Below are 72,089 nucleotides of genomic sequence, written 5' to 3'. Positions count from 1 at the left end.
GGAGCAGGGCTCGATCTCATGGCCCTAAGATCATGACCTAAGCTGAAATCAGGAGTCAGACATTCAGGGTGCCTGGATGGCTCAGTTGGTTAAGCAACTGCCTTTGGCTCAGGTCATGATCGTGGGGTCCTGGAATTGAGCCCTGCACTGGGCAGGCTCCCTCTCAATGGAGAGTGTGCTTCTCCCTCTGCCCCTCCCCCTGCTTGTGCTCTCTCTCTCTCTCTCTCTTGCTTGTTTTTCTCTCAAGTAAATAAATAAAATCTTAAAAAAAAAACTTGGTTACTCAGCCAACTGCCTCATCGAGGCACCCCAAACTATTTAGATATATAATATGTGCCTTAAAAAAAAAAAACCTGTTTTAGTCTATAAATATACCTTAATACCATGCGATCTGCCTCAGGTAATCGGTCCAATGGAGCATACAACTTACAATCCGAAAATTTTTACATTGCATGTAAACACTAGTGAGTGGAGAAAGTTTTCTTGAGAAAGCTGTAAGAGGATGGGAAAGACAGTGCTGGATTTAGATGAAATTTCATCTCATCTTTATTTTGTTTTGTGTATTAATAATAGAGGAGCCATTAAAACTTGTAAAAAAGAATGCTAGGACAGAGTTGAATTTTCTTGAGAAATTTAAGGACAACTTGATTTTAAAGCAGTTAATAGGGATCCCTGGGTGGCACAGCGGTTTGGCACCTGCCTTTGGCCCAGGGCGCGATCCTGGAGACCCGGGATCGAATCCCACATTGGGCTCCCAGTGCATGGAGCCTGCTTCTCCCTCTGCCTGTGTCTCTGCCTCTCTCTCTTTCTCTCTCTGTGACTATCATAAATAAATAAAAAACATTAAAAATAAAATAAAATAAAATAAAATAAAATAAAATAAAATAAAAAAGCAGTTAACAGGAGTGGCTGGAGCGCCTGGAAGAGACCTCTTTTGGACGCTGGCCAGGTGGAGGGTCTGGCAGGTCACCCAGCGATCGAGCGATCGGGTTCTTGCTTCTGCTGAGCTCTGGGAGGGGACGGGCCGCAGGCCCCTCACGGAGGGAGCGGCTGGGAACGCTGGGTGTGCCCCAGGCAGGAGGAGGGGCAGCCCGCTGGCGGTGCCCACGGCCTCCGGTCGTCCCTCCACCCCGGCCTCCGCCCCGGCCTCCACCCGGGCCTCCGCTCCGGCCTCCGCCTGGATCGCCCTTTCACGGAGAATGGAGGGCATGTTTTGGGGTTTGACCAGATTCTTACAATGGTTACATAGGAACGGGCGCATTTTAGGGAATTTCGGATTTCTGCTTGTGTAGCAGAGCCATTCAAATCTAAATGTGATTAGATTTAATAGCTTCGGAAGAAAACCGTCCCCAAAATTAAAGATTGAAAAGCTAAAAAAAATAAATAAAATCAGCTAACTCTAACAATCAACTCCAGTGAGTCTAAATATATAAATCAGGGGGCATTTAATGCAGAAAAATGGTTATATAAATGATGTAGAAGTCAAACAGGGTAGTCAAGGAGACCAATGCTTAGTAACTTGTGGAAGTCACTCTCATATTTAGCTTGGAGGTACAAATATAGAAGATACTATTATTGGAGCATAGATGGTTAGAATCAACAGGATCTGCGACCTTGGTGGGCTAACATGATAAAGGTTGAAATCGAGATGTAGCAATTAAAGCAGAAGCTACCTGATGCAAAGGGAAGAGAAAAGTTTGGAGGCATTCCCTTCATCTTGGGCTCTAATCTCCTCTGGGTTCTCCTGTTGGCTCAACTGAATTGGCATCTTAATGTTGGAACGCCTAAAAATTGTGTATAGAACAGAGCAAAAGTGAAGAATGAAGACAAATAGGTCAAAGACTGGCATACCACATCAACAGGTCAATTCAAAAAATCATATTTAAATTCATAGAGAAAAGCGTTGCATAAAAATAATCACTATTAATTCATGATGAAACATGTGTTCTCAAAGTAGATAAAGGGTATCTACAAAAAAAATCCCTAGAGTAAAAATCTTACCTCATGTGGAAAACTTGAAATCTTTCATTTTAATATTGAGAAGACAAAAATGCCTGCTATCACCATTTCTATTCTACATTTTAATAAAGACACTACATAAGAAAGTAATGGGAAACAGAAGTAATTGTTGTGCCCAAGATTGCAAATCCGAGAAACCACCAAGGAGCCGACACCGATGCAAACACACGAGGGTTTATTAGCAAGCTCATACTTGGGTCCAAGTATACCCGACACAGCAGAGCAGGGACTTGGACCCCGAAGTGGGTTACAGCTGGGTTTTTTATGGGCTGGTCTAGGGGATTTTCAGAAAGGGGGGAGGAATTTCTCAAGTTCTGTTTACATTCTGATACGGGGCTTTCAAGGGCATTGAGCTCTGTTCTCATTCTAATATGGGACTTTCTGCCACTGGCTTGGGCTCTGTTGTCTTTCTGATACGGGATTCTCTGCTGAGGACATTCTGCAGTTTTTCCTGTAAAGTTCAGCTCTTATTCACAGGGGCCTAAGATGGCTGTACTTGTGCTAATGCTAAACTTGAGGTGGAATGGCCTTGATTTTTCTCGGCCTCCACAGTAATCATAGAGACAGAAACCAGAAAATAAGAAACAATGCCAGTATAATTAAATATGATAAAGTATATATAAAGAAAATATACTAAAGAAAAACTATTAAATAAATAAAAATGTTTTTAAATAAAATTGCTGGGTATGACATCAATAAACAAAGACACATTTTTTGTAGCAACACAGTATAAAGACAAAATTAAACAAAGTATATCTTGTAAATTACTATAATAAATACCTGATTCCTAAATATACATATATGTGTATATATATTTATATAATAAAAAGTATAAGAACTCTATGGGAAAATTACATAGCTATTATTTATTGAAATTACTAAAGACTTAATGGCGAAATATGCTTTTAGATGGAGATTTAATTATGTAAACGTGTTAATTCTCCTCAAATTTAATCTATTAATGACTGTAATCTCTCATCCTTAATAAGGCCACATGATTTTTACATGGAAATATTTATATACATGTGCATTCTGTGTGAATGTTGACAAGATGATTCTAAAATTTAAATCTACTTGCAAATGGTTATGAATAGCTAATATACTTTTGACAAAGAAAGATGTAATATTAAGGATTACAAAAATACTATAGTAATAAGAGTTTGTGGTATAGATGCAGGTGTAGACAAATAGACTAAGAGAACTGAATAGCATGTTCCAAAACAGACCCACTATATCTTGTCCTGATTTATTAAAAGTTAGCTACTCAGAGAAGTAGGGGAAAAAACACTGTTTTTTAATAAGAAAATACATTGGTACATTTTGATATTCATATTAAAAACAAATGTAACTAAAATCCTCCCTTACATTTAATAGGAATTCTAGTTCCAAGCAGATTAAGAACCTACTTTAAAACTTTTTATTCTGAAAGTTTTCAAACTCACATAAGTGAAGGGAACACCACATTAAAACAGATTAAATGAAAAAAATAATACTTAAATCGCTAGACTGGTTTATAAAAAATCAGTATTCATTCATAATGAAAAGATTTGTTATCGCACTAGATAAAGGATATCTAGAAAAAACCCATAATAAATATATTACATATCAAATCACTGAGAGCTTTTACTTTAAAACTGGGAAGATGAAGATGCCTTCTATCACCATTTCTGTTCAATATTTTAATGAAGATACTACATAGGGAAGTAATGGAAATATAATAAATCAACGAGATTTGGATTGGAAAATAAGAAACAAAGCTAGTATCATGAACAGGTGATTAGAATGTAGATGAAGAAAATCTAATGATAAATTATCAAATCAACAAAAGTACTTATAAAGACTGCTGGCTTATAATATTAGTATGCAAAAATATGCTTGTATCTGTGGCAACAAAAGGTATGAAAATAAAATTAAACAAAATAGGGGCACCTGGCTGGCTCAGCCTGTGGAGCACACCACTCTTGAACTCATGGCTGTGAGTTCCAGTCCCACATTGTGGGTAGAGATTACATAAAAATAACTTTTTAATAAAAAATAAATTAAATACAACTTGTAAATTACCATAACAAAATACCTAGTACTTACAAGTAAATATAACTCCAATCAACTCAGTGAAAAAATACACTGATATTATCTAGAGAAATTAATGAAGGCCTAACTAAAGAGAGAAATATGTTTGTAGATAAAAAAGTCAATACTATGACCATACTATGTCTCCCCCAATTTAATCTACAGATGACTGTCATCCTTCTCTATAAATAAAACCCCAAAAGTTTGTGTGTGAATGTCTGTGTCTATGTGTAGGTGTGTTTGAGACTTGATGAGCTAATTATAAAATTTAAATTGATTCACAAAGGGCCCCAAATACCTAATATTCTCTTGAAAAATAAAAATAAAAGTACGTGGAGAAAGAGCAGCATTTTTATGAAGAAACGACAGTGGAACAGTTGGCTGTAGAAGAATTCAGATCGGGGTATAATCCCACATTTGTCATAGTGTAGCCTTATGAATTTGGACATATAACCAAACTTTATATTCCTCAGGCTCTTCATCTATTAAATAGGTTTGAGAAGCTCTGTCCTCTAGGACTGTCAGAATATATGTAACATACACAAAGAACATATTAGGGCCTGGCATATCTTAGATCATTAATGAATATTTAGTTTATGGATGCATATCTCAGAGAACCTGACATGCTGTAGGACATGGAATAACAGATCCATCAAAATGCTGCTTTGTGAGTCAAAGTCCACCAATCTTCTCCATTCGAAGATATATCATTTGAGCTTTGGGGAGTCTTCTATAAATGGATGCAACTCCAAACTCCTAAAATTTTTTGTTAAGGGCCATGTTCTTCTGTCCCTCCCAGCTGCCTTTCCATCCAAACCACCTCTGTTCTCACTCATTCTGCTGCAAACAGAACTCTATCCCTTGTGTGTAGATTTACACAATTACATTCAAGATAACCTAATTCAAGTGACCTTTTTAATGGAGCAGGCTCTGGCTCTCTCAGTGCAGGACAAAGAGTGCCAGCCCAGGGTCTTCTTCACATCCTCCTCAATGGAGTATCAAACTTATTCCTCAGAAACTCTTGGACACAAAATTCATAAAACACCTAGTTTGTGTATTGAGCTCCACTGCCTGGGACAAGAGCACACGACTGCCTCGTTACTGCTGCAGCGGGAGATTCTTTCTGGTTTACCTAAGATACCAAAGTAACTGCAGTGAGCAGTTTTTCATTTCAGGCCTACCCTCTTAAGTCTAAGATACATCATCTGAGTGTTTGGCCTTGGCTTACCACTCTGACCGCCTAAGATGGCTTGTCACCCAACTTAACTTAAAATTACCTCCCAATGAAGAAATGGCAGTGTCCAAAACCTCAAATTTCCTTGTTTCATATTTACACTTAACTGTTCTCATCTGAAACCCATCTCCCCTAACCTATTTATTCTTTAGGTCTTTTTTTTTTTAATTTTTATTTATTTATGATAGTCACACAGAGAGAGAGAGAGAGAGAGAGAGAGGCAGAGACACAGGCAGAGGGAGAAGCAGGCTCCGTGCACCGGGAGCCCGACGTGGGATTCGATCCCGGGTCTCCAGGATCGCACCCTGGGCCAAAGGCAGGAGCCAAACCGCTGCGCCACCCAGGGATCCCTTATTCTTTAGGTCTTACAGAGTATCTCACTGTCTTCCTTATAGGATTGCTGTTCCTAGACGCTCAAATTCTGTGGGCAAGGGCTGAATCTTCTTTATTTTAGCATACCCAGTCTAAGAAGGAACCTTCTGAAGAGCAGATTCTCAATGTTTGAATAATGAAAGGGCTAGGGTTAATTTACGACAGTTTTATTTTTCTTACATCCTTGTTAAACAAATCTACATGTCTTTAATTTTACTGAAAGAAAGACTAAAATATAAAGGGAACCAATAGTTAAACATTTCTTCTATTTTGTGATCCTATTTTACTGTGTGATTCTTTCCTATTTCCAAGAAAATACCAAAACTATTATTCTTAAACCTGATAAACAGCAATAGATGTGTGATACATGTCATTCATAAACATTGATTCTGATGCTACATAAACCTTCTGTATAATGGACATTTGCAAAATACAAAAAAGATTATTCATATAGAACAGGAACACAAAGACTATATACACTGTATCCCCTCCAGCCCTACTTCGACTTCACTACTTGGAATATTACTGCTCCCTTCATCCACAATGTGAATAATCTGTCTCAGACTTCACTAGGGGCAGGAAAAGCAACTGGACATCACTTTGTAATTTTCCCTGACAATGGAAATAGTGTGAGCACTGGCTGCAACTCTGGTTCAGGTTCTCTCTTCCTCATCTCTCAAAGCCTCTTCATACCAGGACGGGAAGACACTGGGACAGTATTGTTGACTTTGGCCCAAATTTCCTTGATTTTCCTCTTGCAGGTTTCAGCCTGGGTTCTTGGATCCCACAGAAAATCCTAGCATGGAGGATCACTGTTAGGCACCTGCCCCTACTCCAAGTACTTTGCCTACATCAAATCTCTGGTGATGACTTCTATGGGCTCCTTCCAAATGAACGACTTCCTCCCAGCATTTATCCCAACAATGTTCAGGAATTCCAAGATCTCTTCCTCAGTGGTATAATTGCCATTCACGGAGATCACACCCAGGAGAGGGATCATGAGCCCAATCTCATGCAACCCCCTGCCAACACTCAAACTCCCTCTGCTGACAATGCCCACCTTGCTGACAAGGGCACAGGAGTGACTTCTGGAGTCAACTTCTTTCACATTAATGCCAAAGATAGCTCCACGTACTTAGAAGTTTTCATGAAGATCTCAGGGTACTGGTCCTTGTACTTTGTTTTGACAATTTTTAGCATGTCTGCTTTTGTAATGGATCTTTCATTTTATACTTGTACAGCAGGAAGTGCACCATCAACTGCATTATTCTTTCTTGTTAGAAGGCCTTAGTGTGAGTTCTTAATTGAGAGTGGGGCCTTAAATAAAAAAAAGAGTGGGGCCTTACAGTGTTTGGTCTTTCTTCATCTTGGCTCTTGGCACCTTCATCTGATATCATACATGAAACACTTGCAAGAGCAGTGGTAGTAGATGTGGCTTTCTGAAGTTCCAGGGGAATACTAGCAGCAGGGAAGCTCTGGAGAATATTCCCCAAATTAAAAGTCTCAGGATAGGGAGGGGGTGTTTCACTTTGGATCTTATGTTTCTCACAAGCACATTGCTTACTTCTTGACCTCAAGGCATGGTAACACTGGTCAAGGGCTTCAGGCAGAAGTGTGGGCAGGAGAACAGGTAATGCCAGCCCACTGGAGGAATGAGGATGAGAAGATGTGCTCATCTTCAAAAGGGAAATACTTCCCTGGCTATAATAAGTTCCTCCTCTGAAGGTTTCTTTGAAGTTGCTTTCCTAGGAACCCACGAGAATTTTCTGTTCTGATCAACCTATCCCCTGAGAACTCTGATATAGTGGATTGAATTGTGTGTGCCCCCAAAAGGTGTTCAAGCCCTATCCTCCAGTACCTATAAATGTGACTATATCTGGAAATAGGATCTTTGCAAATGTAATGAAATTAAGATGAGGTCATACTGCAATAGGATGGACCTTAAATTTAGTGATCGGTATCTTTATAAGAGAAAAGAGAGAGAAATTTGGATATATGCAAGAGACACAGAAAAGAGACAAAGGTAAGAAGGCCATGTGATAGCAGTGGTAGAGGTTGGAGTGGTGTATCCACAAGCCAGGAATGCCAAAAATGTTGCCAAACCATCAACGGTGAGGAGAGAAGCATGGAACAGGTTTTCTCTCAGAGCCTGCAGAAGGAACCAACACTGCCGATAACTTGATTTCAAATCTCTAGCTAAAGAACTGTGATTAAATAAATTTCTGATTATTTTAGCCAACAAATTGTGGTAGTTTGTTATGGTAGTCCTAGAAGCTAATACACCAGAGAAGGAATTTACAGTGAGCCTTAGGGTGAGGTTTTCCATCTTTGCCTGAGGCGTGCTGGGGTGGCAGCAGGCATTGGCAGTGGAACCCTCCCTATTCTGGAGTGGGTTGTCCTCTCAGTTCACATTCAGGATTATCATATCAACTCTTAGCTGGGTTGGGTCCCCTCTCCTCTACTGCTCCAAATTTGACACTTTAAACAAAGGCACTTACTTCCCTGGTGCCTCAGCTACCACCCTTACCATGGGGTACCTAGTGTTGGTTGTTCTATGAAGTCCTCTACATTCTGGGATACTTATGGTCAGAAATCAAGGAGGGTTCTCACCTTTTCTCCAGATGGGATCTGGAAATACTTGCTCCCTTTGGTAACCAGTGGCTACATCTTTAAACCAAGGATCTTATGCCCTTTAGACCTGATATAAAGAAGTGAATAGGACCCTCAGACTGACAGTCTGGCTCAGGGTCTTCAAGGGCTGATCAAAGAAATTGTAAGATAATAATTGTGTGTTGTTTTAAGCTACTAAATTTGTGGTAACTTGTTATTGCAGCAATAAAAAAAACTATTATTCTAATAAAAAAACTGGGTTAAGCATATAATATCAGGCAAATTTATTTTGATAAATTAAAAAAATCAGGCAAACTAAGTGTTCAGAACAAATAAAATTATTAGTGACAAAGGAGACTATTATATGATAAAAAGGTTGATCCACCAAGAAAACAAAACAACCTTAATATATATGTTCAAATAGAAGAGTTTCAAAAACATAATCTAAAATCTGAGAGAACTTGGGCAGCCCTGGTGGCGCAGTGGTTTAGCGCCGCCTGCAGCCTGGGGTGTGATCCTGGGGACCCTGGATCAAGTCCCACGTCGGGCTCCCTGCATGGAGCCTGCTTCTCCCTCTGCCTGTTCCTCTGCCCCTCTCTCTGTGTGTGTCTCTATAATAAATAAATAAAATTTAAAAAAATAAAATAAAATCTGAGAGAACTGAATGGACTCATAGACAAATCCATATTTATAGTTGGAGATTTAAATGCCTCTCTCTAAGGGATCAACAGTAGTAATATAAAGGAACTCATCAAGGATTTATAGGATATAAATACAAGATAAAGGTATAGAACTGAATAGTGCACAATCCAACGGAATACAATTAATGTTTATAGAACACAACCTAACACAACAGAACACATAGAATATTCAACAAGTTAGACCATATCTTGAGTAGTAAAAAAAAAAAAAACAAAAAAACCAAAAAAACAAAAACAAAAAAACCTTAACAAATGTAAAAGAATGAAATCATACAGTATGTTTGTGAACATAATGGAATAAAACTAGAAATCAAAAACAGAGATATTACAGGGAAATCTATAAACCATTGGAAATTAAACAGCATACCTCTAAAAAATATATGAGGCAAAGAGGATTTCTCAAGGTCAATTTAAAATTGTGTTCAAGGGATGCCCGGGCGGCTCAGTGGTTGAGTGTTTGACTTCCGCTCAGGGTGTGATTCCGGAGTCCCGGGATCTAGTCCCACATGAGGCTCCCTGCATGGAGCCTGCTTCTCCCTCTGCCTGTGTCTCTGCTTCTCTGTGTGTCTCTCGTGAATAAATAAATAAAAATCTTTTTCTTCAAAAAAAAAAAAGAATTTATAGCACGAATTGCTTATACTAGCATATTAGTTTTCTCTTCCTGCCTTAACAAATTACCACATACATAGCAGCTTAAAACAACACAAATGTATTGTTTTACAGTTCCATATGTCCAAAGTCTGACATGAGTCTCATCAGGCAACAATCACTGTGTTGACAGGACTGTACTACTTTCTATAAGTTCTAGGGTCACTCTACCAAGAAAATAATGCAATGTTTACTGTAGATTCATCAAACAACAGAGCTGAAAAATATGTAAAACAAAAACTGATAGAATTGAAAAGAAATACAGATAAATCTATAATTATGTTTAGAGGCGCTAAGAGTTTAGCTAAGCTACTCCATGGTATTGTTGCTTTGACATCCATTTTGTTTGGACAAGCAGCCTGCAGGGACCTTAAACTGACAGTAACCTCTCATGCAAGTACATGCCCTAGGTAGCATCCTGCAGACTCACAAGCAAATATAAGTTCCTGTTATGACTTCGCCAATGGCCCCTTTTTTTTTCTAAGATTTTATTTATTCATGAGAGATACGCAGAGAGAGAGGCAGAGACATAGGCAGAGGGAGAAGCAGACTCCATGCAGGGAGCCCGGTGTGGGACTCGATCCCCTCACTCCAGGATCATGCCCTGAGCCCAAAGCCATTGCTCAAACGTGGAGCCACCCAGGCATCCCCCAATGGCTCTTTGATCAAGTCTCTCCCCTGCCTCCCAGTTTCCTCTCTTTGATGCACCCCTTAAATAATATCCCTGTGTAACTTACCAAAATTCTGCTCCTTTGTTTTGAATTGACCAACCCAGCCTTAGCCTAGGATTCACCCAGGAACCCTAATAAAGACATGTTCTCCATGTCCTGCCTCCTTCTGCATTCTGCTTTGATTTCCCCATTTGGCTCCTCAAGGCATGCTATGTACTTCCTCCAAGATGTGTAAGTAATAAATTCGATTTCAATTTCTCTTGTGGTCTATTGTAGAACTGTGCAGCTCAACATCTACTACCTTTTGCTCCACTTAATAAATGTTCATTTAATAAAGACATAACAGGAGTGTTCAATACTCGTTTCTCAACAAATGATTGAACACCAGATACAAGATACAAATCAACATGGATATAAAAGAACTATCAGCCAGTTGAATCTAATAAACATTTATAGAACATTCTACACAAAAAAAAAGGAGAGTGCACATTCTTTTCAAGACCCTATGCAACATATACCAAGATAGACCATACCCTAATTAATAAAAGAAACCTCAACCAATTGAAAATAACTACAATTATACAGTGTGTGCTCTCTGATCAAAATGTAATCAATATTAAAATCAATTAACAGAAGAACAAGAAGACACCAAATATTTGGAAACTAAAAAACATACTTTTAAATAAGCCATAGGTCAAAGAGGAAGTCTATAAAGAAATTTAAAAATCCATAAACTGAGTAAAAATAAAATATATAATATTTCAGAATTTGTGGGGGCACAGCTAAACCAGCGTTGAGTGAAATTTATAGTACTAAGATAGTACATTTAAAAAGTAAGGGGGAAAAGGTGGAAAATACTCAAATCAGTAAACTCATACCACAAGAACCTGGACAAGGAAGAGCAAAATAAACACAAGAGCATGGGAAAGGAAAAAATGGTAAAGAGCAGAACTTAATGAAATTGTAAGCAAGCAACAAAAAGATGGGGACAACTAATGAAACAAAAAGCTGGTGGGTTTTTGTGTGTGTGTGTGTGTGTGTGTGTGTGTTTAAGGAAGAATCAATAACATTGATAAACCTCTAGGAAGACTGACAGAGAAAGAATTAAAAAAGAAAAAAGTTACCAAAGTCTGGAAGGAACTGAGTGGCCTGCCTCTTTCTTCGGTTGCTCCCTGACCTCTTGCATATGGGAGCTGGTTCCAGATTATATCCAGGGAAGCTCTCAAGAGGGCTGCCACGTGCAAACCAACATATGGTTAAAGCTACAGGCTTTTGGAGACAGACGACCTGGTTTGAATGCAAGCTTCTCAAGTCATTAGACCTATGAGCTTGGCAAGTTATTCAACATTCTGTGCCTCTGTTTCTTCATTGGTAACATGGGATGATATTAGGACCGGTCTTAAATTGTTATAAGAATTAAACAACTTAATGTATCCCAAAACAAAAACAAAACAAAACAAAACAAACAAAAAAAGAACATCATACTGACAGAAAATAATAATAATAATAATAATAATAATAATAATAGTTCTTATCATTGACATAATTCAGCACCTGTTGGTGACAAAAGTCTTAGGAAATAATCAAGGGGGGTTCCCTTAACTTAATAATGAACATCTATAAAAATCCCCATTATGACATTATACTTAATGGTGAAAGACTGAATGACTTTCCCTTAAGATGAGGAATAAGGTCAAGAATATCCAGTCTTATCACTGCGATAGTGTTAAAATGTCTAGACAGCCCATTAAGGCAAGAAAGGAAATAAAAGTCATAAAGATCATGTATGAGTAGATAATCCCATGCCTCTTTGAAGATGTCATGACTTTGAAGATGATATGTCATATAAAAAAAAAAATTCCTAGAAATCTATAGGACATCTCCTAGGTCTAATAAGTGAGTGCAGCATGGCTATAAGATCAACATGCAAACATCTGTTGTATTTCAATACACTACCAACAAACACATAGAAACTACAGATGCAAAGGTATAAATCTAACAAAACATGTACAGGCCTTATTTGCTGAAAAGAGCAAAACCCAAAGATCAAATAATATCTAAATAAATGAGTGATATAGTGTGTTAACAGATTAAAAGAATCAACATAATAATGATACCAATTCTTATCAAATTAATAAACAGGTTTTAACACAATTTCTCAAAATTTCAGCAGTATTTTTCTATATATAGCTAATCTTATCTAAAAATTTCTATGGAAGGACAAAGGAACTAGAATAGCTAAAACAATTTTTTAAAAGAAAAATGAAATGGGAAGAACTGCTTTACCAGATTTCAAGACTTATTCTTTAACTGTAGTAATGATTCTTTGATAGTGATGGCTGGATGGACATATAGATGACTGGATCAGAATATAGAGCATAAGAATAACACCACATTAAGTATGTACAACTGATTTTCAACAAAGTTGCAAAAGCAACTAGATGGAGGATGGATAGATTTTATAAAAACTGATGCTGGAGCGATTGAATATCCATTAGGAAAAAATAAATTTTGACATAAACCTCACATCTTACATGAAAATAAATTCAAATATAACAGATTTATTTTATTTTTTAAGATTTTATTTATTTATTCATGAGAGACACACACACAGAAGCAGAGACATAGGCAGAGGGAGAAGCAGGCTCCCTACAAATAGCCCAATGTGGAACTTGATCCCTAGACCCTGGGATCATGCCCTGAACCAAAGGCAGATGCTCATCCATTGAGCCACCCAGGCATCCTAACATAACATATTTAAATGTAAAATGTAAAGCTATAAAATTTTTTTAAATTTTTTTTTAATTTATGACAGTCACACAGAGAGAAGAGAGAGGCAGAGACACAGGCAGAGGGAGAAGCAGGCTCCATGCACCGGGAGCCCAACGTGGGACTCGATCCCGGGTCTCCAGGATCATGCCCTGGGCCAAAGGCAGGCGCTAAACTGCTGCACCGCCCAGGGTTCCCAAGCTATAAAATTTTTTGAAGAGATGTTGGAGCGGGGTGCCTGAGTGGCTCAGTTGGCTGAGCATCCATCTATGTAAAAAAAATTCATATATGGAATATCTAAAGACCTCTGAAAGCATATTTTAAAAAGGAAATAATTTAATTAGAAAATAGGTGCCTGGGTGGCTCAGTTGGTTAAGCGTCTGACTCTTTATTTTGGGTCAGTTCATGATCTCAGGGTTATGAGATTGAGTCCCACATCAGGCTCTGTGCTCAATGGGGAGTCTGCTTCAGGATTCTCCTTTGTCTTCTTCCTCTGTCCCTACCCCTGCTCATGCTTGCTCTTTCTCTCTCTAAAAGAAAAATAAGTAAACCTTTAAACAACAACAAAAAAAGAAAATGGATAAGACATTGTGAAATTTAAAAAATACATATAGTGGTCTCTTCTCCCATTCCTAGAACAGAGCTCCTAAAATCTTTATAATTTCCTAAATGATAAGAACACTAGGAACGTTTTACATCTCTTGTTGTAATATTTGTCTTTAACCTCATTCCTGACATAAGGATCCTAAAACCCTTGTGATTTCCTAAGTGATGAGGGTACTAGTTGCATAATTTTTCTAATGAGATGACTCTAGGTGGGCTCCTAGATGGCTTCTAGATGGGGGCTGGTCACTAGAAAGACCAAGCAAGCCATGATTAGAAGCATGATTAGGAAATTTCAGTCTCATCCCTCCAGAGAGGGGAGGGGGGCTAGAAAAGGAGTTAATAATTGATCATGCCTACATGAGGGAGCCCCCATAAAATCCCATTAGTGGACTTGGGGAACTTCCAGGTGGGAAAACACCAGACCTCACCCTAAGTACCTCTTCATTGGCTGTTCAACTGTGTCATTCATCATATCCTTTAATAAAGTCTGTGAAATGTTCTAGCAAATTAATCAAAGCCAAGGAGGGGGTCTTTGGCACCTCTGAAGTTGGCCAGAAGCATAGATGACAACCTGGGCCTAAACTGGTGTCTGAACTTTGTGTGTGCTGTCAGGGGGTAAGGGGGGAGACAGTGATAGTCTTGGAGGCTTGAGCCTTTAACCTGTGGGGCCAGACACTATCTTTCAGTAGATAGTGTCAGAATTGAATTAAATTGTAGGATACCCAGCTGGTGTCACAGAGAATTACTTGTTATGGAGAAAAAAAAATCTCCATATATTTGGTGACCAGAACTGTAAGATGTATGAGTATTCTGTGTATCTAGTAAACGAGACACACAGGACAGAAATACACAGTAGAGAAGAACTGGATTTTTCCTTACAGAGGAAGGTGGAAAATGGACTTTTTTCCTATACAGAAATGAAGGGACATTTCCCTGAAGAGGATATACAGATAGGAAATAAGCACATGAAAAGAAATTCAACTTCACTACACTTCAGGAAAATGTAAAATAAGGATCATGTTGAGATACCTCTATATATTTATCAGAACAGCTAAAAAATTTTTAAAAATGGTAACAATATCAAATATTGGTAATGATGCAGAGAAACTGGATCACACATACATTGCTGGTGAGAATGTAAAATGGTACAGCAACTCTGAATATAGGTGAAAAGTAAAAACAAACAAACAAACAAAACAAAACACTAAATATATATTCGCCATATAAACTAGAAATTACACAACTGAGTATTTATCCCAGAAAATGAAATCTTATGTCCACAAAGAAAGCCTATACATAATTGTTCACGGTAGCCTATTGCATTATTTAAAAACTCTGATTATGAAAAAATTATTCCTGGTAACCACACTCTCTGATGTGTCAGCTTAGGATCACCTTTTCCAAAGTAAATATAGATATATTATATATATATATAATATATATATATATATTTTGCACACTGTAAATGTGATAACTGCAAATTTGAAACTGAAAATTTGAAATGTGCAGCTAAGTATAAAGAAAAATACAGAGTGGGGAGGGGCAAGATGGGGGAAGAGTAGGGGTCCTCAACTCACCTGGCCCCACAAACTTATCTAGATAACTTTCAAAACATCCTTAACACCTGTGAATTTGACCTGAGATTTAAAGAGAGAACAGCTGGAATGTACAGAGAGAAAAGTCTTCACTTCTAACAAGGTAGGAAGGTGGAAAAAATAAAATAAAAAAGAACAAGTTGGGAGAGGGGAACCGTGAGAAGCCAGGCTAAAGCAGAGCAGTGAAAGCCTCTGGGGCAGGAAAGCCCAGGCCTGGAGAAGTGAGAACTTTAAAAATCTGTGCCAGAGTTTTCCCTGATGCTTAGCAGGGAAATCGGGCCAAATTGCAGGAGGGGCAGTGAAGCCTCCAGTTTCCCAGAGTCACTATAAGACTCTGGGCGAAAGCTCAGAAGATGCAGGGCGAAAGCTCACTGCAAACCGTGGTCCCACATTGGTAAAGGGCTGGAGTGCCGCAGCCCTCTAGGGCATTTAGGAGAAGCCAGTCCCTTAGGCGAGCTGACTCCGGATGGAGGTGGCTGTACCCAGTTCCCTTCATGAGATCCAGCGGCACAGGGCCCCAGATCCCAGGGCACCGAAGCAGACAAAGCCGGGATCCTGCATCCCCCTGGGACAGGCCAGGGATCCTGCATTCCCCCTGGGACAGCGAGGTCGCTCCTGCCGCCGGGCGCTCCGCAAGCTGTGCAGATCAGTGCACCTGTGCCTATCTCCAGGAGCATCTAGGCCAGCGAGGACTGGGAGACTGCGGTTAGTTACTCATGGGAGGCTGACTCCAGAGCTGGAAATCTGGTCACCGCAGTTGTTGTTTTTTCTCCTTGTTTCACCTTGTGCCCGGGAGAGGGGAGGCAGCCAGTGAACAGGGTCCTCAAGGGATAAACAGCTGCCACCGAGTTCCCAACAGGGGCAGCTCCCCCAGGTGCACACACCTGAGAATCAGCACAGCAGGCCCCTCCCCCAGAAGACCAGCTGGAAGAACAAGGAAAGAGCAAGTTTATTGACCAAGCAGCACTGGAAATCTCCAGGACTAAGAGAATATAGTATATAGAACTAGAGGGTCCTTTTTTTCCATTACGACTCTTATATCACACAAAAAAATTCCAATATTTTTCCCACCTTAACTACAATATTTTACTAACTCTTCATTTTTAAGTTTTTCCCTTTTTAACTTTCATATTTCTACAATTACATGTCTTAGATATATTTTTCACTTCTGGATTCCCTTCAATGTATTTAATTTCATTTTGGGAGATATACAAGATATGGGTTTTTGGCTTTTGTTTTTTATTTTTTCTGCCTCACAATGGTGGAAGTTAGTACCTTCTAAAACATGGCCAACATACACCCAGAACCAAGTGGAACACTGTTTTGGTTCATTCTGAGAGATTATATTTTCTCTTCCTTTCCATTCTGCCCCCCTCTTTTATCTTGTTTATGCTTTGGTGGTCAGTGTTGGGCCTTTCTATAAGTATTGCTGTTTTATATAAATTTGGAATTGAGCATCTTCTAACATAAAGAACAAAATACACTCAGACCAAGAGGATCACCCTGTAGGACCCTTCAGGTAGACTACATTCTCTCTCCACTACCACTTCCTCACCACAACCATCCCCCCTTTTTTTCTCATTTTCCTCTTTTCTTAACTTTTTTCTTCTTCTTCTTTTTCTTTATTCTTCTTTGTTTTTGGTTTTTGGCTTTTTATTTTTACTACTTTGTTTTAATTAACAATAATCGTGCCTCAGATAGACCTCATTGGCTACGATACTGCCACTGTGCAAAGCTACTACTTTGTTTTAAAATTTGTTTTTCAATTTAGTGGTTCTTTTGTTTTATTTTGTTATTTTTTTTTTTTTCTTTTATTTCCTGGTCTCTGACTTGTTTGGAATCATCTAGGGTGTATTTTACTTAGGTCGTGGTTGATATTTTTGACTCAGTCGGCTTATACAGCCACTCTGCACTGGACAAAATGACTAGAAGGAAGAATTCACTGCAAAATAAAGAACCAGAAACAGCACTCTCTGCCACAGAGTTACAGAATTTGGATTCCCATATGATGTCAGAAAGTCAATTCAAAAGCACAATTATAAAGCTATTGGTGGCTCTGGAAAAAAGCATAAAGGACTCTAGAGACTTCGTTACTAAAGCATTGAGATCTATACAAGCCAAAATTAAAAATAGATTAAATAAGATACAATCCAAACTGGATGTTCTAACTGCTAGGTTTAATGAGGTGGAAGAGAGAGTGAGCGACATAGAAGAAGTTGATGGTAAAGAAGGAAGCTGAGGAAAAAAGAGAAAAACAATTAAGATCCCACGAGGAAAGGCTTAGGGAAATAAACGATAGCTTGAGAAGGAAGAATGTACGTCTAACTGGGATTCCAGAAGAGGCTGAGAGAGAGAGAGGACCACAAAGAATATTTGAACAAATCATAGCTGAGAACTTCCCAAATCTGGGGAGGGAAACAGGCATTCAGATCCAGGAGATAGAGAGGTTCTCCCCCAAAATCAGTAAAAACTGTTCAACACCCCGACATTTAATAGTGAAACTTGCAAATTTCAAAGATAAAGACGAAATCCTTAAAGCACCGAGAGACAAGAGATCCCTAACTTATATGGGGAGAAGTATTAGATTAACAGCAGACCTCTCCACAGAGACCTGGTAGGCCAGAAAGGGCTGGCAGGATATATTTAGGGTCCTAATGAGAAGAACATGCAGCCAGGAATACTCTATCCAGCAAGGCTCTCATTCAGAATAGAAGGAAAGATAAAGAGCTTCCAAGGTAGGCAGAAGCTGAAAGAATGTGTGACCACAAACCAGCTCTGCAAAAAATATTAAGGGAGACCCTGTAAAATAAAGAGGAAGCCCAAAGAAACAATCCACAAAAACAGGGACTGAATAGGTATTATGATGACACTAAATTCATATCTTTCAATAGTTACTCTGAATGTGAATGGGCTAAATGATTCCATTAAAAGACACAGGGTTTCAGACTGGATAAAAAAGCAAGATCCATCTATTTGCTGTCTACAAGAGACTCATTTTAGACCTGAGGACACCTCCAGCCTGAAAATGAAGGGGTGGAGAACCATTTACCATTCAAATGGTCCTCAAAAGAAAGCTGGGGTAGCAATCCTCATATCAGATAAATTAAAGTTTATCCCAAAGACTGTAGTAAGAGATGAAGAGGGACACTATATCATACTTAAAGGGTCTATCCAACAAGAAGACCTAAGAATCACAATTATTTATGCCCCTAATGTGGGAGCTGCCAAGTAAATCAATCAATTAATAACCAAAGTAAAGACATACTTAGATAATAATACACTAATAGCAGGAGACTTCAACATGGCACTTTCAGCAAATGACAGATATTCTAAGAAGGACATCACCAAAGAAACAAGGATCTTAAATCATACACTGGACCAAATAGATTTCAAGATATATACAGAACTTTGCATCTGAATGCAACTGAATACACATTCTTCTTAAGTACACATGGAACTTTTTTCAGAATAGACCATATACTGGGTCACAGATCAGGTCTTAACCGATACTAAAAGATTGGGATTGTCCCCTGCATATTTTCAGACCATAATGCTTTGAAACTAGAACTCAATCACAAGGAGAAATTTGGAAAAAAACTCAAACACATGGAAGTTAAAAAGCATCCAACTAAAAGATGAAAGGGTCAACCAGGAAATTCGAGAAGAGCTAAAAATATTCATGGAAACTAATGAAAATGAGGATACAACCATTCAAAATCTTTGAGATACAGCAAAAGCAGTCCTAAGAGGGAAATACACCACAAAACAAGCATCCCTCAAAAAATTGGAAAACCTCAAATATGCAAGCTAACCTCACACCTCAGGAAACTGAAGTCAGAAAAGCAAATAAAACCTACACCATGCAGAAAAAGAGATAATAGAGATTCGAGGGATGCCTGGGTGGCTCAGCAGTTGGGCACCTGCCTTCAGCTCAGGTTGTGATTCTGGAATCCAGGATTGAGTCTTGCATCAGGCTCTCTGCGGGGAGCCTGTTTCTCACTCTGCCTATGTCTCTGCCTCTCTCTCTCTCAGTCTGTGTCTCTCATAAATAAATAAATAAATAAATAAATAAATAAATAAATAAATCTTAAAAAAAAAAAAAAGATTCGAGCAGAACTCAATGAAATAGAGACCAGAAGAGCTGTAGAACAGATCAACAAAACCAGGAGATGTTTCTTTGAAAGAATTAATAAGATAGATAAACCCTTAGCCAGCCTTATTAAAAAGAAAAGAGAAAAGACTCAAATTAATAAAATCACGAATGAAAGAGGAGAGATCACAACCAATACCAAGGAAATACAAATGATTTTTAAAATGTATTATGAGCAATACACCAATAAATTAGGTAATCTAGAAGAAATGGATGCATTTCTGGAAAACCACAAATTACCAAAACTGGAACAGGAAGAAATAGAAAATCTAAACAGGCTAATAACCACCAAGGAAATTGAAGCAGTCATCAAAAACCTCCTCAGACACAGAAGTCCAGGGCCAGATGGCTTCTCAGAGGAATTCAATCAAACGTTTAAAGAACAAATGATACCTATTCTACTAAAGCTGTTTCAAAGGATAGAAAGGGAGGGATTACTTCCAAACTCATTTTATGAGGCCAGCATTACCTTGATTCCAAAACCAGACAAAGATACCACCAAAAAGGAGAATTATAGACCGATATCCCTAATGAACTTGGATACAAAAATTCTCAACAAGATACTAGCCAATAGGATCCAGCAGTACATTAAAAGATTATTCACCATGACCAAGTCTGATTTATGCCCGGGATGCAAGGGTGGTTTAATACTCGTAAAACAATCAATGTGATAGATCACATCTCCAAGAGAAAAAACAAGAACCATATGATCCTCTCAATAGATGCAGAGAAAGCATTTGACAAAATACAGCATCCATTCCTGATCAAACTCCTCAGAGTGTAGGGATAAAGGGAACATTCCTCAGCATCTTAAAAGCCATCTATGAAAACCCCACAGTAAATATCATTCTCAGTGGGGAAACACTGGGAGCCTTTCCCCGAAGATCAGGAACATGACAGGGATGTCCACTCTCACCACTGCTATTCAACATAGTACTAGAAGTCCTAGCCTCAGCAATCAGGCAACAAAAAGAAATAAAAGGCATTCAAATTGGCAGAGAACAAGTCAAACTGTCCCTCTTTGCAGATGGCATGATACTGTACTTAGAAAACCCAAAAGAGTCCACCCCAAGATTGCCAGAACTCATACAGCAATTTAGCAGCATGGCAGGATACAAAATCAATGCCCAGAAGTCAGTGGCATTTCTATACACTAACAATGAGACTGAAGAAAGAGAAATTAAGGAATCAATCCCATTTACAATTGCAGTTTACAATGACCAGTGTTTAATTAACAATTGGTCAATTTTTCTCTCATCTTTTAATATGTACATGTCTGTGTTTATTATACATGTGTGTATATATATATGAGAAGCTACATATACACATTAATAACTATTCCTTAATGTTTGCTACATACCATGTGTTAAGAACATGTACTTTATGTACATTTTCATATTTAATTCTCATTATAAACTTATTTGCCTTCACATGTTTAAAAAACCTGAAGCAAAGAAAGATTTTTTAAAAATTCCCAGTATCCACATTAAGTTACTAAGTGTTGCAGTACAGTTTCAGAATGGCACTACCATTAGCCTATCTGTCATACAGTAGACATGTAACCATCATAAATACACACATATACAGACATACATCTGAATATATCCCAGAAAGCTTGGCATTAATTTAACAAAATTATTGACTTAACTATCTGTAGGAAGTTGTGAAGGTCCATGGTCTTTGATATGTAATTTATGGGAAAAAAACCTTAATCATATTTTTTGCAGAGCTAGTTTGTAAGAACAGATCAGTTATGTGAATCCAACAGACTGATTCCCACCAAGTGTGCCACGGACGTAGAGGGAAGGGTATCCGGAACTGAGAATGAAGCCATGAACTGGGAACATGCAATGGAGACTTGCAACAATGGGAATCCATGAACTTAACAAATGTTAACTACATGGAGATTTATGATAAATCCCATCTAAATGGAAAAAGTCTATATGAGCTTTTAAATTACACAGAGAATGAATTATATTTTGTATTTCTAATTACAAAATAAATCATAAATTATTTGCATCATTTGGTTAACCTAATTGATTTTTCTTTGCATACTTCTAATTTCCAAAGATCCTGATGATTTAAATAGTCTAAGTCATCCATCAGATAACAAACATGACCAGTCAACCTCATGCACTTCATAAAAGCATTTTTCTTTCTTAATGATCATTGGGATGAATATCGAGACGCTCTAATCATTGAAACCCATTCATTTGCACTCAGTCTCGGTGGTTTAATTGCCTGCAGGATATTGAGTACTCATCAACATTGCTTATTTCAGGATTAAAACTTATTATTCCTGCAGAAATTGAAAACTTATTATTCCTGACCTTTGCTATCATAATATCTGGATACTATTATATCACAAAGTGTCTATTTCTTTTTCATGTATGACATCTAATTTTTTGTTTTTGTGTCAACTAAATTTATCCAACCCACCCTTGCTTTACCTTTCCTTTAGATTGCTTAAGGAAGCTATAATGTATGAGAACTTTAAATTTTATTTTATGAGATAATATAATTTGGTTAGGAAAATGTAATTAATATGATGGATCATGGAAACAGAGACTTACCACAGCAGATCAAACCAGTCATTTCTTTTCTAGGGCCTTCTCTTTCTTTAGCAAACCAATTCCAACTCTCTTCCATAGCTTTCCTGAATTTTAGAAGTTTTTCTCGGATCCTTGATTTACTAGTTGTCCTCTAGTCTCCCTGTCTAACTACTACCAGTTCATCAAATTTTACAGTAGTCTATTAGCTAATTTACATTATGAAACAGATAGATTAGTCGATTTCTTACCATTGTAATTATGTGATCACAACATTTCACTAAAATTTTAGCGATTATCATTGCCCTCCTCCAATTAACTGATGGCTACTTCCCCTGCCATTTATTTGTCCTTGATTTGGAGTGAGATTCTGTTCCAGTCTTCATACTCTTTGCATGATAGATAATGGGGTTTAGGGCAGGCTGCCGAAGAATATGCCACTCTGGCTTGTTGATTATTTTGAATTAAAATTACCTGAGGAACAGCCCATGCAAAAAGAATATTCTGACCTTTCTTTTTTTCTGCCTGATAGCAGGAAATAAATCCCCAATGTGAAAGGTACCCCTCTCTGCACCAGGAGGTAGAGAGACATCCTTATCATCTGAGATAGGGAATTCAGGGCTGAGAAAACTATATAAACGATTCCTGCTTAGATTCTTCACGAATGAATAACCAAATCTACCTTTCTTTGTTTTATTAATTCCTCAAAAATTTATCATTTATTTGTCTAAAAGTTATAAAAGCTGCCTGCTTTGGTCCTTTCTTAGATCCCATATCTATAAGACCTCCATACATACTAATTAAAGTTTTTTTTCTCCTATTAATTTGTTTTGTGTAAGTTTAATTATTAGAAGAACCAAAATAACTCAAGAGGGGTAGGAGGGATAATTTATCCCTCCCTTACAAAGCTGATAAGTTCTTTGGTGAATGAAGTATCTGCTGAATAATTTTCTATCTTTCTAGGTTCTTGGGTGAGAGCCCCCCTCCCATGAAAGACGAAGTAACAGGAGTAAAAAAACAAAAGTTTAGTAACATGTATACCTCCCATACACAGAGACCCAGAAAAATTGAGTAACTTCCCAAAATGACCCTAGTCACCACCTTAAATACCATCTTCAGCCTAAGACAAAAGAGATGCTGGGGGTGTGGGTAAATTATGGAAATATTTGCTACACAAAGGTTGCCTTGCAGATCAATCTCTCACATGAAAAAAGTTATCTCTGGTAATAGCTGTCTGTCTGTTTGGTAAGGACCCCTTTCCAATATAAATTTCCTTTATAAATGCAGGTTTTCCTACAAAGAGGTAACTTCTCTGTTTAGAGCTTCTCCTACATCTGCTGTTTCTCAAAGCCATCAGCTCAGATTAATCCTTATGCCAAAGAGGCATATTTTGGAGTGGCATATTCTGCTCCCCTTCAAAAGCATCATTGGACTTTCAACCATTTTCAACGTTGTTGTTGCCATGACAAAAAATTTCAAATTCTGTTCACATTGCTCCTCCAGAACATTTCTTTGATTTCTATTATTCCTCTTTTTCCTTACATGAGCATAGTCTATTTTTCCAGGCCTGGATTATGCCAAGCACTGGTTGATGGATTTTGTAACTGAGCAGAGAAGCAACTATATTTATTGAAATAGTTCACTGAATGACCTTACAACTGGATGCCATGCTATAGCTGTGTAATTGATGGATTAAGAAGCTTCTTTTGTGTTCTACTTAGTGCATGTGTATGTATGCATGTGTGCACATGTACATATGAATGGTGTATGTTTGTTGCAGAAAAGAGGAAGGAAGTCAGCACACATAATGCAGAAGGAAAATGATGTAAACTTATTTTATTAATTAATCTTAAGACTAAATTCATCTCACTTGTTTCTGACCTCTACGCTAACTCACTTATCACAGAATCAAGAAAAATATTTCAGTTCAAATATAAGAAGTTCTCAACGACATTAAGCCCACATATCTTCTCTATGTATCTAAATTGTTATTTATTTCATGGCCCTACATATGTTATTTTTTCCTTGCAGAGTACATTATTCATTCATATTAAACACTTAAAAAATCTTCAAAATTTTATGCAAAATACACATACTAGGTGTTCTTTTCAAAGCATTTATCTAAACCAATCATTCTATTAACTGTAGCCTACACACATATATTGGATTTCCTTGTTGAGTGTTAATTTGCATTTATATGCTCTCATAGGCAGAATTCTATAAATAGTTCCCCAAGATTCCAGCCCCCAAGTTGTTCACTCAAACACTGATCTATGTCCTGCTAAGAAGTTTTACAGATGTAATCAAAAGTTCCAAATCAGTTTACCTTAAATTATGGTGGGCCTGACTCAATCAGGTGAGAAGCTAAACAGTTGTTTCTCCAGATATGCAGAAATCAGAGGCATCTGCTCCTGCTGGCCTAAAGGAAGAAGGAATGAAGTACCATTGAAACAATGCCCCATACACGTAATGAGGTTAAAAATGTCACCAGCAAGACCCTCACTGACCCCTTTGTTCTTCACAGGAAGGTTAACCTTATCTTTTGGGGGTTTTAAAGATTTATTTATTTGAGATTGAGAGAGAGAGAGAGAGAGAGAGAGAGAGAGAGAGAAGGGAGTTACAGAGGGAGAGGGAGGAGAATTCCAAGCAGACTCCATGGAGAGTGGAGTCCGACTCGGGGCTTGATCTCAGGACTCTGAAATCAAGACCTGATCTGAGATCAAGATCTGAGTTAAAACCAAGAGTTGGATAATTAACCAGCTTCACCATCCAGGTACTTCTAACCTTATCTTTTATAGGTAAACATCAAGAAGAGTTCTGGCTGGCCTAGACCAGTTTGAGCTTGGCCCCCTCCTCACTCCTGCACAGATGAACCATGGAGTGCCAGCTACCTCTACCTTATTATAAAGTTAAAATCTCTGCCCAGGGAAGCATACATCTCATTAATGGAATATATAATGCATGTGCAAGCATGTTTCCTAAGTAGGCACGTGTGACCTTATACCTACCTATACATGCAATGAAAAGCTTTCCTTTCTGGATATTCCACCCTAATCCTAAATATAAATGCATACATACGTACATACATACATTCATACAAACTGCTCACCTCTGCTTCAGGAGTCACAGTTTTGAAAATTAATCCCCATGATCTCCTTATTTGTGGAAATAAAGTTTCCTTTGTGTGACAACTCCACATGGTGTAGGTTGTATCTATAACTCACCAAAGAGCAAACTCACTTAAGTTTGGTTGCACCATATTGTGGGATGATTTCTGAGTGTGAGGCCTTTACAAACTGACAGCCACCCCTGCTTGACAACCAGCAAGAAAATAGGGCCTTAGTCTTAAAACCAAAAGGACACAAATTCTTGTAAGAATCATTCTATTTGGAAAAGGAGCTAACCAAGACTTAGATGAGCACTGTAGTCTAGATGATACCTCGATTTCAGCCTGTGGGACCTGAGCAGAGAGCCCTGCCATATCAGGTTGAAATTTGATGTACAGAACTGAAGTAAGTGGTATTATTTTAAGACATTGAGTTTCTGTTAATTTTGTATGACAGTGTTGTGGAAGAAGAATTTCCTCTGTCCTTCAAAGTCCTTCTAGTTGGACTAAGAATCAAGTTGACATGAGATGGATTACCAGAAGAAAATCAAATTTAATAGTGCATGTACTTACAGGGAATTCACACAGACATGGAAATTCCAAAGACAGGGACGTAATATGTTGCTTATATGAGCTAAGGAGAGGTGTAGGGGTCTGAGGATATAAAGGGGAGAAAGACCATTAGCAGGAAGGTGAATGATGTTTGGAAAACAATTTCTGTATTATTTGGATAAGTTTCTTAGATAAAGAAGAAAATGTTAATAGCTCTCTTCCTGGTATAAGAAGGCAATTGAGGGTAAGACAAAGAGCTTTTCCTGAATCTGTTGGCTTTGAATTGCTTTTAACTCAAAATAATATTCATGCCAAAGTGGCTGATCATGGGGCAACCCGCCCTAAGGCCCTACAAAAGCCCTGTCAAATAAATGATATTAAACCCTCGTAGATTAGTAGGTATGTTATTCAAGTAAGTGTTCTAAAAATTAAATGGAACTCCTAGAAATCTGATGTCCTACCTACTATGTTATTATCTTGCAGTTTTGTGTGTCACAGAAATAACAAATTTCCTTGTCAACTGCATTCTAATCAGATCTGTAACCATGTCCATTTTTAAGTCTTTTATTATTTACAGTTATACTTCTACTCAGATGCCTTCATAAAAACTCCCTGCAAGTTTGCTTCATCTTCAATGAGACTCATGGAAAAAACTCTTGAGTACAGGTTTCTGATAACTTTAGATCATAAAACTGAACTACATAAAATTTCCAGAACTAATGGAAAAATCAGATTCAAGCAGAACGAGAATTAATAGCATGGCATTGAATGAACTGAGGAAGATAATTATACTGTTTATGACTTTTTGCTTAAAACATTGCTGACTTTTAAAAAATGTTTTATTTTTTTCCAAATTCAATAACATTGTTTCTCTTAAGCTAATTGGCTTACAGCAGTTTGATAAAATATACTTTTATGAACAAATTGAAACATTTATCTTTGCTCCCTACTTGAACCTTCCAGAATTCAGAAACTCTCAGTGACTATTCTTATATTTTTGTGGCAATATATTTATTTGCATAAGTTCTATAAGACTCTGTTCTCCTTAGGACAGACCACAGTTGGAAACTGGTTATATTACCAAGGGTTTGACTGGAATATCTTATCTGGGAAAAACATGTATAGGCTCAAATATGACCAGACAGCTTTAAGGAACTAAGGTTGACTTTATGGAGCCAATAAAGCATCTCTTAGCCTGATACCCTGCTTACAGAGTTCCCAGCAGCCTTACCAGGTGAGTAAAGAAGGTCACTTCCAGGCAGGTGCAAGAATCTCAGGATATTTTCAGGACATCAAGAAGAGAGGAACTGACCTAAATCTGTAAGTATATTGCAAACAAAGTCTGATGGCAAGTATTTGGCTTGGCTTTTGGCCTTGAGAAGCTGTTAAAAGTTCAATTTAGAGATTGCTTATAAAAAGTTCCAGCAAAACTTTTTCTTGAAAAAGTTCCATATAGTCTTTTAAAAAGACTATATTCTTCCTGCACTTGTGTAAATAATCAGGCCAAGTTTTTTTTTTTTTTTTAACTCATCTTATTTTGCAAACAATATTAATTTGGCTATCTTTAGTAAGATAGAGGTGATTTATAGAGAGAAAATACATTTCAATAATATGTTTTTGTAGATATTCAATTGTAATAGTATTCATTATAAACTGGACTAGATCCTGATTCCTTCTAGTGTCCTCCAATATCTGGCTACAACTCTCCAAAGTAACACTCTGATTTTTCCACCACCATTCTAACCTGGAATCATTTGAGAACTAAAACTTCCTTTTTTCCTGAAGCCCAGCAAACTAAATATAAATGACTTGATGTAAACTTCAGAGAAATCCCCACAATAGCTCATAAATAGACAATCTTCATGCCTATTGCTCTGTAGGCCACTCAGATATCACCAGAGACATTTGAACTACAAACCAGGAAGATCTTGAGATTGCCACTACCTGCCCTCACTCTATCTGAAGATGCTTTGAGTCTAACATCTAGAAGTCTTCTCAGCTGGTTACCCCCAGAACTCAGAAAATGGCTTAACATTTGAACCAATCATTAACCCACTGTTTTTTCTTTTGTTTTGATAGAAATACTTCTTATTGAATACCTGAGTACTTAAACCACAATCCCGAGTCTGCCATCATCTTCATAACTAGCCTGGTGATCTTTAAAGATGTTCTTAAATTCATACGATTGATTTACTAACCCTTCTTGTAGATGTATAAATCTTACACTTCTTTCTAGAAGAACAGAAAGTCCCTGCAAGTCACAGAACAGGAATTAGGTCTCTTGTACAACCCTCAAACACTGAGATAACATCTAAAAGCTGTAAATAGGTATCATTAAATCTACATGGAGTCAGGAAATGTTACAGGCCACTGCACCCCCTCACTGATTAATGACCCCTTGTTCCTTTAAAACCCTCTTGGCTAGGCAGAAATGTCAGAGTTGGCTTTGGAAAAGATCCTGCCCTCTCTCCGGGTGGCCTGCCTTCTAAATAAAACTCAAAATCCTTTCCAATGAGCACTTGTCTCTTGAGTATTGACCTTTGAGTGAAGGGCAGCCAAACTTGGAATTTGGTAACAAATTTTGGCCAGCTAGCCAGAAACCAATGCCCCTGTGGGGTCTGATTACCCTGGGAATTGCAAAGTGGAGCAGTTGGCTATGGCTGCTCACTAGGACTCACCCATATTTGGGCAGAGGAAGTAGTTAGCCTTGGCAGTATAAATTTGCTTCCCAGGCTATTAACTTGGATGAAGGTTAGCTCCTCAGGGCTAGTTGGTCTTGAGGAGGGAATCTGAGGGATCTGTCTCTTCAGCGGCTGAGGTTTCTTTTGTCTAGAGGAAATTCCTTGTTGATTCCCTACTGACACTGCCAGTTTCACCTTTTGACTTGAATGGAAAGGAAAAGAGCATTTGGGGCAAGAGTGTCTGTACTGGGTACAGATGTTTGTCAGAAGTGCACATTGACAGTTTCTCTTTTGTGAAGTGTTAGGTGTTTTTGTTTTTGTTGTCTGTGCTTTTCCCTTCTGGAAGAGGCACATTTGGGAGAAACTAAGTCAAGGGCAGATCTGTCTCTGGTGTATGTGTTTGTGTTTATCATCTTTAGTATAATGGGAGGTTCTATCTCTATCCCACCGACCAACTAACTCATTGGTTCAAATTTTGAATATATGTAAAGAATATAGCCAGGAACCTCTAACTAAGAAAAAGATGATTTTCTATTGCAATACTGTCTGCCTAATGTACCATCTAGAATCAGATGAGATAGTCCTTGATGGATCTTTAAACTCTTACACCATTTTGTAATTTGAGTTGTTTTGTCAAATGGCAGGAAAGAATGATGAAATACCTTATATTCAGGCCTACATGTCCTTACACAAAGATGATGCTGCCGGGGAAAACAGAAAGTTAATGGTGCAGAGACAAGGAGAAAAACCAAAAATTTGTCCTGATGATGCAAATGAAAAACAAAGAGAGAAGGAGGAGAAAGATATATGGTAAATCTAGCTCTACCATTCCCTCCTCCAGGGCTTTGACCTCTACCACCTCATCCCTCTTTTGGGGTTTTGGCCTCATCATCCCATGGGATATGATTCCAAGCAATCCTGGAATGGTCTCTCCCTTCAAAACCTGACAGGGCTCCCAATTTGGACAAGGAGTACCCACTGCAGGTGCTGGGCAACGTCCTTTAAGATAATACCTAGTAGGGTAGGGGGCATTGGTGCTCAAGGACAGTTTCTTGGATATTATTGGATTATTGGATCTATACGCACTCCTATTTCAACTTCAGACTTGATGAAATAGAAAAATGCCAATTCCTCTTATTGAGACAACCCCCAAGAAATGATGGAACTCTTTTTGAGCATTTTTGTGATCCATCAACTGACTTGGGTGGACATACAAGCTTTAATGAATATGATGTTAGCCACCAATGAAAGATGGCAAATATTGGCCAAAGCATATGAAGAAGCCCAGCACCTGCATCATGAGACCGTGGACCCAGCTACTGCCATCCCATTGTTTGAACCCAACTGGGACCTACACCAAGGAGGTTTACCCAGGTTTGAGCATTAGCAGTGGTATGTCTTGGCAGGTTGAATAAGGGGGTACCTAAGCAATATAGTTTCAACAAATTCAGGAGTTGAGGCAAGAAACAATGGAAAACCCAGCAACCTGGTTAGAAAGAATTTATCAAGCCTATTGGAAATATACAGATATAAACCCAGAGGTTCCAGAAAAAATTCACATGATAAACATGACATTCATTGGACAGAGCACCCCTGATATAAGGACAAAGGTCCAAAAGTAGAAAGAAACAATAAAAATGAATGAGGAGACCCTGGGACTCCCTACCACCTCACTGACCATTTCCCCACAGGAGCCCTGGGTACAGCTGAGAGTGGGGATTCAACTGATAGACTTTTTAGTAGACTTAGGGGCTACATACAGTGTCTTGAATACTAAAATTGACATGGAATGCCCAGAAGGTAGTCTCTATAGTTGGGGTGAAACACAACAAAGGAGCCACAGAAAATGGTCCATACACCTGCACCCCGATGTTTATAGCAGCAATGTCCACAATAGCCAAACTGTGGAAGGAGCCTCGGTGTCCATAGAAAGATGAATGGATAAAGAAGATGTGGTTTATGTATACAATGGAATATTCCTCAGTCATTAGAAACGACAAATACCCACCACTTGCTTCGACGTGGATGGAACTGGAGGGTATTATGCTGAGTGAAATAAGTCAATTGGAGAAGGACAAACATTATATGGTCTCATTCATTTGGGGAATATAAATAGTAGTGAAAGGGAATAAAGGGGAAAGGAGAAAAAATGAGTGGGAAATATCAGGGAGGGAGACAGAACGTGAGAGACTCCTAACTCTGGGAAACGAACAAGGAGTGGTGGAAGGGGAGGTGGGCGGGGGGTGGGGATGACTGGGTGATGGGCACTGAAGGGGGTACTTGATGGGATGAGCACTGGGTGTTATTCTATATGTTGGCAAATTGAACACCAATAAAAAATAAATTTATAAATTAAAAAAAAAGAAAATGGTCCATAAAGTCCTCCAGAGATGCCTGATATGTGGAAAGAATAACACACACACATATACACATACACACACACAAATGAGAGACACCCACAGGCCAAAGGATACAATATAAAGGAGAATGTCCTTTTGAGGCTGGCAGATAGACTTTCCCCAAAGGCCTAGAACTACTGGGAATTTTAAATATTTACAAGTGTTTATATACATCTTTTGGGAATGGGTTGAAGCTTTCCCCACCCAAATAGAAAAAACTTCAGCCATTGTAAGACTCTTGCTAAAGGAAATTACTCCTAGGGTTGGTTTATCCAACATCATTCAGAGTGATAACAGACCAGGTTTTGTATCAGGTGTAGGGTAAAAGTAAGCTCTGCTTTACATATCAACTGGAAATTACATGCTTCATGGAGATCTCAATCAATAGGAAAGACAAAAAAAAAAAATGAATGCCATATTGAAAAAGACTTTGACCAAAATCAAACCCCAAACGAGGTAAGGATCTACCTATTGCCCTATTCCACATTAGGGTTGCTCCCAAAAGTGAGCTAAAATTAAGCCCTTTTAAGATTATATACGGGAGACCCTTTCTGGCCTTGGCTCTAGGGATACCACCTTTAGACTTAGAAAATGATAACAGGATTAGACAGTATATACAACATTTGAGTCAAATATTAACTGTGTAGCACAGGTTTGTTCTCTCCAGGTCTATGCAGTGTTCAGATGAGCCACTTCATCTTTTCAGGCTGGGAGACAGTATTGTTAAAGATCTGGAAAAATCAAGGACCCAATCATCAGTTGGCTGAGAAATGGCTGGGGCTTTATGACATCTTATTAACCACTCGTACCTCTCTAAAACTAACGGGCATAAAGCCATGGCTACACCACACCAGAGAGACGAGGGCTCAACCTACTGATGACAAAGAAGCCAATAAAACCCACCGCTGGGAAAGCTATCCTATTCTGGATTTAAAATACCTATTTAGGAAAGAAACCCATGACAATAATATTCATTCTATGATCCATATTAACCATGTCTTCTCTCTCCCTAGGTCAGAAAGACAATGCACTAGTACAGGTAACAGACTACGGCTACAGCTACATGTGCTGTCGGTTGTTGGACATGTCATCCAAAAGCCCAATCAGTACTGGACCATAGCGATCCCTTGATTCATTCAGTTTATAATACCTCAGAAATCCCCAAAGGCAATTGGTTTCTGAGGCCCAAATGTTAATGTATAGCATTAGAACAGCTAGGTTCTCTCAAAATGATCATTAGGCACCTCTATATCTAATAGTCCCTCTAATTACTGTACTAAAGAGGCTATTTTCAAAGGACATATACTCAGACATATATTCCCCAATTAGAAACATTGGGCTAGCTCCCTGAAATTATTTGCCAACTTGTGACCTTTCAAGCAATATCCCTGATGCGGATAAATATTTCTTTGGTTATACTTTATTGCCATGGTGAGGGCTTGCTGTCCACCAGCATATGCTTTGCAACTTGTCCCAAACTTTAACCATCCTGACTAAATGAAACTGCCAAATCTTTGCCTAACTTACAAAAACCATTAGATTCCCTTCCTAAAGTTGTCCTAGATAAGCGTATGCCCCTAGAGCAAGGGGGAGTTTGTTGCAAGTTGCTAATTCATCTTGCTGCATTTTTATAAATACCTCCTTGGTGGTGGAAACCAGTATTGATAAAACCAAACAGCAAACCCTAGATCATCATACCCCATGTTCCAGGGAGTATGGGATTGGTTTACGAACTTATGATCCTGGATACCATCAGGACTTGGGTCCATATTAGAAGGCATTCTAAAATTAGGATTCATCCTCATGCTAGGGGCACTATGTGTTTACATAGGAATTAAGCTCATTACAAGGTATATAACAAAACTGTGCAAGCTAGCCACATCGTTGTGCCTAAAGAAATACTCCAAACCCAGGTTAACATATTCCATTCCAAGGTCCTGACTATGCATTATTTCAGCATGAAGAAGCTATAGAGGATTGGCCTTCATCCTTAATCCCACAGATATGGAATGGTAAAATTAACAGTGGAGAACTGAGGCCACCTTGATCTTCATAACCAGCATGGTGATCTTCAAAGATGTTCTTAAGTTCATATGATTGATTTACTAACCTTCCCTGTGGATCTATAAATCTTATATTCTTTTCTAGAAAGAGAACAGAAAGCCCTCACATGTCACAGAACAGGAATTAGATCTCTTGCATGACCTTCAAGCACTGAAATAACATCTAAAAGCTATAAACAGACACCATTAAATTTACATGCAGTCAGGAAATGTTAGAGGCCACAGCACCCCCCGCCCCATTGGATTAAAGACCCCCTGTCTCTTTAAAATCCTCTTGGCTAGGCAGAAACCTCAGAGGTAGCTTTTGGAAAAGAGTCTACGTTCCCCCCAGGTGGCTGGCCTCCTGAATAAAGTTCATATTCCTTCCTTTTCCCACCAACACTTGTCTCTTTCAAGCAACAGGAAGTCGAATTTGGGATTCGGTAATAGGTCTGACTTTGAGATTACACCTGCATCATTGTCTCCGGAAATGAGTTTGGCTAAACTGACCTATTCTCAGGACTAAGAGACTGGTACAACAAGATAAACAACCTACCAGCTCAACTTTTAATGTGTAAAACTTTAGGAAAGTTTCAGAAGAGGGAACTAGAGGAGCTGAGGGCAGGCTACCCTAAGATGGCTATGCTGGGGGGATCCCTGGGTGGCTCAGGGGTTTAGCACCTGCCTTCGGCCGAGGGCGTGATCCTGGAGTCCCGGGATCGAGTCCCATGTCGGGCTCCCTGCATGGGGCCTGCTTCTCCCTCTGCCTGTGTCTCTGCCTCTCTCTCTTTCTGTGTCTCTCATGAATAAATAAATAAAATCTTAAAAAAAAAAAAAAAGATGGCTATGCTGGCATGAAGATTACTTTGAGCTGAAGGCAACTGAGACCCTGTGGGCTCAAAAGAAGCCCTTTGCTCCTCCCTAATTACATAAAAGAATCTATGAGGGGGTCCACCTGAGGGAGGGGTCTTTTCCAAAATAATGGCTATTATCACAGATAAGTTTTATCTGAGTGGTCCATCTGTATGGCAGGGCAAACAGCTAATTACCAATCATCTGCTCTTCTTAGTGCCCTGTCAATTGCATTCTTTTCCTCTCAAGTTCCAAAACTTTACCCTCCTCCTTCTCCTTAGTTCAAGATGACATATACACCTCAGTTTACGGGACTGTCTTTGGAATTTCGATGTCTGTGTGGATTCTCCATACATATGAAATTAAATTTTATTTTCTCTTATTAATCTGTATCATGTTAATTTGATTCTTAGTCCAGTTAGGACTTTTGTAAGGGACAGTAAATTCTTGCTCCCTGACAATATTTTAATTTTAAATAAAGTATAATTTGATATTACTACTTCTTCTTCTTCTTCTTCTTTTTTTTTTTTTTTGAGAGAGAGAGAGTGTGTGCAAGCAGGGAGCAGGAGGGGCAGAGGGAGAGAGAATCTCAAGCAGGCTCCACACCCAGCATGGAGTACAACTCAGGGCTCCTTCTCATAAACCCAAGATCATGACCTGAGCTGAAATCAAGAGTCAGACACTTAACTGATTGAACCACCCAGGTGCCCCTGATATTAATACATTTATAGTGATTTTGTATATAATACCATAATATATTAATATATTATAAATGATAATAAATACTATTAAAGTTTTTAAAATTAAATTTAAGTAAAATAGTTTATTTTGGTAAAAATATTTCCTGAAATATAGGACAATTTGTGGTACTTTATCAGGAAACAATGGTAATATTTATGGATTCCCTATGGCAATCTACAGAGATGAATAGTTAGTGGTAAGGATTTTATTCTAAAAATAGTCAATATTAGAGTGGCAGCAAAATGAAAAGGCACAGGAAACCATGAATTTCAACTCCATTCTGGGATTTAAATTATAGTCTTCTGACATTAGTGATTTAGAATGTTTCTACTGGGCATAAATGAGGATGGACATTCTTAGTGACAACAGGGAGGATGATCTGGTGTGGATTTTGATGAAAGTGATGGTAATGGGCTTCTCTATTTGTGTCAGGTACTCTGGTGAATACTTAATGTACATTATCTCATTTTTATAAATCCTCTCAATATTCTTATAGGGTAGATGTTATTATCTTTCTCAGACTTTGTTTATAACAAGGCCCTGGAATAGTCATTAATTGTTTAGAGTCACACAATTAGAAAAGAGTGGGGCCAAGTTCAACTTGACTGAAACAAAGCTATATTCTTAGTCACTGAATGAAAACAGTTTCCAGATCTATATTGCTGCACAAATGCTTAAATTTAGGAAATCTGGGTAAAACCATATAGACAATGATAAGTGTAGGCACTTAGAACCTTTTTCCACTAGCTTATTTTCTCACTTATATAATTAACACACACTTTGGTCATTTCTAGCTGTTCTACAAATGTGCAATTGCATATATTCATAGTAAAAAGTAGTTTAAATAGTAGTCTTTTTAGAAGCTATAAATATTCTCCTGGTTCTCAGGAAGAAACCATTTGATTTAAATACTCTCCAGGGGAAACAGCAAACCCTACTTACAAAATTGACTTGACCGAATACTTTTATGGAGCACAGAAGTTCTTACAATGGCAGAAAGTTTGAAGTTTTGTACAGAAAAAAGGTACTCTTGAATTCTAAGGAACACCATAAAGTGAAACGATAGAAAAGAAATTCTAGGCAATTTCTGTCTAATGCTGATTCACATGTCATTCTCATGTACAAACTCTTGATCTATCAGTGCAATAAATCAAACAAAAAATACAGTAATGCATTGAAAGACAAATCTGGAATATACAGTTTAGTTTTTATCCTTTCTTTTTTTTTTTTTTTTTTTTTTTTTTTTTTTTTTGAGAGCAAGAGAGAGAGAGAACATGAACAGGGGGCAGAGGGAGATGGAGAAGTAGACTCCCCGCTGAAGCAGAGAGCCTCACTCCAGGCTCGATCCCAGGACCCTGGGACCGTGACCTGAGTTGAAGGTAGATGCTTAACCAACTGAGCTACCAAGGCACCCCTAACTCTCTACTTCAAAATATTCTAAACTTGCACAAGGATTGAAGACTAGGACAATAAACACATAAGCATCGCACATTAGTTCACCAATTAACATTGTGACATAGCTGCTTTCTACTGTTGGGGAAAAAGAATGCCTTGTTCCCTTTGAGGTCTTTCAAGGTCAAGATTAACAAGAGAAGATTAAATAGTGTACATATAGGGAATCCACACTGGCATGGAAATTCCAAACACAGGCATAATGAGGTATATATGTCATCTTGAATTAAGGAGAAGGAAGGGGGTAAGGGTTTGGGACTTCAGAAAAGAGGAATGTACCTCACAGGGCAATAAGAAGAAAAGCAGATGTTTGGTAATTAGATGTTTGCCCTGCCATACAATTGGGCTACTCAGATAAAATTTGCCTCTGCTAATAGCCTTTATTCTGGAAATGACCTCTCAATTAACCCTCCCTCCACCATAGATTCTTTTATGTAGTAAAGGCAGGGACAATAGTTTCTCTTGAGCCCCTAGGATCTTGATTGCCTTTATCTCAGAATATTCTTCATGCAAAGTGGCCCATCTTGGGGCAGCCTGCCCTTGGCCCCTACAATAATACCTTCCTCTTTTATTTACAATGTACTTTCTTAAGGTATATGCTTGTGTGCGAATACACATGCACACACATGCACACCTCTAAATGTCTAGCATGCATCTTCTAAGAAAAAAATTCTCCTATATAACAGCAATTCCATCACTACAGCCAAGAAATTTAACAATTCTATAACAACATTATCTAGTTTGTAGAAATTAGATACTCAAGAATCCCAGTAGTGTCAGAGTCCGAACTGGGACCACCCATTGAATATAGTCTCCTTTAATCTAGGACAGCCTTCTTTGGTCCTTCATGGTGTTGACATATTTTAAGGGTCAAGGCCAGCTATCTGAAATCTCTGGCTGTCCTTTCACGACTGGAGGAGTTTACATTTTTTCTGCAAGAAAAATTTCTATGTACTGAAGTATAGTTCTCAGGAAAAGAACCATCAAGAAGCACAAAAGGGGGCAGCCCGGGTGGCTCAGTGGTTTAGCGCTGCTTTCAGCCTAGGGTGTGATCCTGGAGACCCGGGATCAAGTCCCACATCAGGCTTTTTGCATGGAGCCTGTTTCTCCCTGTGTCTGTGCCTCTCTCTATCTCTCAATGTGTCTCTTATGAATAAATAAATAAAATCTTTTTTTAAAATAAATAAAATCTTAAAAAAAAAAAGCACAGAAGGCCAAGAGTGCCAAGTCATTAGTAATGCTGAGTTTGCTCATTTGCTTATTGTGGTATGCATCAAATGTTCTCATGTTAACTCTATCCTTCTCCTCTGGTAATTAATAAGTAAACCATAGATGAGACTTTGAGACCATGTAAACACCCATTTCTTTTTTTTTTAAGGTTTTTATTTATTTATTCATGAGAGATACAGAGAGGCAGAGACATAGGCAGAGGGAGAAGCAGACTCCATGCAGGGAGCCCGATGTTGGACTCAATCCTGGGACTCCAGGATCATGCCCTGGGCTGAAGGCAGGTGCTCAACCGCTGAGCCATCCAGGCGTCCCAACACCCATTTCTTTATCAACCTTGCCCTCAGTGGTCCTGCATGTGGGCTGTGTAAAGCCTTCTGGAAGGGCTCACTCCAAGCAGTTAGGTCAGTAGTTCTCAGGACTAAAAACTACTGAGCCAGATTCCCAAACTGAAAAGTGCAGCACAGGACAGCAGCAACAGAAAATGAGAAAGAAACCAGATGCCTCTTGTAACAGTATGAGGAAATAAGTACATAAATTTGTTTTATATCCTATAGGTACAAATTTATAGAATCAGTGCATCTCCTTTCAAGTAACACAGTCAGAAATTATTGTCCCTCTGTACAAACTTCGGGCCATGCATGCAGTTCTCCAATTGAGATCTATAGGAAATAAACTTTTTGGCATTCCTCCAAGGAATTAATAATAGCAAGTCTTTCAGAGCCACAAGAAACTAAGAATTAGGAAGATAGTTGATCTAATTCATTACAAATCAATTATTCTTATGATAATACTTTTAATATGATGTACACTTTTTGTATAACTTAATTTCTAAACACAGTGGATTAATCTTGGTCCACATTTTGTAGGATTTAAGTTAGCTTATTCAATAAAATAATTTGTCTAAGTTTAGCTAAAGATTCTATGACAAAAATCTGTTGATCTCTGGTATAAATCACTATACAATAGATATCACAGATTCACAGTTGGAATGTTAGTTCTAATACCATGATTATCAAAATGAACATTTATAATGACTATGTTTTCACAGCATGGATGCTTTCAATAATAGCTTATTAAATACAGAAAACTAGGATAATGGACACTGCCTTTACAATTTCCATGTATCTTAGAAGATTCCATTGTTTCTTTTATATAAATAATCAGAGAAGTAATTAAAGAATGATAATTCAGATTTGTTTCAGATCAGAAAACTTCATTAACACAGTTTCTGAATCAAATTTAAGAGCTATGTAAATTAGTAAATTATTTAAAACTATTATTATGGAAATGAGAATGTATTTACTTCAATTTTATTTGTACAAATTTCATTTGTTTATTTAATGTATCATTCTAATGTCTGTAGATTTTAAACAAACCTAATATAGAGATACTAATAGTTTCTTTCAGTGAGTTTATAGTTTCATCCTAGACAGTGTTTTTTTGTTTTTGTTTTTGTAGTTTTATGGTTTTATTAACACAAATATGGCATGCACATAAGCTGTCTATTCATTTTCTTCACTATGCAGCCTGGCATTGGGATTGGTGACTCTGATGGCCAGCTGGGCTGCTCTTTCCACAATGGCTTTGTGGTTCTTGGAGCATACATTGTGAGCAATCTCTGCACAGTAAGATTTGTAGCACATCTGCACTTCAAGCTCCTTGATATTGTGGACTAGGAACTTCCAGAAGCCACTGGGCAGCAATGTGCTTTGTTTTCTTGTTGCTCCCATAACCAATGTTGGGCATCAAGATCTGACCCTTGAATCTTCTGCGTACCCTATTGTCAAAGCCTCTGGGTTTCCGCCAATTGTGCTTAATTTTGACATATTGGTCTGACTGGTGCCGGATGAACTTCTTGGTCCTCTTTTTAACAATCTGAGGCTTCACCAGAGGTTGAGGGCAGCCATGATGCCCAGCAATTGATGGCCGCCACCTCCGCAGGCAGTGCCAAGGAAGAGCGATAAGTAGTTTTTGATGCTGGAACACTCAAGCATGTCTCAATCTCTTATGACAGCATCATATTTTTAGTTGTTAATAAAACAGAGTTTTTGAGATATATATTGACTTTTATTGAATTAAAGTAGACTCAAAGGTTTCCTGATAATGATGTAACTCTCACTCGTATATTGATACCTTCATGATGTTATTTTGGGCTTCTATTTCCTCTTAGTTAAAAAAAAAGATAACTTATGGATAGTGTGAGTATAATTATGGTATATGCCTGAAGCTGTAGTGGCACTTATTATTAAGTCATTACTAAAGCTGGTTGCATCAGAAGAATTTTTAAATATTGGGTTGAACCATATGAAACTGCCAAGTATAAAAATGACAATCTGATTTGATTCATTTAATATATCTATCTCCCAAATATGTTGTACACACACACACACACACGCATACACACACGCACACAGATTTGCACGCACCTATAAATACCATATCCCTCTCCCCATGTCTAGGTAAGCATTACTATCTTAATTAAATTTTCCATTTCTCCCCATTGCCAAATTGTAGGGAAAAGTCACTCTCCTATCAAAGGGGAAAGCAAACAAACAAAAATATCTTTTAATAAACAAAAACATCAGTGTAACTCACTCAAAAAGTTTTAAATTCACAGTCAAGAATAACCAATACAATGCAAATGATGGTTTTGAGCACCATGATTTTGAGGTTGAATGACATGATGAGTATGTATAACACATTAGAGAAGGTGTGCAAAGTCTCGCCATTCATCACCTTGGTCATTAACTGGGTAATCGAAACACTCAAATCACATATCTGACTTTCCCCATCATTAGTGAAGATAAACAACCCTTATCCTTCTCTTTCCAAATTATGGTGGAGTTGAAACTTTGAGTCCTCATTGTAAATATCTGTGATAAAGGGCTCTGTAATTACAGTATTTTATTGCTTTCCAATAGCATATGAACTACAGTGAAGGCGTATTGAAAATATGCTATGTACTATAAAATTGCGAAATTATTTATATCTTTCTGCTCTTAGCTAAGGTTCCATTCCTATTTGTACTGATGAAAGACAGACCTTGGGTCCACAAAGGAATTTAATTAAATGCGGCTTTAATTCATAGAAATAGGGTCGGAGCAAGAGGAGGCAACAAGACTCCAGTATGTGGTTTTTAGGAGCAGGTCTCTCTAGTCTTAATATGGTTGTGTTATCTAAACTTTCTCCACAAGGCAGCTAAGCTGAAAATTACATGTTGACAAAATGGGCAGTGCCTACAATTAATGAAGAGTTTACTGCTAACACTGCTTTAGACTGACACACCACAAGTCTTTTAATAGGGCTAAATAAACTCAGAAAAACCCATGCTGGGTCAACCCTTTGAAAGTGCTTTATATTATAAAATCCACTACTACCACTACTGCCATCCAAAAGAAATGCTTATTACTATCCATCTATTAGTTAAGTGAAAACAAAATCAATAAAATTGATTTTGAATGCCTGTGCTTGCTGCAGAGAACGTTATTACAGACAGCAAACTTCATTCAGCAAGGTTTCTAAAGCTAATTTTAACTACTAGTATCTATCTATTCAAAATATTTTTCAGGGTGCCTGGGTAGTTCAGTCAGTTAAGCCACCAACTCTTGGCTTCAGCTCAGATCATGATCTCAGGGTCCTGAGATTGAGCCCCATGTTGGGCTTCACCCTCAGCATGGAGCCTGCTTTGTCCCTCTTCCTCCTCCTCTTCTTTCCACTCTTTCTCTCTCTCAAAAAACTAAATAAAATCTTTAAAATATATATATTTATCAATTAAATAATGGTAACAAAAATATTCACATATAAATTCACTTATGCACAAAAGGGTTAATGAATGTTTATTTAAATATGTAATATGAACTATGAATAGCCTATTTATGTTAGGACAATTGACAGGATAAGTAAATTTTAATTCGTATGCAGTAATATATTTGTAATGATAGAGTTCATCCATGGTGTTGTAGAACATAAGAATATTTCTATCTTTTTGTTAATGAGGAATAAAGTTCTTGTTTTCATTTATTTTCAAATACAAAGCAGACTCAAATATTCCTGGTAAGAATGTGACTCTCATTTATTCGTCTTTTTTTTTTAAGATTTATTTATTTATTTCAGAAAGAGAGAAAGCAGGGGAAGGGACACAGGAAGAGAGAGAATCCTGAAGCAGACTCCCCACTGATTGTGGAGCTGGACCCAGGGCTCAATCCCAGGATCCAGAGATCATGATCTGAGCTGAAATCAAGACTCGGTCCCCTAACTGACTATTTCACCCAGGAGCCCCACTTATTTGTCTTTCAATATCCTTTCTTTAAAAAAAAAAAATCCTTTCTTTAGAAGAGGAAATAGAATGTTACAGCTACTCTTTTAGGTATTATAATAACTCAGAAATTATGTTATCTGCAGTTCATCAAGTCACTGTTATATAGGAAAATTAATAATTCTATCAACTATAACTAATTTAGTGCCCTAAAAGAGATTTTTTGGTTTAATCTAAAATTTCCTAAATCCATGGGAATACATTGCATGGGTGAATGTTTTCCATTGATTTACATCAACAGAAGAATAAGGGCAGATAATTCTTTAGGTCACATAAGAGATTTGTAGATATTCAACAAGTATAGAAACATATGTCCCTTTAGCAACAACTTAAATTTATATTATTTTCACATGAATCATCTTACTTGCTAGATACCAAATAATCTGGTAAAATAAGCAGAAACTGCATTTTCTATAAAACATTTGAGAAATCTGAATATCTCTCATGGGGGTATCTTCAGTATTTTAAAATATTACCTCTGATTAGTATCTACCAATATAAATTTTCAAGAGTATTCCTAGAGGAAAACACTATAGTCTATTGTTAACAAATTCCGAAATGTCCTTTTAGGAATGAATTGTGACAAAAAAGAAAAATTGTCAATCCCTAAACATATTTCTGTTTGAGCAAAATTATATAAATATGTATACTCTAAATTTATAAATCTTACAAATTTTTGTCTTTACAAAAGACATATGTAAATAACTATCAATACAAAGAGATACAAAGGTAAAATTTAAACTTTAAGTATTCAGAAAGATATATATAGTACTTTAACGCAGGACTAAATAACATTGTCTTAATGCCCAAGAAGTAGGAATGTGATATATGGTAGATTGCTCTGGTAATGTGATCAGCCTTAAAATGCCTAATAAAGCTAAATCTAAAAATTATTTGTAAACTCTATGATACAATAGCTTTTCTTCTCTTTTCATCCTTATATCTTTAATAGTTAATTTCAATGAATTTTGAGAAGAGGCAAAAGCCATTAAATATATTATGTGAATCAACATCTGCATCCTGCTGGTAACCAAAAGCTAAAACTCCCACTGTGATGACATAAACTCATATGAGCACAGTAAGCTCATTTTCATTAAATTGTTCCTTCAAATTTGTTAATGCATTTTATTTTAAGGCAGCCACAATCTAGCTAAAACATAGAGTAGGTAATATTTATAGGTTATTCCCATTTTATCTCTTGGAAAATTTTAGGAATTTTTTTCGACGAGCATAACAAAAAGAAGGTATAGTTCTGCTTGAAATACTTGGACCTAAACTAGTCCATTGAACTTCCATTGAAGAGGCTTTTATAAACAGACAGAAACTAAGGTCAGAGCTGAGTTATTAAAGGTCATCGGGGATCCCTGGGTGGCACAGTGGTTTGGCGCCTGCCTTTGGCCCAGGGCACGATCCTGGAGACCCGGAATCGAATCCCATGTCGGGCTCCCGGTGCATGGAGTCTGCTTCTCCCTCTGCCTATGTCTCTTCCTCTCTCTCTCTCTCTCTCTCTCTCTCTCTGTGACTATCATAAATAAATTTAAAAAATAATAAATAAATAAAGGTCATCAATTCTGTATCATGATAGAAATCTCTGATAGAAACTCTTATTAAAATGTATTTCCCTAACAATGCAATCCAGTGCCTGAAATCCCACCATGAAATGTGTGCTGTCATTGATCAGAGATGCTGAAGGAGAAAAATTGATTATAAATTTGTAACTTAAAGGTAAAATATTGATGCCTAAGTAAGAGAACATATATTAGAGATGAACTAGGCTATTATGAAATCAGTACAGCAGCTTGGGAAGCCAGCAGGTAGTCACATCACTTTCAGAAGAAATATGGTTGTAGAGGGTGGTATCACCTGGGGACTCCTGACATTCTAGGAGTGGCTCAGAAGGGAAGCAAACAATAAAATTAACCAGGAACTATAGTGTACAAAATATAGCATAAGACAGTCTCCTCATGTAATTTTTTGAAGATAGATGAGATTTTTCAGAATATTCCCATTGGATGTATGTCCAGTGATAGGAAAACAGACAAACTATGTTTGTACTGCATTGTTTTGTTCCTTTCTAATACAAGGTCAGTGAAATGCATCCAAAACATCTGTGTTGAATCTCAGTTAAAGACTTGTGATGACAATATTACCAGCAGATTTCTGTCATCTTTGAAAATAGTTCCTAATCTCTGGGCTACAGAGAGCTAAGGGGCAGCAGAAACCTGGGAAACAGCTTAGGTTTTCTATTGTCTTATGTACATGAAATAGTTTGGCAAATAATTTGCCTAACATATGTTTTTAAACATGATCTTATGGGTATCAATGAATGCTCTAATAGTTAATGAAGTTTCTACTTCAAAGAGTTGCTGAATTTAGAGTAAACTCTGGTCAGATTTTCACACACACACACACACACACACACACACACACACACAAACCAGTAAAATATGCTCAAGTAGAGGATCTAGTAATTGGTTTGCTGTTAAAAGAGTTTGCAGTACTAGAAAACTATGAAACCACTGCCCTTCAGCTTGAAAGTAGTCTAGAATAGAGCACACCAGGATCCCATTAGTTTATGCAAGACTGAAATGAAGATCATTTAAAGTGCATTGAAAACAGGTGTAGCTTTAAGCCCAAAAGTAGAATTCTGAACTACTTTTTGTACTTCAGCAGGGGAGAAATGAATTTAACTTCCTGATGTTAATGCTTCTTTATGTAGACTTTCCCCATAGTAATAAGAAAGCAGTATGGCTAACAATTCACTGGAAAAGGTCACATCTGAGCGTTTACTAACACCTATGTTATGGCTACAAAATCCAGTTGGAGACTGACTCTCATGGTTAGGGACTAGATTATTAAACTTGTGGAGCTAAAATTTACTGCTGGACTGGGAAACTGGAAAATAATCCCTTAAAATACAATAGACATTGAATTTAGCAGTTATCAAAAAAAAAAAAAACAAAACAAAACAGAGTGTAGGGGGAAGAAATGAGAGGCATCAAAAAGGATATAAAACCAAGTCAATTTGCATGTTCGTATCAATAAATTGAGTGATTAGATTTGAGGTTTTACTAGCTACTGTAACAGTTCTATCTGGGAGTTGAGTAGCATAGAGGGCATGTTATTGACAAATAAAATTTTAAAAATACTTTATTAATCACAACAAACAAACAAGAAAAAAATCCAGCCATTTTGAAACCGTGTACTAGTTACAATCAGAACATGACTTCTGTTATCAAGGCTTAAACTTTGTTTTAATGACTAAGTTTTCTAGGTGTTTAGAGCAAGCTACAGAGATTGGTCTATGATTGCACAGGGCCCTATTCACATGTATACATGGTGCCTTTCAGTACTATTTCCTTCCAAAAGATTTTAGTTTTTTAAAGATTTATTTATTTATTTTAGAGAGAGAGAGAGAGAGAGCATGTGCAAGTGGAAGAGCAAGAGGGAGAGAAGCAGACTCCTTGCTAAGGAGGGAACCTGACTCCATCCCATGACCCCAAGATCACAACCTGAGCAGAAACCAAGAGTCAGTTGCTCAACAGACTGAGCCACCTAGGCGCCCCTCCTTTCAAAAGATTTTAGAGGCCCCACACATTGCCATCAGTCTGCATATCCTGTTGTTTATTCTATCAAAAATTACTCCTTTTTACTCTTTCCAACTCCCGCCACTGTAGATCTCACCTCCACACATCTGTCTGGGAGTTTATTTACTGCTCTGAACTTTTGCCCTTTCTCTTTCCACAGCCACTTGCACATAAATATCTTGCCACTTTCATCTGGTTAGAAGTGCCTTAAAGGAAAAGACCAGCACACAGTATGTAAAAGATACTTTGAAGTTTTGACTGTATATATGAAATTAGATGGATAGATGGGTGGATGGAGAAAGGGTGATATCCCCAATTCAAGACATATTTGAACTACCAGAAAAGACTGCTTTGCAGTCATCAGCATGAATTCCAAAAGTGCCACATTCAATCCCTAATTGTGACAAGAGGTTGCGTGAGTAGGATTAACCTCAAGCCAGGCGGCCAAGATGTTGTAGGAGGTGATAAATAGAGGCAGTCAGCTGATGACACTCCATATGACTGGGCAGCATGTCCCACACCTTGAAGAAGCACTAAGAGGTGTACTCATCAATCCACTTTTTAAATATTGTGATAAAAGCACATACTTTCAATTTACCCCCCAACAATTTTCACATATACACTACAGTGTTTTTAACTTTGTGCACAATATCGCACAATAGATCCCTAGAATATTTGTATCTCACATGACTTAAATTATATACCCATTTGAACAACTCCCTGAATCCGTCACCACCATTCCGTGGCAATCACTATTCTATTTTCTGTTACTACAAGTGTAATTATTTTCGATATCTCACAGAAGCGGATTCATGCAGTATTTGTCTTTTTTGTAATTGGTTTATTTTCTTTAGCATAATGTCCTCAAGATTCACTCATGATATAGAATTTCTTCTTTTTTAAGGCTGAATAATATTCTATTATATGTATATACTTCATTTTCTTTATACATTCATCTATCAATGGACTTTTAAAAAAAGTTCTCATTTGAATTTCAGTTACTTAATATACAGTGTTATGGGGCAGCCCGGGTGGCTCAGTGGTTTAGCATCTGCCTTTGGCCCAGGGCGTGATCCTGGAAACCTGGGATCAAGTCCCACATCGGGTTCCCTGCATGGAGCCTGCTTCTCCCTCTGCCTGTGCCTCCCTCTCTCTCTCTCTCTCTGTCTCTCATGAATAAATAAATAAAATCTTTTAAAATAAATATATATATACAGTGTTATATTAGTTTCAAGTGTACAATATAGTGATTCAACACTTCCATATATCACCCAGTGCTCATCACACATGCACTCCTCAATCCCCATCCACACTATTCCACCCATCCCTTCACCCACCTCCCCTCTGGTAACCATCAGTTTGCTCTCTATAATTAATCTCTCTTTTATCTCTCTCTCTCTTATTTTTTCCCTTTGCTTGTTTGTTTTATTTCTTAAATTCCACATGAGCATATTCGTATAGTATTTATGTTGCCCTGGCTCCAACCATATCATTGCAAATGGCAAGATTTCATTCTTTTTTATGGATGAATAATATTCCATCATGTATATACCACATCTTCTTTGACCATTCATCAATCAAATGACATTTGAGCTGCTTCTATATCTTGGTAATTGTAAATAATGCTGTATGTATCCCTTTGAATTAGTGTTTTTGTATTTTTGGGTAAATACCCAAGAGTACAATTGCTAGATGACAGGGTAGTCCTATTTTTAACTTTTTAAGGTACCTCCATACTGTTTTCCACAGTGGCTCCATCAGTTTGCATTCCCATAAACAGTGTATCAGTGTTCCTTTTTCTCCACATCCCCACCAACACCTGTTACTTCTTGTACTGTCAATTTTAGCCATTGAGAAGGGTCACGTGATAGCTCACTGTACTTTTGATTTGCATTTCTCTGATGATCAGTGATGTTATGTTGAGCATCTTTTTGTTTGTCTGTTAGCCATCTGTATGTTCTCTTTGGAGAAATGTCAGATTCACATCTTCTGCCCATTATTTAATGGGGTTATTTGTTTTTTAGATATTTTTATAAGTTCTTTATATATTTTGCATACTAACCCTTTATCAGATATGTCATTAACAAGTACCTTCTCCCATTCTGTAGGTTGTCTTTTAGTTTTGTTGATTATTTCCTTCACTGTGCAGAAGATTTTTATTTTGATGTAATCCCAATAGTTAATTTTTCTTTTGTTTCCCTTGCCTCAGAAAACATATCAAGAAAGGCATTGTTATGGCTGATTTCAGGAAGTTACTGCCTGTGTTCTCTTCTAGGATTTTTATGCTGTCAAGTCTCACATTTAGGTCTTTAATCCATTTTGAATTTGTTTTTGTGTATGGAATAAGAAAGTGGTCCAGTTTCTTTCTTTTACCTATAGCTGTCCGGTTTTCCCAACACCGTTGAAAAGACTGTCTTTTTCCATTGGGCATTTTTTCCTGCCTGGTTAAAGATTAATTGACTATATAATTGTGGGTCCATTTCTAGATTTTCTATTTTGTTCCATTGATCTATTTTTGTGCCAGTACCAGACTGTTTTGATTACTAGCTTTGTAATGTCAGTTGAAGTCTGGAATTCTGATGTCTCCAGCTTTGCTTTTCTTTTTCAAGATTGCTTTGGTAGGATGCCTGGGTGGCTCAACAGTTGACAGTCTGCCTTCAGCTCAGGGGATGGAGTCCCACATCGGGTTCCCTGTGAAGAGCCTGCTTCTCTCTCTGCCTATGTCTCTGCTTCTCTGTGTCTCTCATGAACAAATAAATAAGATTCAAAAAAAAAAGATTGCTTTAGCTATTCAGAGTCTTTCATGGTTCCATACAAATTTTTGGATTATTTTTTCTAGCTCTAGAAAAAGGTGTTGATATTTTGACAGGGGTTGCACTAAATATGTAGATTGCTTTAGGTAGTATAGACATTTTAACAATGTTTGTTCTTCCAGTCCATGAACGTGGAATGTCTTTCCATTTCTTTGCATCATTTTCAATTTCTTTCATCAATGTTTGATAGTTTTCAGAGTACAGTTCTTTCACCTCTTTGGTTAGATTTATTCTTAGGTATATTATTATTTTGGGTGCAATTGTAAATGGGATTGCTTTCTTAATTTCTGTTTCTGCTGCTTCATTATTCGTGTATAGACATGAAACAGATTTCTGTACATTGATTTTGTATCTTACACTTTACTGAATTTATTTGTTCACTTAGTTTTTTTGGTGAAGACTTACAGGTTTTCTATGTATAGTATTATGTCATCTGCAAATAGTGAAAGTTTTACTTTTTCATTACTGACTTGAATGCATTTTAATTCTTTTTGTTGTCTGATTGCTGTTCCTAGGACTTGCAGTACTATGTTGAATAAAAGTAATGAGAGTGGACATCTTGTCTTATTCCTGACCATATAGGAAAAGCCCTTACATTTTCCCCATAGGAGATGATATTAGGGATCCCTGGGTGGCGCAGCGGTTTGGCGCCTGCCTTTGGCCTGGGGCGCGATCCTGGAGACCTGGGATCGAATCCCACGTCGGGCTCCCTGCATGGAGCCTGCTTCTCCCTCTGCCTATGTCTCTGCCTCTCTGTCTCTCTCTGTGTAACTATCATGAATAAATAAATAAAATCTTAAAAAAAAAAAAGGAGATGATATTAGCTGTGGATTTTTCATATATGGTCTTTATTATGTTGAAATATGTTCCCTCTAGTTCTACTTTTTGAGGGTTTTCATCATGAATCAATATTGTGCTTTGTCAAGTGCTTTTTCTGCATCTATTGAAATTATATGGTTCTTATCCTTTCTCTTATTGATGTGATATATCACATTTATTGATTTCTGAATATTAAACTACACTTGCAACCTAGGAATAAATCCCACTTGTCTGTGGCGAATGATTTTTTTTAACATATTGCTAGTATTTTGTTGAGATTTTTGCATCTATGTTCATCAGGAATATTGGCCAATGTCTCTCTTTTTTTAGTTATATCTTTATCTGGCTTTGGTATCAGGGTCATGCTGACCTTATAGAATGAATTTGGAACTTTTCCTGCCTTTCCTATTTTTTGGAATAGTTTAAGATGAATAGGTATTAATTTTTTTCTTTAAGTGTTTGGTGGAATTTGCCTCTAAAGCCATCTGGTCCTGGACTTTTATTTTTGGGGAGTTTTTTGATTACTGACTCAATTTCTTTGCTGGTTATTGGTATGCTCAAATTTTCTGTTTATTTATGTTCCAGTTTTGGTAGTTTTTTAAAAAGATTTTATTTATTTATTTGGGAGAGAAAGCCCATAAGTTGGGGAAGTAGCAGAAGGAGAAGTAGAAGCAGACTCCCTGCTGAGCAGAGAGCCTGATGCAGGGCATGATCCCAGCACCCTGGGGTCATTATCTGAGCTGAAGGAAGACACTTAACTAAGCCACATAGGTGCCCTTAGTTTTGGTAGTTTGGGGTTTCTGGGAATTTATCCATTTCTTCTAGGTTGTCCAATTTTGTTGGCATATAGTTTTTCATATTTTCTCATGATTGTATTTCTGCAGTGGTGGTTACTTCTCTCATTTGTGATTTTATTTCAATCTTTTCTCTTTTTTTCTTCAGAAATCTGGCTAGATATTTATCAATTTTATTGATTTTTTTTTTTCAAAGAACCAGCTTCTGGTTTCATTGATCTGTGCTATAGTTGGGTTTTTCAGTTTTCATTGTTTTTTAGTTTCTTTATCATTTATTTTTGCTATGATCTTTATTATTTCCTTTCCTCTGCTGGTTTTAGGTTTTGTTTGTTTTTCTTTTTCTTATTCTTTTAGGTGCAAGATTAAGTTGTTTATTCTAGATTTTTCTTACTTCCTAAAATAGGTCTGCATTGTTATATACTCTCTTCTTAGAACCACTTTTGCTGCATCTCAGAGGTTTTGGACAATTGCGTTTCCATATTCATTTATTTCCATGTAATTTTTTATTTCTTCTTTGATTTCCTGGTTGACCTACTCATTGTTTAGTATCACATTATTTAACCTGCATGTATTTGTGGTCTTTCCAGACTTTTTTCTTGTGGATGACTTCTAGTTTCATAGAATTGTGGTCAGAAAATATCTATGGTATGATTTTGATCTTGAATTTGTTGAGGTTTGCTTTGTAGGCTAATATGTGACCCATTCTGGATAATGTTCCATGTGCACTTGAAAAGAATATGCATTCTGCTGTTTTAGGATGCAATGTTCTGAATATATCTGTTAAATCCATCCATTCCAGTGTGTCATTCAAAGGCATTATCTCCTTGTTGATGTTCTGTTTAGGTAATCGGTCCACTGATGTAAGTGGGTTGTTAAAGTCCCCTACTACTATTGTATTATCAATTAGTTCCTTTATGTTTCTAATTAATTGTTTTAAATACTGGTGTATTGCCATGTTGGGTCCATAATTATTTACAATTACTATATCTCCTAGTTGGATTTTCCCTTTATGATTATATAGTGCCCTTCTTTGTCTTCTGTTACAGTCTTTGTTTTAAAGTCTAGTTTGTTCAATATGAATTCTGCTAATATGGCTTTCTTTTGACATCCATTTGCTTGAGAGATGTTTCACCATCCCCTCACTTCCAAAATGTATATTTCTTTAAGTTTAAAATGGGTCTCTTGTAAGCAACATAAAGATAGATAATTTTTAAAGTTCATTCTGTCACTCTAAGTGTTTTGATTGAAGCATTTAGACCATTTATTTACATTCAAAGTAACTATTGAGGGATGTCTGGGTGGCTCCGTGGTTGAGTGTCTGCTTTTGGCTCAGGTCGTGATCCCAGGGTCCTAGGATCAAGTCCCTCATTGGGATCCCCGTAGGTAGCCTGCTTCTCCCTCTACCTATGTCTCTGCCTCTCTCTCTGTGTCTCTCATGAATAAATAAAAAAGTAACTATCAAAAGATATGTATTTATTACCATTTTATTATTTATTTTGTGATCATTTCTGATTCTGATTTTTTTTTTTCTTTTTGATTCTGATTTTTTTAGTCTTTCATGTTTTGTGATTTTCTTTAGTGCTATATTTGGATTTCTTTCTCTTTATTATTTGCATATTTATTACTGGCTTTTGATATATGGTTACCATCAGTTTTATATATAATCTCTTCTGTATATAGCAGTCTCTATTAAGCTGATGGTCACTTAAGTTAGAACCTATTCTTTTCTCCTCCTCTCCACATGTTATTATATTTTATATCCTTTTTTTGTGTTTGAGTTCCTTGAATAATTTTTATATTAATATTCATTTTTTACTGCTTTTGTGTTTCCTACTCCTATACTGTCACTTTTGGTCTCTCCTTTCTATTCAGTGTCATTTTTCATATTTCTTACACAGCTAGTATAATGCTCATTAACTCCTTTCATTTTCGTTTGGGAAACTTTTTACCTCTCCTTCTATTCTGAATGATAGCCTGCTGGATAGAGTATTCTTGGTTGCAGATTTTTCCCATTCAGCATATTAAATATATCATGCCACTCTCTCTAGTTTGCAAAATTTCTGTTGAAAAATCTCCTGCTAGTCTTATAGGTATCCTCTTGTAAGTTACTGACATGTTTGTCTTGCTGCTTTTAAGATTTTTTCTTTATCACTATATTTTGCTAATTTAATTATAATATTTCTTGGTGGGTCTGTTTTTGTTGATTTTGGTGAGAGTTCTCTGTGTGTGTTCTCTGTTTCCTTCCCTGGATTAAGGAAGTTTTTGGCTAAATTTTCTGCCCACTTTTCTTTCTTTTCTTCTCAAACTCCTAGAATATAAATGTTATTTATTACATTTGGTGGAGTCATTGAGTTCCCTAAGTCTATTCTCATTTTATATAATTCTTTTCTGTCTCTTTTGTTTCACTTGATTACTTACCTTTACTCTGTATTCTAGGTCACTAATTTGTTCCTTTGTTTCTCCCATCCTGCTGTTTATTTCCATCAACGTGTTTCTCAATTTATTTATTGAGCCCTTTGTGTCTGCTATGTTATTTCTTATCTCTATATTAAGGGTCTCACTCATGTCTTCTACTCTTTTCTAAAGTCCAGTGAGCATCCTTATGATCATTGCTTTAAATTCTCTATTAAGCATGTTACTTGCATCTGTTTTGCTTAGATCTCTGGCTGTGGCCTTGTGGCCTGTTCTTTCATTTGGGATAAATTTCTCTGTCTCAGGGCACCTGAGTGTCTCAATGGTTGACCATCTGCCTTTGGCTCAGGTCGTGATCCTGAGATCCTGAGATTGAGTCCTGCATCAGGTTCCCTGCACGAAACCTGCTTCTCTCCTCTGCCTATATCTCTGCCTCTCTCTGTGTGTCTCTCATGAATAAATAAATAAACTCTTTTTAAAAAAATTATCTGTCTCATTTTGTCTGCCTCTCTGTGTCTGTTTCTATGTGTTAAGAAAGTCAGCTGTGTCTTCTGCTCTTGAAAGTAGTGATTTTATGAAGAAGTCCTGGGGTGCCCTAGAGTGCAACGTCCCCTGTTCACCAGAACCTAGCACTTCAGGAAAGTATCCTATCTGTGTTACTTACTCCCTGGTGTTATGTGTGAGTCACTTCTTTTTGGTTCAGATATCTGCTACTGACTCTGCCTGTTGTGAGCTATGCTTGTTCTCTGCGGTGTTAGTGGGATCCAGGCAGGCTAACTCTGAGGGTCTGTGCCCACTGGGGAACTTGGTTACAGGGCAGGAGTATTAGTGAACTTTGTGCTGGGCCACTCATACTATGTTAGATCACCTGAAGTACTCTGGCAGCTGGGGGCCGTGTGCCAGGGCTGCCAAAGGTTGGGCATGGTATGTGACAATGGCTGGGTGCAGTGGCACCCAGCATACCTATTAATGGACTTTTGAGTTGTTTCCACATCTTGTCTGTTGTGAATAATGAATGAATACTATTGTGCAAATACCTCTTCAGGATCCTGTTTTTGGTTTTTTGGATATATAGCCACAAGTGAGATTACTAAATTATACAGTAGTTTTATTTTTTGAGGAAACTACATATTGTTTTCCATAGTGCCTACACCATTTTATAATCCTACCAACAGTGCACGAGGATTCCAGTTTCTCTACATCCACATCAAAACCTCTCTTTTTTGGGGGGTGGGGTGTCTGGGTGGCACAGTCAATTAACCAACTCTTGGTTTTGGCTCAGGTCATGATCTCAGGGTTATGAAATCTAGCCCTGTGTCAGGCTCCATGCACTTTTCTACTTTTTAGTAGAAACTAAAAAAAAAAAAAATAAAATAAAAGGAAAGTACAGAGATCTCCCATATATCCACTCCTCTTCACATGTATCACCTCCCCCATTATCAATATCTCACACCAGAAAGTACATTTATTGCACTTGATAAACCTATATTGACTATATAGTTACCCAAAGTCCATAGTTTATCTTGGGATTCACTCTTGGTGTTATATATTGTATGAGTTTAGACAAATATTTGCTATGTATCCATCATTATAGTACCCTGGAACTCCAAATACTCCATAATTGTGTAAGCCAATTTCTTTATGTGTGTGTATAGATACATATATAGATATATAACCACATCCTATTTTGTATACACACATCCTACTGATTCTGTGTTTCTGGAAAACCCTGATTAATACATCACCTCTGTTACACAAAATGCCCAAAATTATAGAAAGCAATAGTTGAAAATAACCAATAACTACAGAATTTATAACATGCTTTTATTGGGAAAGGATATCTATACATTAAACCTCCACAGTCCCAATATTGTTCTGTTTTTTAAAAAATGTATTTTTAAAATGATTCTATGTATTTACTTGAGGGAGAAAGAGAGAGTGAGAGAGAGAGAGCAAGCACAAGTGGAGGGTGAGGGGGAGAGCAGAGGGAGAGGGAGATGCAGACTCCCTGCTGAGCAGGGAGCCCAACATGAGGCTTGATCCCAGGACCCTGAGATCATGACCTGAGCCAAAGGCAGACACTTGACCGACTGAACCAGCCAGGTGTCCCAGTAGTGTTTTATTTCTTGACAAGAGTTATAGATACAGGAGCATTTACTTAATTTTTAAATATACAAAATAAGTTTTAAGTCATTTCCTCTTTGTTGTTTCAAGGAAAAAAACTTTTAAAAATAAGCAAAAAATTATTTAATAAACTAACAATAAATCAAAATGCCCTTAATTCACACTCCCCTGTTACAGAAAATTAAATTTGGTATGGTTTCCACTGACTGCAATTTTGAAGTGATTGGAAATTTCTCTGCAAATATGAAATTGTTGCTGGGGGTTCAGAATTTGGACATTTTAAAATATACCCCTACATTGTCCCCAAACCAAGATTATAATCAAAAGCCATAGACAACATGAAGCTAATCTTACTAGTCAGTGGGAAAAAACCCAACATACTCTACCTAATGTATCTGAACAAAACTCTTTTTTTTAAATAATAGAACAACAATATCAGATAATGTGTCTGGAGGAATTTGAAATTCAGAGTAGACAAACGTAGAAGCTAGTGTATGTTTAAAAGCAAATATAAACATTCAGCACATTCTTAGTTCACACTAAGTATGAGGTTTCCAAAAGATGAAAATATCCTAGAGTACTACTCTTCTTAATCCTTAAGGGAGCTTTGAGTACCTCAAAAGTTGCTTCTAGCTATATGGTATTGGTCCTTAGATGTACTTAACTAATTATATATATATATATATATATATATATATATATATATATAAATACTGCTCTCAGACCAGGGTTTTGACCTCATGAACAAGTTCCTGACCTACTTCCCTGGGCGGAGAGTCAGTGCAGAGAGTGGCCTCAAGCATGAGTACTTCCAAGAGACGCCCCTCCCCATCGACCCGTCGGTCTTCCCCACGTGGCCTGCCAAGAGTGAGCAGCAAAGGGTGAAGCGTGGCACGAGCCCGTGGCCGCTGGAAGGAGGTCTGGGCTACAGCCAGCTGGGCGACGACGACCAGAAGGAGACGGATTTCCACCTCACAACCACAAACCAGGGGGCCTCAAGCTGTAGGCCCTGGCTTCGGCCTCAAGTTCTGAGGTTCTGCACGGAGCCCACCGCAGCCCCACGGGGGGCCGCTCAGGATCACTCGGCGGGGGTCGGTGCTGGAGGCAGCATGCAGGTCCAGACCCAAGCCCTGCTTTGTGTGTACTCAGCTGCCACAGGCCAGGACGGCTCTGGATCTCCACCTCACGTCTCAGACTGCCTGTTCTGTTTGCTTTTCCACGTTTCATTTTTATTTTATCTTGGCTTGTAAATTTGTAGAATTAAATCACATTTTCCTTGTTGTGGGAAAAAAATATATATATATAGCATTCATCCTAGAAAACCACATAAGGATCAGATTTATCTACATTACAGTTACTATGCTGTTGCCAACTTGAGTGCATTCCAAATGGTTTTACTCTGGATCTGATTCATTTTTCTGCTGGTCTCCTCTATGTCATGTGGGTTCCTATCTCTTTCAAAAACAAAGATATTTAGAAGAGGCATGCTTAAAATACTTTAATAAACACTAGAATCTGAACAAACATGCCCAGATGCACCCTTCCCAAATACCATAATATGCATTGAAAGATTTTAAAAGCATAATTTTCATTTGAATGGCAATGTCTTGTTAATGAAATGAGCATAAGAAGGTTTATTATTCATATCAAAGTTTTAGGATCCCATAACAAGGCTGACAATATGTTACTGCCATATAAGAAAACAGTAAATATAATTAAGAGTTTTACATGCTCAGTTTTAATATTGGATGTACACATTTTAAAATATATTGCCCATCAGCATAATATTTCATTTTTTTATGATAAAGATTCAGCATTATTTTAGCTTTAAAGTTAGAGTAGAGGGGGACCTGGGTGGCTAAGTTGGTTGAGCGTCTACCTTAGGCTCAGGTCATTTGTCTCAGGGTCCTAGAATAGAGTCAGGTGTCCGGCTTCCTGCTCAGTGGTGAGTCTGCTTCTTCCTCTCTCTCTGCTCTTCCCCACCTGCTAGTACACATGCTCTCTCTCTCCCCCTCTCTCTCAATGAAATAAATGAAATCTTTGGGGGATGGGGTAACTAGGTGATAGACATTAAGGAGGGCTTATGATATAATGAGCACTGGATGTTATATAAGATTGATGAATCACTGAACTCTACTTCTGAAACCAATAATACTCTATATGTTAATTGAACTTAAATTTAAAAAAATGAATCAACAAATTAAATTAATTTTTTAAAATAATATCTTTTTTAAAAATTAAAATAAATTTAGAGTAGAATGCTTAATTATCATATTAACAAATGAGGTATAAATTATAATTTAATTATCATTCAACCTCCTTATTAACTTAACATATTTAAATGTGTGTGCAAGAACCCATTTATATGTGTTTTAAAGTCTGAAAAAATTATATAATCTAGTACTTTAAACCTAGCATATATCAAAATAAACAAGATTATGTCCAATTGTTTTTAAGAAAAGCTCAAGAATTCTGCTAAAATATATCTTGCTCATAACTAGAAAAGCACTAATTAATATTAGTTTAGAGTGGGTAAATAAATCAGACACGATGAGGGAGTTTGTGTGCCAATAAATTCATAGAGGAGACATTTCGGTGACAGCTTTGCTGTAAATGTCATTGAAGCTTTTGAACACCAGCCAGTCCCAAATGTGCAGGACCACTGCTCCTGATGCTATTAAAATATAATAACAATGTTTTTTGGAAACACCATCATGTTTTATATGGAGAAAAGGCAATATTCAGAAGAATTAGCTTCCATAATGAATCCTACAAGTAAAAGGGGAACTACAGATAAATAGCACAGGATCCTGGAGAATCCCAACTCTGTCAGGCATTAACCTTTTGTTTACTAGTTCTTGAATAGGTTATGAGGTCTAGAGAGCATGGGTAGACTGCCCAGACATCAGGCATGGGCAGTGAAGACAGTGGCCAGTTATCATCTAGCGAAGAAGTAGCTCAAGACTTTATCCAATCACAAACATATGCCAACTGTGTGCCAGTGGAACACCAAACAGCCTTGAGTTTAGTTCAAACTCATCTACCAAATATACTCTGTAGTATTCTTACTGTGCATCTTGAATTGGCCTCTCATTTAGGACATAATATGTAGATTAACATTCACTAAATCAAAGTTTTGCTATATAAGTAATGGATTTGTGCAACTTGAAAATAATTTTATACAAGTTTCTTAGTAAGCTGATGATGTATTAGCATTAAAAACATGGTTGATAAAGCTGGTTCCCATGGTGTTGCAGGTCACAATACCAAAAGCACTACACATGTAAACCAAATTTAACAATTAAATACATGGAGGATGATGGATACAGGTCCCTCACTATTGGATTGGGAAGTTACAGAAAAATAATGGGGAAAAGTTAAAATGATCCATGTGGTATTGAATTAGAATTGGAGATAGCAGAAAGAACTCATGTTTTAGTTTAATATAGATATGGATGAATACATATAGAAATATTTATAGGGGGATGCCTGGGTGGCTCAGTGATTGAGCATCTCTTTGGCTCAGGGTGTGATCCCAGGGTCGCAGAATCAAGTCCTGCATTGGGCTCCCCACAGGGAGCCTGCTTCTCCCTCTGCCTATGTCTCTGCCCCTCTCTCTGTGTCTCTCATGAATAAATAAATAAAATCTTTAAAAAAAGAGAAATATTTGTACGTATGTGTATGGGTTGGAGTTAGTACACCCACATGTATTTCCTTCCTCTGTCAGCTGAGATGGCCTAGAAGTATTGACACTTGGCACCCATTCTCCAATACATAATACCATATTCCAATAAAAGGAACCAGAATGAAAGAAATGGCCAATTCCAAGGTTGGGACAGGAATATACATAATGGCTGTGAAGCATCTCAGACTGAGAGTATGAATATTCTCTCTCTTTCTTTTTTAAAAAATTAATTAATTATTTATTTGAGAGAGCATGAACAAGGGGGCAGGGCAAAGGGAGAGGGAGAAGCAGGCTCTCCGCTGAGCAGAAAGCCCAATCCAGGGCTAGATCCCAGGACCTCAGGATCATGACTTCAGCTGAAGGAAGACATTTAACCACCCAGGTGCCCCAAAAGTATGAGTAGTCTCAAAAATAACCACAAATATAAGGAAGTGTCAAAGGGACAAAGAAGCCAACAGAACAAGTTCTCAATAGCCAAAACTAGAACAATTTGAGCAACAAGATACATAAAATAGGATAAGATTATAATCTAGTGTTTAAAATTATTATCTAAGAATCCATAATAATATAAATAAATGATTGAATAAATAAAAATAAATGGAAGAAAGCAGACAAATCTCCTTTGAAGAACAATTCCAAGTAATTCATGTATGTGAATACTCAGGCTCCTCAAAGAGGTGGAATGTAACTTCCAACTCCTTAAATGGAGAAACAGCATAATGATTTCATTCCAAAAGGTGCAGTATAGTTAGGAGGAAGAAAGTGTAACTTACGTGGAGAAATCTGACGGTTAACCTCAGGTAGGTGACCAAGGTTAACATTAATGGTGATAAATCCTGCTGATAGCAAGTTCCCTAGACATGAGGTGATGAGAGTGGTATTTTACCTCACTGTTTTTTTTTTTTTTTTTTTTTGCCTCCAAGCCTATCTAAGTCAAGTCTAATCGTGAGAAACACCTCAGACAAAACCAAAATGAGGAACACTGTATAAAATACCTGACAAATACTCAAACACAAGTTGAGTCTGAGAAACTGTCACAGCCAAGTGGAACCTAAGAAGACAGGATAACTAGATGTGATGTGTTGTGCTAGATAGGCTCCTCGATGAGTAAACCATTAGGGCAAATCTAAGGAAATGTGATAAAAGTGTAAACTTTAATAATAATGTATCAATATACATTTATTAGTTGTGACAAAGGTGCCATACTAAGGTAAAATGCTAACAAGAAGGGAAACTAGGTGTGAGTGATATAGAAACTGTACTATTTCCAAAGCTTTTCTGTAAATCTAAAACTGTTATTAAAAAAAAATGTTAAGTTAGAAGAAGGCAAAATATTACACTAGGTATAATAACACTTGATCTCAAATCTAGCTTCTTTCATCTAAGAACTGGTTGAAAATACAAAAACTAAGTAGCCTAGTAATGTTTCTGTTTCTCTGCTGTCATTTGGAGACTACATACTGTATGATGTGGAGCTATTAGTAAGATAAAGTTAATATTTGTTTTTGTACTTCATTAGGTTATATATAAAGAGAATTATTAGTAGGAGAAACCAAATCTGCTCTAATGTCAGAAAGATATGTTTCTACCCTAAAAATTCCCACATCATTGCTAGCACTAATGTTATTTCCTGCCAAAGCGTTTACCAGTGTTTAATATAATCGTTCTTGATGGCATTTTTCCCCCTTATTCAGTCTTTCTAGATCCCATGCTCCACAAACTTTCCTGAGCACCTGAGTCACCTGGGAATATTTTAAAAATACAAATGCTGCTGATTCTTTAGATCTGGAGTGGGACCTAAAATTCTGCCTTAAAAACAAGCTCTAAGTCTGTCCTCTACTATCAACCTTAGCATGGAAATTTTCAGGTCCCACCAAAGACTTACTTAACCAGGAGCTCTGGCTCAGAATCTATTTTAATAAGTCTTCCAGGTGAGTCATATGCAGGGTAAAGTTTGAAAATCAGTGTTCTAGAGCAAGGGTTCTCAACTTTGGCATCCCATTAGAATTGCCTGGGGAGCATTTAATACTTTCAAAGGCCCCATCACCCTTCAAATAGATAATATCAATTTTGGGGTGGCAAGAACACATGTGCAGTTTCTAAAACTCTCCAGGTGATTCCAGTGCCCAAAGTTGAAAACAACAGCTCTAGAGAGGACAAGGCACTTCTTATGCCGTCTCCAGGTGCTCCACTCCTCCCAAATGGCCATGTGTTCAACCAATCTGAAAGCTCTCTGAATCCTGTCCTTTTAGTTTTTTTATGAAGGCTTCATGGCATAGGCACAATTGAATAAATCATTGGCCATTGCTCATGAATTCAACCTCCAGTCCCTCTCCCCTTCTCTAAAGTCAATATGTAGAAATAAAAAATCCAACTCTCTGTGATTGGTTCCACTGGCAACCAGCCAAAGATGCAATCTCAAAGTCACTATTAACATAACAAAAGATACCATTGTCATTCTTATCACTTAGGAAATTCCAAGGGTTTTGGGAGCTCTGGGCCAGAAACTGGATGTAGATCAAATATGTGTGTGTGTGTGCGTGTCATACTATAAATAACAATAGCATAGGATCTCCGAACTGCACAATGCAATCCAATAAATACATTAACCACGATGCAATCCAATAAATACATTAACAATAAAAGATACCATTGTCATTCTTATCACTTAGGAAATTCCAAGGGTTTTGGGAGCTCTGGGCCAGAAACTGGATGTAGATCAAATATGTGTGTGTGTGTGCGTGTCATACTATAAATAACAATAGCATAGGATCTCCGAACTGCACGATGCAATCCAATAAATACATTAACCACATATGAGGATGTGCAGCAAAATTTAGAAAAAAAAGCTTGCAAACTGAAGCTTTTGAAAGAATATGTAGATTAGAACAAGAGAAACTGGAACTGAGTAGGAAGTTACCAGAATGTACAGACTCTACATTCCTTTCATTGTTCACTTAATGCTATAGAAACTCAAAACCAGAAAAAGAAATTAAAAAATTAAATGAAAAAATGTGTATATTTGAAGAATAAATAGCTGATTCAAATAGTCTCAAGAAACTTGAGAATACAGTGACAATTTACCAAGAACGTGAAGATCCACACTTATATTGAAAGGACTAGAAAACCAGGACTGTGGAGTGCCTAGCTGACTCAGTACAGAGAGCATCCAACTTTTGACCTCTCGGTCGTTGAGTTCAAGCCTTATGTTTGAAGTGGAGATTACTTAAAATAGTAATAGTAGTAGTAGTAGTAGTAGTAGTAGTAGTAGTAGTAATAATAATAATAAAAATCTTAAAAAAAAAAAAAACAGAACTGAATCACGAGCCAGGAAAAGTAAGATTTTCATAAACAACTGGTTGAACCTTCAGATAGCCCCAAATCCCAGCAAAAAAAATAAAAAATAAAAACCACAAAGATACCTCTCAGTAGTAAAAGCTGGCCCTGCAGGAATTCTCAGAAATAAAAGAATAAATACCTGGCTTATAGAAGCTACTTTCCGTAAGAAGAAGAGGTGGAAATAGACTTGCAAAAAAGTGACTCCATGAAACAGGAAATCTCTGACTCCAAGATGTTCAGGAAAGAACTCATTTAGTGCACAGATACTTTTGCCAAGGCTTGAAAGGAACAGAGGCCTTATCAATGCAGACAGAACTTCTTCAAGACAAATAGGAAGTGAGCTTGAAGTCCTCATGATGAAGCAAGGAGGTTAAGATCCAGGTGTCACTTTAGAACATCAGCAAGAGATTTTAAAAATAAAATCTGAACTTGAAAAGAAAGTCTTGTTTTATGAAGAGCAATATGTTGGATGTGAAGCCTCCAGTGTCTTAGAAGCAAAAAAGAAAAATGCAAAATATGAGGTGTGTGATTCAACAGCTTATCCTGCAGAAAGAAATATTAAAGTTAGAAGAGAAATTATAAAAGTCAAAACAAGACTATCATGATAAAATGGAAAAGGCAGAAGACATGGTAAAAGGTACATATTTGAAAAAGAAAGTGCAATGAGGTGTGAAGAAAACAAGAAATTAATGGGTGAAAATGAAAGGCTTTGATCTATTGTGGATAATCTAACAGCTCAAAATAAACCATGTGAAAGTGAGCTTAAGGATTTGGCATAAGAGAAGGTTGCCTGGAGGCAAGCTTAGATTGCAGAATCATGCATTGGATCAACAATAAGAAATGTCCAGGAGTATTTTCAAGCTCTTGTTTCTAAGATGATCAAAAAGTGCAAGACAGGAAAGTTCTAGTCTGAGATCAAGAACGCTGCTGGATCCGCTTTGTAAAGGTTAGGATAGTTAGAAGCTGGGCATGTCTGCAGGGTTTGCCATCTGCTCTTGTGGCAGGCTACCAGGCCAGGCAACTTGTGCAAAATTAACTGAGAAAAGTCAAAGATACAAATCTCTTTTATGGAAATAAGCTAAGGGATTTTGAAACAAGAAATAGAGATTAGCTGACTTGGAGAAGAATTTAAAATACATGCAGAGCTCAAAATTCTAGATTTTCAAGATTTTCCAAGTATAGAACTAGTTCAGCTTGTAAGAAACATAAACTCCAAATCCAGAAGTGTCCTGAGAAGAACAAGGCAGGTCTCAGCTGCAGCAAAGACCAACTGCTGTGCCATTGACACCACACAGGTTCTCTTGCTAGCTGGATCAAAGTCAAAAGCTCATTGATTTAACATCCCGTCATTTTCCAATCTTACCCACTATGGTCATTGCACCTCACTATGGTTGGACTAATGCAACAAGGCTATGGCTTGGAGATTTGCTCATTCACATGCCATGCATTCTGCAAAGAGAGTGCTCCCAAGGTCTGTCCAACCTCTGTGAGTTAGGGACACATAGGGCTAGGCAGGGAGAGATAAGGAAAAGGCCCAGAGTCAGGCTCCCACAAATCTCCAGGCTCCCATAAAACTCGAGGACCCTGAGAGGCCCCAAGGTCAGGCTCCCATAAATCCCAAGGACACTGAGATGCAACAAAAACAGAGATAAGGAAGTAAATCTGGCTCCAAAATGCTAGGGAGTATCTTCCTTTGATGGCTATCAAGTAATCACTGAGACTCAAAACAGTCATATATCATTCACTCAAGATGGCACAAAAAATCTCAAGTCCATCAACTCCCTACTCAGGTTTTCTATAAAAGGCCAGCCAAAAAAGCCCTCAGTGGCAACCCTGCTGGGACTCCTCTCACTTCTGAGAACTTTCTCTGTATCTCTGCTTAATAAACTTCTATTGCTTTACTCATTCTCCTTCGTCTGCAAGATTCATTCTTTGACTCCATGAGTAAAGAACCAAGCTCTCCTGCACCATATGCATTCCCAGACACCTCTTGAAGTAGACATACAGAAAGTTATAAGAACATTCTACAAAGTACACATCAAGGTCCAGAACATACCAGTGGAGAGAGAATGGCAAATGCTCATGTATTGGTACACGATTTTTGTATTATTTGCCCGAAGGCAAATCTACCCAGCCTGACTTTGTTGTGAACCAATCTTATACCTTAGAGATAAAGATTTTTTGATGAGCTCTGTCCTACCTTTAGTTGTTATATGTGCTCAGAGCTATTCCTTGTATATTCAGGATGGCAGTTTCTGTCTTAGGTACAACTTAAAGACCAGTTCCCTATCCACTCTAACAGAAAATGAGAAAGCAAAGAGGAAATTGGCTAGGGTTCTAGAAAAACTTCAATCTATCCTACATAAAAATAGACTGAAAAATAAAATTGTGCATATTCTACAAAAAGCCTATGACAATATATTACCTTTTACTAAAGTAATTCCGACAGTCATTATCAAAAATCATCTAAGATTGCAGTTGGTTTATAAAGACTATATTTAATAGAGATTACCTATGATGTGATCATTAAGCTACTATTTGTGAGAGAGTGTACCATATTGAACTTGTTCCCAAAGAGAAAATTAAAGTGCTTCTGTTATTGGAATAGTTGGGTTGCTGGGACTATGCTCCATTTTTTTTTTCATATTCTTCCTTTCAGAGAGTAGAAGGGGACTTTGACATCAAGCTCCCAGAAATAAAAGGCTGCCTACTCATTGAGTTCTTCAACCTGTCTATAGCAGTGAAATGCCTGATCTTTTGTTATGAAATCCATAGAAGTAAAATTTCTCACAGAAAGTTCAACGAAACTATGGTTCCAGGAAATGTACAATGGATGGCAATGTTCAAAATAAACCACTGTGTTGCCTGTTCTGGGTTCTCCTTGTTGAGCATCCATGAAGATGAGCAATCTCTAAGCCTAGTACATTCCAGTTGCTCCTCAGTTAGATTCTTAGCACTATAATCTTTTTTTAAATTTATTTTTTATTGGTGTTCAATTTGCCAACATATAGAATAACACCCAGTGCTCATCCCATCAAGTGCCCCCCTCAGAGCCCGTCACCCAGTCACCCCCAACCCCCGCCCACCTCCCTTTCCACCACCCCTAGTTCGTTTCCCAGAGTTAGGAGTCTCTCATGTTCTGTCTCCCTTTCTGATATTTCCCACTCATCTTTTCTCCTTTACCCTTTATTCTCTTTCACTATCCTTTATATTCCCCAAATAAATGAGACCATACAATGTTTGTCCTTCTCCGATTGACTTATTTCACTCAGCATAATATCCTCCAGTTCCATCCACGTTGAAGCAAATGGTGGGTATTTGTCATTTTTAATGGCTGAGTAATATTCCATTGTATACATAGACCACATCTTCTTTATTTATTCGTCTTTCGATGGACACCGAGGCTCCTTCCACATTTTGGCTATTGTGGACATCTAGCACTGTAATCTTTTGATGCCCTTTGTTCTTCAGAGCTCTGTAAGGATGAATATGTGCTTTGCTTCAGCCATATGAGATTACACATAGACTTGCAGCAAAAGTCATGCATGCAGGAACTAAGATGTCCTGCAACCTATAGTTGCAGTTCTCCCCATATCACAGTATACAGTGAGTATGGTTTTAATATACCACAATGATGATAAGACTATGGAATAAATCCAAATTAGTGGGCTGAGAAGAATAAGACCTCTAAACTCTTAATGTATCCTCAACCTTCTCAACTGTGAGCTTCCCTGCTTAATCTACTTTAAGTTCCCTGGAACGGTCCTAAAGGTGCCAGACACTTGCAAATGTGACAACAGGGATTATAACAAGGGTGAACAGTGTTTGAATGATGTCTCAGAGACCCAGAATGAGGGGCAGCTGAGTGGCTCAGTTGGTTGAATGTCTGACTCCTGATTTTGGCTCATATCATGATCTCAGGGTTGTGGGATTGAGCCCCATATTGGACTCTGCACTTGGCAGGGAGTCTTCTTGAATTATCCATCTCCCTCTGCCCCTCCCCCTACTCTTTTTTTCTCTCTCTAAAATAAATAACTAAATAACTAACTAACTAAATACATAAATAAATCTTTTAAAAAAGAGACAGAGGGCTCAAAATGAGCTTCCAAATTGTATTAACCCAAGCAATTTCAGCTATGTGACTCACACAGGGCCTGGCTTATTGAAGAGGGGACACCAGGACAGGTCAACATTCAAGGTCCATGTTTTCAATGATGGCTGTGCTTCCTGACAGTAACTTGCAGGAGAGCAGGAGCCTTCCCAGTTTCCCACAGCATCCTCAGTGCCTAGAATAGAGCAGGCACTTGGAAAATACTGGGTGAATGAATGAATTGTAGGACTATTGGCCAAGAATCCTGCGGGCATGCTGGGATTCAGCCTAGAGTCAGTATTTCCTGGTTGGGAGATCCAGGACCATTTCTTAACCTAACCTGTCCAAGCTCAGTTTTTTCACAGAAACATAGTGGAAATGTCAAACACTATCTCACAGATGGGGGCTGCCAGCAGGTGCAAAATGCTTTCTATGGTGGCAGCATTGGGACAAGGGGGGCAAAGGGGACATCACCAAATATACTCGGTCAGCATCCCTGACATTAAAAGGGTCTACAGGGATGCCTGGGTGGCTCAGTGGTTGAGTGTCTGCTTTCAGCTCAGGGTGTGATCCTGGGGTCCTGGGATCAAGTCCCACATCAGGCTGCCCGCAGGGAGCCTACTTCTCCCTCGGCCTGTGTCTCTGCCTCTCTCTCTGTGTCTCTCATGAATGATAAATAAAATCTTAAAAAAAAAAAAAAAAGTAAAAACTAGAACCCTAAGCATGTGCCAGTTCCACAGAATCCCAGTAGAACAGGAAGGGGCAGGCAGTTGTCAGGTGTGGACCATTCTCAGGCAAAAAATTCATGGTATTCAAAAGAGTTTCCTTCAAATGAGACATAGATCATCTATAGGCAGAGTTGAGCATAAGCTTTACTAGATTTCTTAGTGTGTTCTGAATAGAAGATATACATGGCAGTCTTTTAAGGGCAAGTCTCATTGTCGTCTCATAGCTATACAGAAGAAGGGATTTTGCCTACCATTATGGAACAGAGTGACCTAAAACTCATTATCACAATAATAAATAGTTTCTTTCTTTTTGTATTTATAAATCAATTCTACTTTTCCTTAGACAACAATATAATAATTTCACCTTAATTTAAAATTCAAAACTATCTTAATATGTCACAGATTTCATTAGTGTTTAGCAAGTTTATACTTTAAGTTTCATGTCAAGTCAATTATATCTATCTTTAGTAATATCTTTTTAAAGTTTTATTTATTTATTTTAGAGAGAAAGAGAGATTGAGATAGTGTGTGCGTGCATATGAGCAGTGTGGGGGCCAGACGGAGAGGGAGACAAGCAGACTCCTCGCTGAGCTGGGAGCCCCACATGGGGCTTGATCCCAGGACTCTGAGATCATGACCCTAGCCAAAATCAAGAGTCAGATCCTCAACTGGCAACCCAGATGCCCCTTTAGAAATATTTTAACTTCTCAAAATAACAGTTCATTAAAATTTGAGTTGTTCTATATAGTCAGCTATATTAATTCTTAGTTTTATTTATAAACAATTCTATATAAATGACTCTCTCTCTTAACAGCATATATTCCATAATACTTATCTGTGAGACCTCCAAAAAGAAAACTATTGCCATTTCATCTTTTGGCCAAGGGAATTGATCTTCAATAATGTTGTTAAATGAATGGCTGAATAAGTGAATGGCTTGGACTGTCAATTAATTCTCTGAGTTTAAAACATACAAATCTTTCTCCATTTACTTCAAATGGGATTACAAAGTTGCTTGGGTGGCTCCGTAGGTTAAGCATCCGCCTTTCACTCAGGTCATGGTTCCAGTGTCCTCAGATTGAGCCCTGTATCATCAGGCTTTCTACTCACCGGGGAGACTGCTTCTCATTCTGCTGCTCTTCCTGTTTGTGCTCTCTCGTTCGCTCTCAAATAGTCTTAAAAAAATAGAGAAATAAAGTCCCAAAAAATTCACTTAAAATTTTAATAACACATTTATAGTTTCAGGTCTCACCTTCAGGTCCTTAACCCATTTTATGTTTATTTTTGTATATGGTGAGGGAATGGTTCAGTTTCTTTCTTTTGCATTTGCTGTTCAGTTGTAGAGACTGGTATTCCTCCCCCTCCCCCCACTGGATATTCTTTCCTGCTTTGTTGAAGATTAGTTGAGCATATAATTGTGAGTACATTTCTGGGTTTTCTGTTCTATTCCATTGATCTATGTATCTATTTTTGTGTCAGTATCAGACTGTTTTTGATTACTATAGCCTTGTAATATAACATGAAGCCTGCAGTTGTGATGGCTCCAGTTTTGCTTTGCCTTTTTAAGATTGCTTTGGCTATTCTGAGTCTTTTGGTGTTCCATAAAAATGTTAGGATTGTCTGTTCTAGCTCTGTGAAAAATGCTGGTGGTATTTTGATAAGGATTACATTAAATATATAGATTGCTTTGGGCAGTATAGACAATTTTAACAATATTTGTTCTTCCAATCCATGAGCATGGAATATCTTTCCCTTTGTTTGTGTCATCTTCAATTTCTTTCATTAGTGTTTGATATTTTCAGAGTACAGGTCTTTCACCTCTTTGATTAAGTTTATTCTTAGGTATCTTATTGTTTTTGGTGCAATTGTAAATGAGATTGCTTCCTTAATTTCGTTTTCTGCTGCTTCATTATTGGTATATAAAAATGCAACAGATTTCTGTACATTGATTTTGTGTCCTAGGACTTTTGAATTTGTTTACCAGTTCTAGCAGGTTTTTGGTAGTCTTTAGGGATTTCTATATATAGTATCATGTCATCTGCAAATAGTGAAAGTTTTACTTCTTCCTTCTTACTCATTTGGATGCCTTTTATTTCTTTTTGTTGTCTGATTACTGTGGTTAGTAATTCTAGTATTATGTTGAATAAAAGTGCTGAGGGTGGACATCTCTGTCTTATTCCTGACCATGGACAAGCTCTTAGTATTTCCCCATTGAGGATGATACTAGCTGTGGGTTTTTCATATATGGCCTTTATTACGTTGAGGTATATTCCCTCTACATCTACTTTGTTGAGGGTTTTTATTATGCATGGATGTTGTGCTTTGTCAAATGCTTTTTCTGCATCTATTGAAATAATCATATAGTTCTTATCCTGTCTTTTGTTAATGTGATGTATCATGTTGATTGAATAGATAAAGAAGATATAGATTATAGATAGATGATAGATAGATAGATAGATAGATAGATAATGGAATATTACTCAGTCATAACAAAGAATGAAATCTTGCCATTTGCAAGGACATGGATAGAGCTAGAGAGTATTATGCTAAGTGAAATAAGTCTGTCAGAGAAAAAAAACACCATATGATTCATTCATATGTGGAACTTAAGAAACAAAACAAATGAGCAAAAGGAAAAAAAAAGAGAGGGAGAGAGAGAGAAGCAAACCAAGAAACAGACTTGTTAACTATAGAGAACAAATTGATGCTTTCCAGAGGGGAGGTGGGTGGAGTGACAGGTGAAACAAGTGATGGGAATTAAGGAGTGAACTTGTGATGAGCACTGACTGATATATGTAATCATTGAATCACTATATTACATACCTAAAATCAATATAACATAGTATGTTAACTAACTAGAATTTTAATAAAAACTTAAAAAAGAAAAAAATGTTAAAAGCACATTTAAAAAGCTTCAGGTAACAAGGATCAAGACAAAAATAAAAACAAAACAAGCAAAAACCACCTGAAGATGAGGAATCCCAAATTGGCAGCTGGTAAGCTGAGTTTGGCTCATATTTGTTTGGCTGGCTCAAACATTGAAATTTTCGTTTAATTTGAGTATTCAGTCAGAGCATCTACTTTCTAATTTGCCATTTCCCCATAAATCACCTCTTTTGCTTATGCTAGATCTAATTCTAACATCTTTCTTGTCTATTTGGCCACTTAGCATTTGAATCTGTGATCCCACGACTCTAGGAAAATCATGTGAACAGAGTACCCTGTAACTTAAAATTTGTAGCCCTCACTCTTTCATACTTAAAAATTATATTATGGTTAACATAAATCATCAATGAAAATTTAACAAAAGCAAATTTAGCACAAAAAAACCCTTAGAATCCATATATACTGGCTATAGTGTACATTCTAGGAATAGCCCTAGAGAAGACATTACATTCTTATTATTATGCAGCAATTTGGAAGGAACTATAAGAATAAAGAAAGGTAATTTTGAATAGTTCAAAATCATTAGTCACATTGTTTATATGTTATCACTTGTATGTAATAATATTAGTGTATCAATATTTATATTAAATCTGGCTTATTTCTTCTTGATCACAAAAATAAAACAACAAAGCACCAGGAGTCTCTTGAGTAAGTACTCAAAAAATACAGGCTTGGTCTAGATCATAAATAAATTACTCATAAATTATATATTGTTCTCCTCTGATATGTTTTTGCCATCAATATTCCTCCTTTCCTTTACAGCCACCCTGAGCCTTAAGTCTAGCACAAATTCTATAACCAAGTTCACTGTCAAAGCAAGAGCTCACCTTTCTCAAAGTACACTTATTGTCTTTATGATATATACTCTTTAACAAAGACAGGTCTTGGGCAGCCCTGGTGGCTCAGTGGTTTAGCACCGCCTTCAGCCCAGAGCATTATCCTGGAGACTCCGGATCAAGCCCCAAGTCAGGCTCCCTGAATGGAGCCTGCTTCTCCCTCTGCCTCTGCCTCTCTCTGTGTGTCTCTCACGAATAAATAAATAAAAGTCTTTAAAAAGAAAAAAAAAAGACAGGTCTGCAAATTTCAGTACCAGTGTTTAGCACCCAAATTCAGTACACAATTTAGATTAATGTGATGTAATATGTTGCTTATTTACAGTGTAAAATATCATCCAATAATTGATATACATGTAGCTGAACCTCTCCTCAATTGTATTATAAATACCTTATTAGTAAGGATACTCTCCTTTTAGTACTTTGCAGTACTTGGGACAGTGTTAGATAGTGCAGTACACGTATTACTGATAATCTTTTTTTTTTTAAGTTTATCTTCCTGAGATTGAGTCAATGTATCTTGAATTTCCAGAATCTGAGGAGTGTAGATTTTCTTGCAGATATCAAAATATCCTAGAAGGCTCAGTTCTGTTATGTATAAAATAAACGTAGGCTTCTTCAACTTTTTTTTTTTAAGATTTTATTTTTAGGTAATCTCTGCACCCAAGGTGGGGCTTAAGCTCACAGCCCTGAGATCAAGAGTCACATGTTCTACTGACTGAGCCAGCCAGGTGCCCTAATCTTCTTCAATTCTGAGATATTAAAGAGCATAAAAGACTGCAAATAAATAGAGTAAAATAAAAGGTAATTATCTTAATTTTGAGTTCCAAAATGTGAAAGAGAACATCATGTATTTAGACTTTATATTTGGGGAAAGATCCACCAAGAGATTGAGTTTGATTTTTTCTTTAGTCAAATTTTTACTTAATTAGTCAAGGATAACACAAAGCTGTTCATATAACCGGTGGAATCACCTTTATCGACATGAGAGATGCTTAATGTCCCCTGCTCTAATGTTTTCAATGTTGAAGTATATAATCATTGCCTTGGAGGAAATCATTGTACTGATGAACACCTTTGATTAAAGGATTCCTTCCTTGATTTGAAACTTATACTCCTTAACATCTACCCATCAGATATTTTCTTATTAGCAGTACAGAGTGAGTTCCCTTTCTTTTACTAATGACAATTTTGTGAATATATAAAAACAACTAGTTCTCACCTCTCCACAGCTGTCCAAAATCTTTCTTATGTAGGTTAGACATTTTCATTTTCTTTAGTCATTACTCATATTATACCTCCATGCATATGCTTCTCTAGACATAATCTAGTACAAAGCAGTTCTATCAAAAATGGCACGCTGGAGATAAATTCATCCCTCCAAGTGTGAGTTGGGGAGGTTAAAAGTGCTATTTTTTGTTCAGTTGTTTGTTCAATTCAATTAAACAATGACAGAGCACATATCATGCATAAAACATTGGGAGACAGACAAAAAAAAAAACTTTAGATTTCTAAGAATTTACAATCTAGTGGGAAATACAGGTAAATGTAAAAGTAAATAAATACAAAATATAATTTTGTAAATGTAATAAATGTACTAATTAACACAGTACATGTACCAGATTCCAAGGAAAGAGCCAAAGGGAAAAGAAGAAAAATTTGCACTAAGTGCTTTCATCATAGAAAGTTGGTTCTTCTACAGAATCTACCTTCTACCACCATTTTTCATGTCAAGAAAATCTCTTGAAATACATAAGAATGAAGAAAATGAATTTAAAATGAAAGAGAACACCACCTTAAGATAGGTTTAAAGTTTGAAATGGCCCATCAATGAACATTTTTATTTTAAAGGTGTACCAAAAGTTGACACAAACCTTCCCAAATTCACTGTTCTGTAGTAGAAATAGACCTTTTGAGATGAGCTGCAAAGAGCCACCAACGTCTTAGTACAGTATGGATGGATCAAGAGGGCATCAAAACCTCAGATCTTGATGTTTTGGTGCCAAAACAAACTTAAAACTTCAGGACATCCTTAAAAAGCCATCACTAATTGTTGAGAAGCCTCTTGCTTTTCCTTCCATATCGATTCTAGCATTCCCACAAATACAAAAGAAATTATCTCCACAATGCCAAGGGTTTTGTTGTAATATATGTAAATTAAAGTTAAAATTAAACAAGCAGGATGAAAAAAATGTTTTTTATTCCTCTACAGAACACAAATTTAGTGACTGCCAGTGACATAGCACACTTTTCTGGGCAGTTGTGGTATACAACAGTTCACTAAACAAATATCTTCTCACAAATCGCCCTGTTGGAGACAAAGAGTAAACAAAGAAATATATTACTTTCAGGAGGTAAATGCTATCTACCAAGAAAGTTGAAGAAAACTTAAGATTTGGAGCATGACTGATAGAAGTATGAGAGGTAAAAAAATAAAAAATAATAAAAAAATTAAGTTGATAAAGCAGAACCTCCTTGGTACCAGTCTAGCAGACCTGAAGTAATTAAGGGAGGCAGCCTCTAATATCTAAAGAAAAGCAACAAAGAAAGCACAT

The 72,089-nt window shown here is 37.3% G+C and overlaps 3 pseudogenes; 1 reads left to right on the top strand and 2 right to left on the bottom strand.

Annotated features, from left to right (window-relative positions):
• Positions 1-16,947: 16,947 nt before the first annotated feature.
• Positions 16,948-17,032, bottom strand: LOC112655919 (U4 spliceosomal RNA; annotated as a pseudogene).
• Positions 17,033-38,551: 21,519 nt separating this feature from the next.
• On the bottom strand, positions 38,552-51,843 carry LOC112655439 (60S ribosomal protein L32-like; annotated as a pseudogene).
• Positions 51,844-54,623: 2,780 nt separating this feature from the next.
• On the top strand, positions 54,624-54,945 carry LOC112655432 (cyclin-dependent kinase 11A-like; annotated as a pseudogene).
• Positions 54,946-72,089: the final 17,144 nt, after the last annotated feature.

Source organism: Canis lupus, chromosome X (genome assembly GCF_003254725.2).
Source record: "Canis lupus dingo isolate Sandy chromosome X, ASM325472v2, whole genome shotgun sequence".
Taxonomy (NCBI): domain Eukaryota; kingdom Metazoa; phylum Chordata; class Mammalia; order Carnivora; family Canidae; genus Canis; species Canis lupus.
This window is presented reverse-complemented; position numbering and strand designations above follow the sequence as displayed.